The following is a 72,089-nucleotide window of genomic DNA, read 5'->3' as shown; positions in this document are numbered from 1 at the left end:
TTGTTGTGGTGTAACCCTTGTAGGTTGTGGAAGGCTAGGAGAAACAAAACTTCCATATTTATAGTTGTGAGGGGTAGACTTCCTTGTTGCCATAATTTTACTTTCCAATATGTCACAAAGACCTTTTACTCTTTCCAATTGTTGTGGTGTTGCTCTAAAGAAGGTGTTGCTCTTTGTATCCTCATAATGTGCTATCATTTCCTCCGTGAGAATTGACCACGTAAAAAGTTGTTTACGAGAACAAAGCCCTTTATACCATAAAAATTGATCCGGTTCTAAATATGAAGATGCAATACATACCTTTTGTAACAGTGGTACACCATGTAGATCAAAATATTGCTCCATCTGAAGTATCCAATTTACTGGATCTTTGCCATCAAACTTCCTCATCTTGTTTTTTCTTGATTTTAGGACCTCGATCTTGAAATGACTGTAACTCTATACTTTCAGATATTTAAGTTCTGAAATTGCTACCTATAGTAGCCCTCTGTGTCCTCTTTCCAATGCCACTAGTCTGATCCAAATTGGATTCTCCAAAAACGAGTTATGCACAATCTCCCAAGATGACCTGATTATAGACCTTTCCAGAAGAGCGAAATTGTATGAAGTGCCACGTGTCAATTTTTCGACCTTTGGCTCTAAAAAATATATACAAGAAACTAAAGTCCGTCCTCTTTCTGTACCTTCTTACGAAATTTCAATCTGATTCTGAGAGAGAAAGTTATGATGATTTTCCCCAGGTCACCTGTTTGGAATGTAATTCAGGAGTCTGCAAAAAGACCAACTTCCTAAGATCATATCTCCGCAAATATAGCGCGAAAAGATTTGAAATTCGGACCCAAGGTTTAGCGCGTTTTCTTCTCAAATGGTTTTTTTTGCAACTTCTGAAACGTCGCAGAAAAAAAGTTATAGCGAAACTTCCATGATGACCTGTTTGGAGCAGCGAAACCCTAGAATCCAAAGCTCTGATACCAAATGTTATGAAACCAGCTCAAGAAAAGATAGAAAAGATAGATCCATGCCTTAGAATTTAGCCTCTTCGAGGGGGGAACCTCCTTTACATTACATAAATGAACAATTCTTGGATGATTCAAATGACAAAACCTCCTTTCTATATATAGGAGTCTAAGGAGTCACAATATAATCCAGCCAACCTAACAATAATAATATAAAGCCACAAAAATAACAATAGAGGGATTTTATGGGGCACAGTAATAACAATATGGGGGCAATAGGGGCACAACAATATTAATAAGGGGTATAACTACAATAGTAATGGGGTAATCACTAGTATTATAGGGACCCAACACCCTTACTACTTGGTGCTTGTCTGATTTCTGAGTTCATTTCACTTGGTGTGGCTCTTGGAGCTGCGACTTGGAAAAAAGACTGGGTCTCTTTGGTGAAATCGTCCTGCAATCTATCTCTTCCCATCTGCTAAGCATCGTGGAGAGCTTGCCAAGAATACCCATTTGCAGACAGTTTTGCCTATGGACTACACGCTTCCATTTCAAGATCATTCACTCTCCTTAGGTACATAATAATCAATAGTTGCATTGGTGGTTTTGCCCTTTGTTCTAAATCATTCTCTGAATCAATGGTTTAACATTCTAGCCATGGTTAAGGGTGTTAACATTAGTTTTTTCCTGCAGGTGTTACATCCACAATGGTGCCTGGAACTTGTGTTGCAGAAAATCTCTGTTACGCCTACCCTTCCCTGGGTAAGTGAATGAGTGATCAAATCTTTCTCTTGTGGAAAAGGTTTGGTGAATGCATCTATGTTACCTTTTTTCTTCCTTGGTTGATTAATTATGGTAAGCTTTAACTGCCATGCTTTGTTGTAGGGTTTATTCGACTAGAGGATGGGCGTGGGTGCCAGACCTTTGCAAGACCTAGGTTCCTCCATCGCAAAGCCCCCGGGCATGCAAGCCTTCCCTCTGATGAATATTGCCAGATTTATTTACCCACTGCATGAGGGTTTCTTCCCTTGAGGATTTTACTCATTTTGGTTGACTGCCAATGTTATATTTAAGTTTTTGGACATGGGTTAGTGTTGCTTCTTATTACAACCCCCTGAGCCACTTCCCAATGGGAAATTTTGGCACAATATTGTCTATATATTTTGGGTCCTCGTTTTATAATATTATCAAATGTAAATTAATCAACTGTAAGGTTGTTGAACGGTTTTCCTTTCGATATAATGATTGGTATGTTATTTAAAATTGTTCCTAGTCTTTCTATGTACATTTATAGTCTATGTTATTAGAATATCGTTTTGATTTCCCCAACCCAGGTTATTCAACCTTCAAAACACCGTTCTTGGCGTCCTTCCTAGGAATGCCATCTAAACAAATATGAGGATTACTTAAATGTTAAAGGTGTTATTCTGTCTTTAAACAATAGCATTCTTATTGGGTTTTCTGTATCTGTGTTATAGTTATTGCACCTATTTAATTCATTTTCTAGAAGGGAGTTATAGTTGTTAATCTGCCTTAAGTTTTTCAATTAACAACTCAAAGTTCTTTCCAAGCTGATTCCGGGTGAATATAAATATATATACTTTTTGATAATTTATATGTTTGTCTCTATATGCATTCCATTCTCATGGTTATTGGTATGACTGGGTTATTTTCATAATGAAAAGAACCATACTTTGAGTTTATCATTAATATAATTAACTAGTTCTCTTAACGACATTAATCTTGTATAAGCTTAAATTTCTAATCTGGTTTTTCCGAACCATATAGAGTAATGAATATTTTATCTCGTGTTTGACATCTTTCATTCTTCATCGTAATCTCGTCTAACTATTTTTCATATACTTTTATATTCTGGGCTAGATTAATATGAAAGGACTCTATCATAGGGAATGGGTGCACAGTCCGACCTTGCCCAGATTCTTGAATCTAGGAAAACGGACTATTGTGTTCAGGTAGCAAGGTACATGGTCTATACATTTAGCCTGCACATGATGTAATATATATAATTCCCTAACAACATATTACCTGTAGGTGTAGTCAAGTAGCAAGTACAAGGTCTATATATTTGGTCTGCACATAAAGTATTACATTTAGCCTGCACATGATGTAATATATATAATTCCTTAACTACATATTACCTGTAGGTGTAGTCAAGTAGCAAGTACAAGGTCTATATATTTGGTCTGCACATAAAGTATTATATACTTCGCCTAACAGCACATTACGTGCATACCTAGGCTAATTATTCCTAAGCATTTACATTCGAAATCTGAGTTACTACATTCTCTTTCTAACTATGAGGAAGTTAGAGAACATGGAAACCCAATACCATAAAGTTTATTATCTACTTGCCCAATATTCATAAAAAGTAATCATAACCCAATTTTCATAAAAAGTGATCATAACCCAGTTAACCATTTGCACTTATCTGCCATTGCAAGTCTAAATTGAGATCAACGAACCTCTCCACCCTTCCAGTGAGAATGTTACAATCACGTCCAAGTATTCTCCCCCCAAGCTCCTCTTTTCCCAACGAATAAGTTATCTATAATATAGTAGTTTCTATTGCTTTGGCCTCAAAACTCCAGGTTCAACCAAAAATGAATATTACTTCCTCCATGGAAGTCTCTTTCAAGAATTGTTACCACTAAAACTCTCTTCAGCTCAAGGAATTCCCACCTTTTCTTTTTCAAGAAAAACCAACCCCTTTTCTCTCATTCTCTCTTCTCTTATGTAAGAGGAAGGCATAGAAGAAGTAATTGCTTACTAATAATTGACAATTGTTGGGTAAAAGAGAGTTACTGAGATTGATCAGTAATTCTTTAGAATTTCCATGGAAACCATATCATATATTATAATTTTTGCTTTATTAAATTTAAACTACTGTTACCACTGAATCAATTTATTATCCATTTCTCAAAAGTAAAAACAAGAATAACTTAAAGTAAAACATGAAAGTAAAAATAACTTAAAGTCCTGGTAGTGTCACATTTGTAATCATTTCATTGGTTCATATTTTGAAAGTCTTATTTCCACCTCCATAATACATGTAATGGAGCATAATGAAACAATCAAAGAGTTAATCGATAGATAATTGCTATTCTTCCCTGACCATTAATCATAATATTTTAATTTCATATCCAAGAAATAACTATATTTCAATTTTGGATATGCTCTCTACTGGCTAGTTTTGGATAAAGAGATTTCTCACATAAATAATATTGAATTTGAATCTTATTTAGAATATTTTTGAAATTTATAATCAAAATAAAAATGATTGAATGGTAGATTTTTTACCTTATTTAAAAAAAACAAATGATAAATTTTAATTTTTTATTTAAATAAGAAAAAATTAAAATGTACTTATCATCTTGACTCTTCATTGAAACTTTCAAGTTTGTGTTATGCAAGAAAGAGAAAGAAGATTAATAATGGCGGGAAATTTTGCACGCGCTGCTGGTTACAACCATTGGGATGATGGAGGTACAAGTGGCAGAGTGCAAAACCACAACGGCAATTGCATGAACAACATTAATTGAAAAAATGATTGTTGCCGATGATCTCTTAACCTGAACTCACTCTGCATATATGTACAACATAGTTAAGAAAATTGGTAAGAAAATTCGAATATTCAGTGTTCGTTCGATTTGGCCGAATTATTTGTCAAGGATCGATTCGTTTAACGGTACATAACGCTAATATGGAGATTCATTTAACAGTATATAACGCTAATATGGACGGGATATTTTAAAGTTGTTTTAACTGATTTAATGAGTTTTCTTTTTGCTTAAATTTTAAAAAATATTATTGGATTGCAAGTTATATAAGCCAACACAAAAAGCATCTCTATTCAGATTATAAGTAGATTGGATAGTTTTTGAAATAATTATATCTAATATTATTATATTATTATTTATATAAATTGTTATATATAATAAAATATATCACAAATTAGATTAAAAATATTGTTAATAAACCTAAAATAATTTATCATAGTTTTATTTTTAAATATTTGTATGAAAATTTTAAAACATGTTATTTGACATTTTTTTAAATATATAATTGTTTTTTATATATAAAAGAAACAAAATTGCCGTTTTAGTTTTAAATATAATTGAATATAATTAATATTTTTGTTTTTATGAAAATAATTAATTATAAATTTAAGTTAAGTTCAGACTTGTGTGTAGATCAATTAGAAGGTCATAAAGTTTCTGTTTATGTATTTTTATATTGAAATTGAATTAAATATTTTTTGTAATTATTTCAGTCAAGTTAAAGTAATATATTTTTGTGTTGTGTAAATCAATTATACAAAATGATTAAGATAATGTTTTCGAGATTCAATTCATGTAACTTAATACATAAAGTGAATTAACTATTTCTGTAATCACTTGGTTCAGGGTAATAATCATGCAACACTCTTAAAAGAGATGTGCATTTTACAATTCAATATGAGGGAGATGTGTAATTGACAATGTTATTTTTAAAATAAAAATAAAATATTCTCCACATAAAAATACAATTCTTAAAAAATAAAATTGAATATCTATATATATATATATATATATATATATATATATATATATATATATATCAACTAACATGAAAGAGATGTAAAAATATTTCACACTTTTTTTTGGTAAATTATGTTTGTGATTTCTATTAAAAGAGAAAGGTATTACAATGCTATTATTTTCATAAGTTTACAATTTACAACAGAGAAAAAGAACTAACTTGAGAGGTCATGCCTCCAACCACGTATGACATAATGAGCATACAAAGCATCTTTTCACCATGTAAACATATGTGTAAAAATATCTCTCATCCACAAAGAAAATATGTAGACATTCATATGAAGTAACATCAGGTTTGCACTTGAATAGATTTGATAAGTTTTATACCTAGAAAGATTTGATCCATATGGGAGCTTCACCTTTCTTTGATATTACAGGGATTCTTTGACATTTTGTTCTCAATTTGAATTATAAATAAAATGAAATATTTAAATATCTTATGAAGTAATATAATTCTATAAAGAGAAATAATATAATTAAAAGTACAAAAAAAAATATTATATTTTAATTTTTAAGTGTAAGGTTGTATAATTTTTAAATTTTTAAAAATTATTTTTGTGTAGAACTTAAATTAACTATTTGAATATTCATTATTATATATATATATATATATATATATATATATATATATAACATATATTATTATTTCTTTATAAAAATAATAAAAGAGACATGTAAATATATTTCTTATGTAAAGTTCAATATTGTTGTTGGTATTAAAAATATGTTCATAATAAAAAAATAAAAAAACTATTTTGGAAGGGTACAATGTAATCTATATATATATATATATTAATGTTTATATTAACCAATAAATTTTTTATGTATATATTATACGAAACAATTGAAAAAGATAAGTTTTTATAGGTAAAATATTTCAATTACTCTCACTATTTTACATTTTAGGTATTTTTCATGTATATTATTTAGTTAAATTGGTCTAAAATATAGCAAAAGTTTTTTAAAATTGCAAATATATATATTGAATCCATTTATGCATTATAAAACATAACTTTCAAGATATTGAATCCATTTATGCATTCAAAAATGTAGTTTTCAAGCTATTGAAAATTGTTGTTTAACCATCGATATACCCAAAATTCTAGAACTATAAACCTTTTTTTTAAGTTTTACATTTAAAAAAAGATTTCCTCAAAATATTCAATCCCTCTCCATACTTATTAAATATTAGATTAATATGAATCTTTAGCAATAAAATTGTACATGTAAAGTAAAGTAAAGTAAAGTAATATTCATTGAGAACAAGCACTTATTGGAAAGAAATATAAGATGAAATTGAAACGCTTACTATATGTAAAATAGGTAGTCCTACAAACCATGCTTATGGAAACTAGGCAGTCCTTTTTACAAACATTTATTATTTTCTTCTCGAGAAGTGGAAATAGAAAAGCATCTTATTTTAGAATGTGAGGCCTTCAAGGACAACTGGGAAAGTTATGCAAATATGTTGGAAAGGGGATAGTCTATTTCATAAGGAGCTTGTCGAGAAGCTGAGAACAATTATTGTGAGGCTTCACAGGAAAATTGTCACGCCCCTACACCTGCAGTAGTCTTTCAATCGCTTATAGCGAGGTGCGACACCACCGAACACTTTCTTTTCACCAATACTTATGTTCGTGGACTACGCCTTAACATTCCATACTTAGTTTTATTTTTGTTACCAAGTATTATTATGTGTTCCTTTATACCAATGAATACCCATACACATTCATTATCAACAACATTATAAGAGAAATGCACAACAATATAAAGGGAGGGGCAACTCCCTGCAATATGAGTCTGCCCGAATATCAATATATGTATAATTTTCCACTTTTACAAAGTATAGGTTAAGTCCTTGGGAAACCCCAAATTTATACTTAGCCAAATTTCCAACTTCGGCAAACTCGGTTGCCCAGCTCGTCAGCACCTCCACACGGTCGCCGCACGACTCACCAACCCGTCGTTCACCTCGCTGCATGTCTTCGCCGATTCGCTCTTCGTTTGGTCGCAAATGCCCAAACCGTGTACACCTACCCACACGCAGTCCCACTTGCCAACTTTTGGCAAATGCCCAAATTGTGTGAACAACACGTAGTACCGCCTGCCCAACTCTACGACATCCGGTTCCAACCTTCGTTCACCTTCGTGCACACTTGCACGATGGGTAGGTGCTCACCCGAGCCACCAAGACACCCACGCCAAGACTTCGCACAAACGGGCGCCACACATTCACCGTGCATGCCTCACCCAACCACCGGGCACACCTTCGCCCACACCTTCGCCCAACACCAAGTGCAATGTTCTACCGTGCAACTAGCCCAAGGATGGGCGCATGAGAACTGCGCCTTCTCCTTCTCCTATTGTGCATTAGAACCTGCGCACTACTCACTTGTGCGAAGTTGCAATGATCGAATGCGATGTTTGAATGCTCCAAACGCGTTTACAATATATAGCCAAGCTTGGGGCCAAGTCTGGCACGGGGCCGACTTGCCCAACGTTGGTGCACACCCCTTTGAATGCCCAATATACATGTCAGCCTCCAACATAATTGCCCAATGCTCCAAGGTGTATAAACTCCCAACGCTCTCCTCATATGTGCGCATATGGTCCAAGAGAACATCGCATCTTTTGTCGCAAGTTTGTCGCACAAATGTCGCACCACCATCGTGTGACCCAACTCGCCTCCAACCGTGCACGCGCCCAGCTCACCCGTTGCCCAAACGCGTCACACGCCCGAGTAGAACCGCAGGACATTACATCCTCCTCCACCTGAAGTCGTTGTCATCCTCGACAACATATCATCCTGGTAGCCATCCACCAAGATCATCAATATCCATGATGTCAACTCCTCCACATACTGCAAACATCTTTGCAACATATGCAGAACCACCGTCTCCATCATGTCTCACCTTGGCAACATCTGTCACCAAGATCACCATACCAAGGTATACACCTCGTCGATATGTCATACATTAGAGATCATCTCAATCCATGATCATCGATCACCCTGCCACAATCTGCACATGCTGCTCTCCATCGTGGAAGGCTGGTCCCTCCATCCAAGCTACATGCTCACTGTAACATATCGTGTCGACCTCCTCATGTGTCATCATGTGAACTACTGCCATGATACTCCAACACAATTCTAACACATCTCTGCCATATGTCAACATGTTAACCCAACAACAACATCATTTTGTACACTGAGCTCCCGCATGCCTGAACTAGTTGGGTAGCTAATCCAACTGTCATGCCCAAACCATGGGAATGCACATCCTCATGCCACCATCAATCATTTCTCACAACATCATGTCACATCCTCAACTCGATCAAGAATCCATTTCCATACAAGTGTAAGCCATGCTCAGGTCCATGAAGTAGCCCTCATCTTGTCTGCAACATGTTGTCCATGATCTTTAGTGTCAATGTGCTACATGAAATCAGCCACATCTATCCCAACATCATCCATATGTGTATCTCCTCCATATGAAGAGATCATCTCATCAATCTCCAACTCTCAATGTGCCACATCCAGGTCCATGAAGCAACCTCCATCATATCTGCAATGCGTCATCCCTTAAATCTGCCATAGAAACAAGTATACACCTGTCTCATCTATCCATGTGCTGCCCATGATCATAGATCAATCAGCTCCCATGTGTCAAAATTAGTTGAGTCTCAGCTCAACCCATGCCCAAGTGTAGTCACCAAAGCACCATCAACGTTGTAACTCCATCACTCCAAAGTGTTTCATATCGATCCTCCACATCAAGTCACTCTTCCAAGCCACACCCATGCATGTACTTGAAAGTATGCACCTGCATCAAAGTCTCTGACCTCAGCTCCTCAATGCATTAGATCCTCCAAGTCCACCATATATGAAGTCCCTCTCAAGGAAAATTTTAAGGATGGAAAATTTTCTTGAAGTTTAAAACATTGGCGAATCTCACTAATCCCTAATATGCAAATTATAAATGTTTATTGATATATTTGTAAAATTAATCAAATTTATAATTATTTTATATATAATCTCTCTATAATGTTGGTGATTTTTAAGGTAAAATAGTTTTATATTCTAAAATTTGGGCGAATCGTCTTTTATAAAATTGGAAATTGGCGAATCTTTTTTTTGGAAAAATCATGGAAAATTAGCCCACTGGGCGAACATTAGCCCCTAAAATTTTCCATGGTCCCTCTAGAAGTCACAACAATATCATGTCATCATGAGCTCCATAAACCATCCCCAACCAACATCTCAGCAAGCATACAAGTCTCGACCCAAAGGTCTCTGCAAGATGCCTCAGCTCTCCATGTAGTAGGAATGCTCCATAGCCTGCTCACAAATCAATCCAAGTCCATGGCCTTGTTGTACAAGAGTGCACAACCTCTCCATCGACTCACAAGTAATAAGTCTCCATGTCACATCAAGAAATCTATCTGAACAACATCCCTGCCTTAGCACTCCTCATTGGATGCCCATAAGTGACACCTCTACAAGTGCTCCCACATAATGTCCCTGCATGAGACTGTCATGCTCCATGTCTCCAACCTGATGTCCATGACTCAAGTTGCCCATGTAGTCCAACCAAGTAGACCCATCACAACAATCAGTCATCCTCATCCAAGTCTGCAATCTTCGGTCTAGTGAACTCGGTCACCCAACCATATCATCATCATCACATCATGAATCCATTCCATCATGGCTTCTCCACTAAAGGTTCCACCAAGACTTGCTCTTGTCTCGGCCATGAGAAGTCCACCCAAGCATCATCCTACCACAAGAGTGTGCCCTCCAATCTGTCCATAAGTCATGCCGGGAACTTAGCCAATTCTCCATGTGGCTAAAGCATGACCCAATCCTCCGCAATGATCATCATGTTCCTCCCTTGTCACGGGCCTTTATACCTTCTATCACAAGGTCACAAAAAACCCCAACAAGTCTTGCAACAATCAACAATCCTTGCTTCTCCATACAAGGTCTCATCATACTCATCCATGGTAAGATCCTCCCTAGCATTGGCAAACTAGTTTTGCCCTTCCCTGCATACGGTCCATCTACCAAATGCTCAAGTGAAACACAAGTATCAATAGTACTTATATCATCAACATGAGGCTCCTCCATATGAGTATCCTCATCCATCCATGTCTGCAAACTGCACGATCCTGGTCCAACTTGATCAATCTCAAGTTCATCCTCCATCGTTGTCATATCTGCAACATCTTCAACTATCATCACTTCCTCTTCCTTGATAGCATAATCTGCAACTTCACCTTGCTCCATTGTCCAACCAAGTTGAAGAAGTTCGTCTTCAACATTATTTTCCAAGACTTCAAGTTCCTTTCGAATCTGGGGATTCTCTTCTTTCAACCTCTTTAACCTGTATAGGGTAAGCAAGAGCTTCCCTTCGCATTCTTCCAAACCTGCCATGTCTTGTCGTTAGCTTGGCCCAAGCACTAAGCTTCACCCATGCTAAACTTGTTTCACTATTCACCAGCTTCACCAAGTTCCCTGCAATCATGAACCGGCCCTTGTTCCACTTGTATGTGAAACCAGCTTCCTTCACCTGCAAGTACCTGCTTCCACTGTCATCAACTTCCAAGTGTATGCACACTTGCTTCACCTAGCTTCCTGCAAGACTCCACCAAGTCTTCAGACTAGCTCTGATACCACCTGTCACACCCCTACACCTGCAGTAGTCTTTCAACCGCTTATAGTGAGGTGCGGCACCACCGAACACTTTCTTTTCACCAATACTTATGTTCGTGGACTACGCCTTAACATTCCATACTTAGTTTTATTTTTGTTACCAAGTATTATTATGTGCTCCTTTATACCAATGAATACCCATACACATTCATTATCAACAGCATTATAAGAGAAGTGCACAACAGTATAAAGGGAGGGGCAACTCCCTACAATATGAGTCTGCCCGAATATCAATATATGTATAATTTTCCACTTTTACAAAGTATAGGCTAAGTCCTTGGGAAACCCCAAATTTATACTTAGCCAAATTTCCAACTTCGACAAACTCAGTTGCCCAGCTCGTCGATGCCTCCGCATGGTCGCCGCATGACTCACCAACCCATCGTTCACCTCGCTGCACGTCTTCGCCAGTTCGCTCTTCGTTTGGTCGCAAACGCCCAAACCGTGTACACTTGCCCACACGCAGTACCACGTGCCAACCTTTGGCAAATGCCCAAATCGTGTGAACAACACGTAGTATTGCCTGCCCAACTCTACGACATCTGGTTCCAACCTTTGTTCACCTTCGTGCACACTTGCACGATGGGTGGGTGCTCACCCGAGCCACCAAGACACCCACGCCAAGACTTCGCACAAACGGGCACCACACGTTCACCGTGCACGCCTCACCCGACCACTGGGCACACCTTCGCCCACACCTTCGCCCAACACCAAGTGCAATGTTCTACCATGTGACTAGGCGAAGGATGGGCGCATGAGAATTGTGCCTTCTCCTTCTCCTATTGTGCACTAGAACTTGCGCACTACTCACTTGTGCGAAGTTGCAATGATCGAATGCGATGTTTGAATGCTCCAAACGCGTTTACAATATATAGCCAAGCTTGGGGCCAAGTCTGGCATGGGGCCGACTTGCCCAACGCTTGGTGCACACGCCTTTGAACGCCCAATATACATGTTGGCCTCCAACATTATTCCCCAATGCTCCAAGGTGTATAAACTCCCAACGCTCTCCTCATATGTGCACATATGTTCCAAGAGAACGTCGCATCTTTTGTCGCAAGTCTGTCGCACAAGTCTCGCACCACCGTCGTGTGACCCAACTCGCCTCCAACCGCACGCACGCCCAGCTCACCCGTCACCCAAACGCATCGCACGCCCAGGTAGAACCGCAGGACGTTGCAAAAATGGCCGAATACATCAACGCAAATAAAGAAACAATCTATCCTATAAACTATATTTAACTTCATAAACGTTAAAATATTTTTTTATTTTTTATTTTCTAGTAAAGAACATTATTTCAAGAGAAAGGAAAACATGGTGGGAAATATCATCATTCAAAAACGGAGAGAGACGGTAAAGAATATACTGCAAAAGCGACGACTAAGAGAGGACATACATGGATATCGATACTACAAATGACAAAAGAAGCGAAACAAAATTAACTCTCTGTAACTGAGGATGGTCATAATAGTCTGGAACAACATTTTAACTAACTCCTAGCAGCTTCGCAGATACGTTCACAAAGAAAACTACCTAGTGCTTGCATAAATCCGGTCAAAACGTTTCCGCAGCACCACCTTCCTACATTTATGGCATGTGACCCGCAAGCATTGTGTTCAACACTATCGGGGTCCGACTCTGGCAGTCCATAAATATATGTTTTAGCGCAGCTCACATCCACACTAACCTTACATTCCGTCTCCGGGCAACGATATCTCCACCCACCGGATTTGAACTTTGTATCGTATGCAAAACAAATGAATGGCTTCCCCTTATCGCTTGCCATCAATTTGAGTTAGTGATCTGGGTGCGCTGTGAAGTGGAGTGTTCGAGGAAGCGTCATACACAGGAGTTGAAACCTTATATCATGCTTTTCAGATTTGAACACATAACCTCCCAACAATTTGGGGCACGCATTACAGAGATGTCTTCCTCTTGTTTTGGGACGAAATTTAAGGTGGCATCCGTTGCGATATTGGTAGTAGTATTTTTCCAGAAGTTCGACACGGTCCTTGTGCAAACTGACATTGTCACACCGTGTAGAATCCATATCATTGCACTTGTAAAAGACCCGGTTTCCCCTTTCTTTACACCCACTACATGTGTAGACCTGCAAAGTATTATACAAGTAGAGCATATGCTCATGGCGGGTAGGCTTTAACATTTCTGCAGGCTTTCCCTCTGGGTGGGAAATCTCTAGTGATTCTGCAGGCTCTCCATAATTTGCATTTCTGTTCGACTCCGCCATGAAGGAAATGAAAGACAGACTAATTTTTTTTCTCACAATCTCTCTGGAGTCTTTTATTTATATTAATATTATTATAAGCGAGAATAATAGATTAATTAAAATTAGACGGGAATAGGGCTTCTTTGTCATTTCTTATTACCTTTGTAGAAAGTGGGTTGAAAAGGTTTCTTTTCGTATAAATTAATTGAAATTAGACCGGAATAGGGTTTCTTTGTCCTTTCTTTTTACCTTTGTAGAAAGTGGGTTGAAAATAAATTAATTAAAATTAGATCAGAAGAGGGTTGCTTTGTCATGCCTCCGTGTTATACCAATTTTAAGCAAGGGCTTCTGTCACAAGCTTGCTACTTGCTGCGTCTCTTCGATTATCTTTGATAGCCAATTCCTGGTGAACCAGTGGTGAAACTACTCAGAACTTTCACGTTCTCGTGGCCTAAACAATGGCTTCCTTGCCTAACAATAGCCTTAACATCCCTTCGTTCCTTTGGAGAACTCCTTGTGAACTTTCTGTGAAATTCAGATGAAAGCTCAAAGATAACTACTACCACAACAGACAATATAGATGCACAAGGTATTCATATGCGGAATGGTGTACTCATATTATTTCAAAATGGATGAAATTTTTACAGAGAGATTCTTTACAAACATTGACTATCTTTGCATTTATAGGGCTTTATGTTTTCCGCAAGGAACAAGCAATACCGAAGGCTACCTGGCGAAAGATAGGCTCTGCCTCAGAATATGACTTGACTCATATACAATACTTGAAGACTTCTAAATGATTTGGCCACTTTAGGTTCTCACCAGTGTCAAGCACTGATGCGCAGGCTCCCAAATCACCTAAGGACTTTGAGTTCTTCTCATGATGCAAGCAGATCAAACTAAACGTCCGCAGATGCAGAGTAGGAGAGGCTCTCGACACAACAACTCTCTAAGACTCAATCTAACTTCGAATGCCTCAACAATGAGCCTTACCCTCATTATATAGGAATTGAGAGGGGACAAGCATTATTGTAGGCCATCAGTGGACTGACCGAAAGGTGGATGGAATCATTGCTTTCGGGTAACACCAGAGCGACATCCGCACAAAGATTCCAGTCTGGAAAAGTAAATCTTACATAAAGTGATTCCGCCAGAACAAAGTGGATACTTCTTATCAAATTCCATGAGAAATATAATACTAACAAAACAAAGTGGATGCTTTTCGTATATCAAAAGCCCATGGAAAAATTAGTGTATAAATTATTTACATAGTGGAGGCTTTAGTATAGCAACGCCCACGGGAAATCTGGTCACAATTAAGCCCTTGTGACTGGTTTTCATTATTACACTATGGATGCTTTTAACAGAGAGCCCATGTGAACTGTCAGAATACTGTTAGTTCAGGGAATCTAGTTCTTTTATACAATTGTTCGTCCCAGGCTCTTGTATATATCCTACGAACAATCATAAGTTTCCATAAAACAATCTAATATTGTACTTTAGTTAAAACTAGCCACTCTAAATGTTCTCTCATGTATTCTTCGAGTGAGTAGTTTAAATTATGAGATGGTGACCATTCACCTTCTGTCATATCTTTGACAGTTTTGTAGATAGGGTGAAAGCATTCTTCAAGATGTTGTTCAATACATAAATTACAATGACTTCTGAAATATTGCTCATGCCATACTGGGTCCATTGCAGTTTTTCTAACACCATAATCACTCCTCCAATCTTTGAACCATTTGCATTGTTGGTATCCATGATAGTGGCCAAATGTGCTAAACTTCAATTTTGTGAAATGAGTTCGTACTTTGTCATCGACATTGAGGAAATCCCACCAAATTCGTTTGTAAACTACAAAATTGTGCTCAGTGTCAGGGAAAATAATGGTTGGGTCATTTCTTGGCTAACGAGCAGCTGGCTGAGTCCAAAAATGTCCCGGCTCATTCCAGAGATTTCTTGTTCTATAGATGAAGACGTATCTTTCATGTATGCTGGTGCCAGGCCCTCCATGGTACCAAATGGTGGCAATATCATGAAAATTCCGTTCCAAGGCTCGTTGTGCAATGTTGGCATCTCTCCTTGCTTTATCATAAATCATATCATGAATCCACTTGCTACCTTTAGGGTACGCTTTTCTTTCTGGTACAAAATATTGGATGTTAGTGTGAGGTTGCAAGTTGGCATCCAATACTTTCATGTTTATGAGCTGCCAAGTGGGTTTCCAATTTCTTTTATATTCTTCCCAATCTTGATTGTCTAGGATAGTCCTTAGTACCTCCTGTCTTTGGTTCTAATCCCACTTAGTGACTATCATCATGACATGTTCTCGTGCTTCAATATATTCCCTGTTGAGAAAATCAGGGAGACTGTTTTCTTTACATTTAATATTCTCAACTTGAAAATCAAAGTTTGCAAAAATTGCTTGCCACTTGGCAAACTTTGCTGGATTTCTTGATGTCTTTTGTCAATACTTTCTGCAAAGATGATGCATCAGTTCTAAGTAAAAAAGCTTTATTAATGAGATATACCTCAAACTTACTGATACAGTTCCATGTTGCCTTGACTTCTTTTTCTATCATGGAGTAATTCTGTTCTGCTGGATTCCATACTCCAGATGCAAATTGAACAATTTGTTCACCATCTCCAAATTTCTGCTTTAAAATACCTCCCCATCCAATAATGCTTGCATCTTATTCCACAATCTTAAATGCAATATCATCAGCAACATATAAAATAGACAAAGATTTTACCTTGGCTTTAATGTTCTGCACTGCTTTTGTATGGACATCTGTCCATTCTGGAGGATTTTTTTTCAACCTTTTATTTAGGATCCTTCTGTCATTTGCACAATCCTGTTAGAAATTGCTGACATAATTGGGGCAGCCTAAGAATCTTTGCAGTTGATTCTTATCTATTATGGCATTAGGAAATTTATCTGCAAACTTTAATACATGTTTTTGTAATGAAATCTGCCCATTGCAGATTGTGTGTCCCAAGAATTTGATAGTGGTTTGAAAAACCTCTATCTTTTTCTTTCTAAGCACTAAACCATTATTCTTAACTAAGTTATTAAAGATATTTACATGCTTGAGATTATCTTGAATTTTTTTAGAGAATATCAACACATCATCTATATATACAATAAGCCAGTCAAAATATGGCTTAAAAATATTGTCCATTACCTTTTGGAATTTTGATGGTGCGTTTTTCAATCCAAAAGGCATCACATTCCACTCATAGTGGCCTGCAGGTATGCTGAAAGCAGTCTTGAATTTATCTTTCTCTACGATGGCGACTTGCCAAAATCCTTCCTTCAGATCAAACTTCGAGAAGATCTTAGCTCCTGCTATCCTTTTGATCAAATCTCCTTTATGAGGTATTGGATAGGTATCATCAGCTAAGACTGAATTCAGAGGTTTGTAATTAATAACTAACCTTGGGATTCCTCTAATTTGTTCTACTCTCTTGTTCACATAGAACCCGTAACAGTTCCAAGGACTGTTTGATTCTCTGATTAATTTCCTGTCAAGGAGCTGCTGGATCTCTTTCTCACAGAGATCTCTATATTCTTTGCTCATGGGTATTGCTCAGCTCTTACAAGGTTTACCAACATATCCTTCCTTGTAAGGGAGCTCAACTGTGTGCTGCTTCCTATGCCAAAATGCATTAGGTTCTTCAGAGCAGCATTCTTCTTCTATCTATTTCTTCAAATCTTCAACCTTGCTTCTTACCTGGGGCAGTTTGAGCTGTTCTTCTATTCTAAGAGTAGATTTCAGATATTTCAAATCTGACAATCTAGCTTCAACTCTATCCAAATTCTGCACAGTTTGGACCATTGTGGAGATTCTTGGATTGGAAATATATGGAAGCTCAATTTTCTTCCTTGTCCCTTTAGATGTGGGGACTGATATGAAATAACCAACTTTTCCTCCTTTGAGTCTAAGTGAGCCATGAGGCTCTACTGCTGCCAAAAAGACATTTCCAAGTATGCAATCCACTGGAATGTTTGCTACTGCAAACTTTAAATAAACACAGTGAGTTTCAAAATAGAGGAAAGCTTTGTGTATCTTGTATTGGAGCTTCTTATTACCCAAACCTACTACTTTTCTTTCTGCAACAACCCAGTATTTTGCTGGAATAGTCTTTATATTGAGAATATTAATGTCTACTCCTGAATCAAGAAGAGCAATCATTTAAAACATTTCTCCTTTTATGCAGATATTAACTCTGGCATGATGTTGCTGATAAGAGATAGTTAATAATCTCATATCTCTAAATCCAAAATTTGGATCCTTAATTCCTTCAGCAACTTGAACTTCCTGACTAGTGCTATATTGAGTAGTATCCCATGGCTGGTCATTATCTTCTTCTTCTTCTCCTTTGGCCACCTGGTTTCCTTTCTTTAATTTTGCAATCTGAGACTTCATTGTAGACATTTCTGTCTTGAGATTGTGAATCTCGTGACTCACTTCTCCTAGAGTGAGTGATCTCACTTTGTCAGGTTTCTATTGATGCCTTTGAAATGATTTTTTGTTTCTTTCATATGAAGAATCAATAAATAAAGATTTCTTACCTAAATTATTTGAAGCTTTGGATTTGAGTTGGTCCATAAAGGCTTCAATCAGACGATTTTTCATTTCTCCATCCTCCATGGCTCATATCTGAGATAGGATTTTCAGCTCGTCTTCTTCTGTTGCAGCCATGAGAACTTTTTCTTTTTGGGGCTTGAGGTTTTCCTCTTCTTCACTAGAGTCACTATAGGATTCTGAGTCAGAATCATAGTGGACTTGACATGCACATTCTTCAGATTTAGAACATAAACATTCTGAGGAATCAGAATCTAAATATTGCTGTATATGAGCTTGTAGTTCTTCTGCAGAAGAAGAACTGAAAGAATCATATGAAGATTCTTCTATCTGATGTTGCTGAGCTATTTCTCTGATTACAACATTTGGGCAGTGTTCTATCTTGTGTGTGTGAGAACCACATTTCATGCACTGCATTGGTCCTCTTCCTTCCTGCTTGACTTGTTTCCCTTTTTGAACAAAGGCTTCAGATTTCTTGCCTCTGTTTTTCTTTGACTCTTCACCTTCTGGACATCTGGAGGAAGTGTGTCCATTCTTTCCACATAGCCAACAAGTAAGCTTATTCCATTTCTCCTGCTTGGCAGTGTGCAGGTGAATATCAGAGGGATTATAATAGTGTGTTCTAGGAACATACTTATAATACCCTTTCTTTGCTCTAGAGGTTTGGCCTCGAGCTGGTTTGGAATATTTTCTTCTATCCTTTGGATACTTTCTTCGATTTTTGTAGAATGTTTCTTTAAATTCTCTTTTTTCTCTCTTCTTTGCCTTCCTTCTCTTCACCAAAAGATCATCTGTTGTTAGTCCATACTTACTGCATATGGACTTCTTATCTGGTAGTCCGGAAAGTTTTTCTAGAGATTTATTGACTTTTGAGCTGATACAAAGTCTTACCAATGTCTTTGTAATATGGGCATAAATTTCACCCCATGTGTAAGACTCAAAAGGTAATTGGAAGACTTCTTGTAGTCTGATGTAATCTACAAATCTGGATGGCAGTGCTGCAAGGTAAACTTGTTTCCATAACAAGTTCTTTGAATCTTTGACTTCATAGATTCACTGCATCCAATCTCTATGGAAGTCTTCAAACTGGGACATTTTATGGCACTTCAAATTCATAAGAATGACTTCATTTTTATCTGCAATTTCTGTTTCGCTACCACACCAATGTTCTAGGATCATTGATGTCAATGCTCCTATCATATTGCTGGTAATGGTGTCTTTAGGATTATGTATGACATCTCCTTTTTCATCCTTAAGAACTTCTTCTTCCATTTCTGCAATGAGCTTAGGAGATGACTCTGTCTCCCACCACCTAAGGAGTGTGCCTGTAAAACATTGAATGATAGTCCTGCAAGCATTAATTTCAATTTTTCTCCTCAGACACATTAGTTTATACTCTGTATATATCATATCAATCATTTGTCTGATTTGACCAACACTCAAGTTATCAATGTTCCACTCTCTGTGGGACTCTGGGAAAAAGGTGTGGGCTTTAGGAAGTTTTCCTTTTCCTTCAATATCAGGTACTGGATACTTACTGAACCTGTGCTCAAGAGGTTCATAGATGGGAAAGATCTGTGTATTATGATCTTTCTGTTCTTTCCCTTTTTCTTCTTCTTCATCCTTAAATAAGGATGCAATGGTTACTTTTTCTGTAGCCTCAGATTCTGAAGATGTGGCTACTTCCATGGGAAACAAGGCAGATTCATCTTTTCAACTTTATCTGTTAAACCAGTTATAAGATTCTTAGTTGCATCCAAATGATCAACTAATTTTTCTTCTACTCCTTCTATCTTGGATAAAGATTCTCTTGCATAAGAACGAATAAGACTGGAATCAAACTGTACATTATTCAGACATTTATTTACATCATTAATTGATACTTGAACAGTATCAATCTGTTCTTTGACTTCTGCTGATTTGGCTGCATTTATTTCTAGGCCTTTAATTGCAGTATTTGTCCAATTCAACTGTTCACTGGCCTTCTGTATTCTACCATCAATGCCTAAGGCATTGTCATCTTTCTGCACAAGTGGGATGGCTTTAGCTGCATTCTGGTTTTCTCCTATAACAATTCCTTTGAATGGAGGAAATGTTGAAGGAGTTTCAACTTTACTTCCATCTAATGCAGTCCAAGCATGTTTATTTGCTGAAGTGTTTGATGTAGAACCAGTAAAAACATTTAATGGAGAAACATTATCTTTCCAAGAATAAAAAGATATCCATGTATTATTTACTTCCATAAAATGTTTCCAATCTTCAGCTAATTCTTTTTTCTCTTTGGGAGTATAATTTCTATCAAATTCTTCTGCCTGAGGATTGGTGAACAAATCCCAATTAAGCATTGCTTTCATCCATTTTTCACTAATTTCAGACTTCAGGCATCCATCCATAAGAGAAAAGAATTTGTGCATCTCCATTACAACAGGATTTTTGCAGTCATCAGGGACTGGGCGAAATCTACATGGTGGTATGAGGCCATTTGCTTGCTCAAGGAATCCTAGACCATATTTAGGCTTAGCAGGTCTCATAAGACACATCATCTCAGTTAGCCTTGGGTCTTCTCCTTCTAATGTAACAATCTCATGCATCATAAGTACATGATCAACATCCTGCTCATGAGGGAAAGGAATGTCTGAGCATTTGGGATTTGGGCATGGATTAACAGATGTCGAAGGAGGAGCTATGCCAGATCTGGGATTATGGTTGGCATGGATTGCAGTTTCGGCAAGCATAAGTAGATTGATGCTATCTTGGCACTCTGGACATTTGACTTCTAAAGAGGAAAAATTTACAAGCTGTGCTAACTCAAATAAGAAATTACAAGAGGAAAATAAATTGGAACAAGTAGTATCTATGGAGGGATCTCTGTAATATTTAGACTGTTTACAGGTGATCTCAATACCTTGGCGGTCAATAGTGGATCTTCTAGGAAAAGATATGACTGCAGAAGATAAATTTTCTGTGATATCAGCTGAGGTGATTTTCTTTGGCATGAGAGGCTTAGGATTATTTATTAGCCAGTGCTCAGGGAATGTTAAGTCTTCCCATCTAATAGTTTGGTGTTCTATTTTATGATTTTTTGGATCAGTCAGAACAACCACACTAGATTTGGAATCACGATTGGGAGTATGGCAGATGGCTGGCCATAAAGTGTTGGTATGGCGAAAACAACCTTTTGTCTCGATGGAAATGTTATTTCTCTTTTTATGCATATCGAAACCAGTGGTTTGGATCTGGAGCTGTAGGATCTGATCAATGGTTTCATCGAATGTGTAGATAGAGAAATTTGGAAATCGGTCAAAATAGACTAGGCCATGAGACAGTGGGGCAACAATACCGCCAATTAAGGAACCAGTATACCTATTGTGTGTCAGATCTCAGACTGTAGCTAACACATAAGTATTTAACCCTTGGTGTGTCAACGAGTTCATTCCTACTCTTATGCATCCTAAATGCAGATAGTTTGTTTTCAATATTTTGACCTCTACCTGTAATTCTTTCAGATTTAACAGAGAAGTGGTCTGGATCTTATCAAAATTTTCTTGGATTTGACTCACCGACTCTTTGATGCTAATCCTAGTGGTAGTATTAATGCAAGAGTTTACTCCAGAGAATAAAGATTCTGACAGCAACGTTTTCCAAATGTTGGCAACATTTCCATAAAGCTTTTGGATCACTATGTTCGGGCCATGTACTAAATCTTTATTTTATTTAGCAAAAATCTTCTAGAAGAAAAAATGTCGATTCAATTTTAAAGATTTTTTTGAATATTTAATTGGAAGATTTCTTTATTTATTTATGAATAATAATTTTCCAGATTTAAAAGGGCAATTCAAATTTGATGATTTTTTTTGGAAAAGATGCAGGTGATTTTTTTTGGGAAAATATGCGGGTGATATCAAGATGGAAATGGTGCATTATAATTTGTATTGAAAGAGAAAATATAACTCATACTTTATTGGCATGTTTAGGTTTTGTATCCTTTCCTAGTTAACAAATCAGATTTGTTTCATGCCTCCTTTCTCCTTGAGACATTGCTTTCAAACCTAGTACATATGGAAATTTCTTGGTTGAATGGTTCTCCTCACATAAAGAGAAAATTTCTATAACATTTAATGGGCACTCATTTCTAGGATGCCTCTTAGTGCATCTACGACAAAATATGGTTAATGTCCTTTCTCCTTCCTATTGTTTTTCTTTGATATGAAATGTGTCCATATGTAGAGAAAAAGCCTGTAATATTTCACATTTAAAATCCTCCAATATAACTCCTATTTCATTCTTAATTGTTTTAGTAGAGGATGAAGGACCTACCAAATCCTAGCTGGATGTACCTCTTTTTCTGGTAACTCTAGGATGGTTCTTGAACATTGTTTTGATGCCTTTATAATTGAGTTCATAAATATCTCCATTGGTCACCATATTAAGGGTCTTCAATAGTTCTTCTTTGACCCCTCAGAGCAAGGCTAGCTTCAATGAATCTAGATCAAGAGTGCATTTATGTGCCCCCTTTTAGCTCAACTAAAATCTTTGTTCAAAGTCTTATAGTGATTCAACTGACCCTTGCATCATTTTGAATATTTCCTCCCTTGTATCTCTTGCTCCGTAATAGTCCCGTTATTTGGTATTGAATTCTTGTTGCATCTGTCCCCATGTAGTGATGGTGTCTCCTTCTAAGCTTATGAACCAGTGCAAGGCTGCATCCTTGAGGGTAAAAGGAAACAATTTGAGCATCTACTCATCTGATGTATAATCATATGTCCTGCAGACTACAACTAATTCAAAAATGAAGGTGTCAGGGTCCTTAGAAGCCAATCCATGGAAATGTGGAAGAGCAATGGGGCTGATATTTTTCATTTTAGCTTCCCCATTTGTCTCCTTGATAGGAAAAATTCAAGTTGTCTATTTCCAACCATATTCTCGATGGGTGATGGAGGTTCTTCTCCTCTTGTAGGCTCCTCAAAAGTCCTTATTTTCTCACCTAAGAAGGCCTCTATTTCCCCTATAGATAGAGTGGGAAGCCCACAATCTGATAGTGAAGGCTAGCTATTTGTAGGAGTGGGGGTTTTAGGTAGAAATTTTCTTGAGTTTTCCCTAACTCTATAAGGCATGAAATACATGATTTTTTTTTGTGTTTTTTTTAGATAAAAATATTGGTGCAATTATTATTATTATTATTCAGGAAATAAATGGAAATGAACCAACTTAGAGTATAAAACATTACCTACTTTAACACCTCCTTAACAACAATGCCAAAAAAGTGATGACCTTCAATATTACAACAAAAATATTAAAACCCCTTAAGGTCTCAACTTTAATCAAGTTGAGGTTCATACAAATATAAGAGGTTCGACACTACATGTACAACAGGAAATATATTCTACTTTGGTTGATGTAATACAATTAAGGAGAAAGTAAAATGCACAGAGACCACTTTTGTTATCTAGGCTATAGGAAATACTTAGAAAAACAATGAACAACAAATACACCTAATTTAGCTTGCAGGAAAGGAAACAATAGAAATCAATCCCTATTCTCTCTACAAAAAAACAAATGGTAGAAGGCCTAATCTAATTAAGAAAAGGTAAATGATAAGAACTAACCCTACTTTGTTTTGGAGAAAACAAATTTAAGCTAACAGCAGGAAAGTCAATGATAGAAAATAAACCTATGTTATTGCAATAAAGAAAAGAAAATCACTTCAAGAATGCAAGAGACAAATCAATAATATTCTATGGTGCATGATGAATCAACTTGTAGTTGAAAGAATACATACAAACAACAAACCCTAATTGTAGAAAGAAAGTTACAAATATTAAGGTAAAGCTTCTAAGTGGTCTCTAAACCTCTAAAGTCCATCTCTAGGGTCTATTTAATGCACAAGGGCTTCACTCAATGAACCTCTGACATATCACATGCGTTCATGACATACTAAACAATACCCATAATTTGACTACATAATGGAAAATACCAGTAAAAATCACATTATTTAACCCCCTACAAATATGAACAAAATACACCTTCCCAATTAAAAAAACCCCTACTTTCACTAGATATTGTAAGTATCCATTTTTTCATTAATTTTCTTTATACATATTTATATTTTTTCATTAACTTTCAGCTCCATTTTTTGTATCTCTGAAAATGAAAACCCTTTACCTCTTAATATATGCTCAATATATTATTTCATTTTTTTCCTCAATATATATCCCCTAGTATGAACGCAAGTGGTAGGGTATTTCTCCCTCAGTGAAGGCCTCATGATTGAATGTTGTAAGGGATAAGTAATGAAACAAAAAGGTTTAGGTGCAAATATGGAGGCATTCTAAGGAAATTCGAGTGTTGCTACATGATGGCCCTATTTTGCTACAAGAAATAGTCAAGAGTAGTTATATGAGGTCTAAATGCAATATGAAAGGTGAAGAAGGTGTTGGAAAGTTGTGGAAGGGTAAATAGGTCCTCTCCAAGCTTGAGTACACCCAATGGATCAGTTCATGTGAGGAATAGGAAAATATGAAGTTTCTTGTAGCTCGTCTAAGATGAAATAAACTTGTTGGAAGATTGCAGAAATGTGTAACAGTGAGTGAAAATATGATGTTGTGGGTGAACTAAATGTATCAAAAAAATATTAAATATACCTATGAATCAACACTATCTAAGTAGAAGAAAAATGTATGGTTGATTAGTAAAAGTAAAGTACATTAATAATTGGTAAACTACTAATGTGCAGAAAAGTAATATGGCAGAAAGGATGAGTTGAATTTTAAATAAAGAACATTACTACATGAAAGAAACTATTTTTGAGTCTAACCAAGAAAATTACATGAACAAACTTAGAGATGAACTTATGCCTTAACCCTACAAAGACAATACTTTTTTCAAAGATGAGATTTGCAAAAAAAACATAACTAAACTAAATGCATGGACAATAAATGTACAAGAAGGGCGATTAAGAACCTGGGTTGGGCCCTAACCTAAGGAGACTCATGTATCTTAAAAGAAAAGTAGACTGGAAACAAAAGTGCTTTTCATTAGTGGACAAACGAGTCTATGCATGAAGTTGGGTTACACTTTCTCGCAAGCAAGGGCACGTTCTGGGTGAAAAACAATAGCTCGATCAGGCCATTCTAAGCGCTCTATCAAGCAATATTTGAGCCCTCAATCAAACTATTTGAGGGCTTAAAGATAGCTCGATTGAGCATTAAAAAAACCCTTGATCGAGCTGTTGTGTAACCTGAGGTTATCTAGGAGCTCAATCAACCTAAGTGCAAAATAAAAAAATAAAAATAAAAAAATAGAGGAGCAAAGAAGAGACAGAGTGTAGACATCCATTCAATCAGAACCATTCAAAGAAGGTATAAAGAGAACCATATAAGATGATAGATCGGTGCAGGATGTGAAGGATAATGTGGGAGCTCCTTCAAATTTTCACAGGAAAAAGAGATCATCTGAGAGGTACATTGGCTACATGGCTCTAAACACTGAGCTTATAAAGACTAAGCCATCATCTTTTGAGGAAGTCGTTGAGCAACTTGTTTGGGTTGATGCAATGGTAGAAGAATATGAATCCATCATGAAGAATAGTGTTTGGGAAGTGGGCCTAAGACCGACAGATAAATCAGTTGTGGGTTTGAGATGGCCCTTCAAAGTTAAGAATGGAGTAGACAGAAGCATAGAGAATTATAAGGCAATGTTTATGGACAAAGGATTCTCTCAAGTTGAGGGAATTTACTAAGAGGAAACATTTGCTCCCGTAGTAAGGTATTTATCCATTATATCAATTATTGCACTCGATGTGCAGATGGGGTGGAAGATCCACCAGATGGATGTAAAAACAACATTTCTTAATTCTGTTATTGATGAGGAAGTGTACGTAGATAAACCAAAAGGTTTTGATACATTCGATCAAGAGTCTCACGTGTGCAGACTCCGACGAGGATTGTACAGTCTCAAACATGCACCCCGAGCTTGGTACACTCAAATTGATAGTTATCTCACTAGATTGGTCTTCACCAAAAGTGAAGGAGATGTGAACCTTTAACATATTTTGGTAGAAGGTTAATTGCTTATCATTGTTTTATATGTTGATGATTTAATATTAACATGTGATGAGCAGCTAGTAATCTCTTGCAAAGGGATTTGAGATGAAGGAAATGGGTTTCATGCAGCACTTACTCGGGTTGGAAGTATGGCAAGGTGATGGGGAATTGTTTGTGTCTCAAGGTAAGTATGCCACCAAGATACTGTAGATATTTCACATGGAGAGTTGTAAGGCCATGGAGACACCTCTAGTGACTAATTAGAGGAAGGAGGATGTCATTTTAGATGAAGAGGTTGATGATACCACTTACCAATAGCTAATGGGTTCATTGATCTATCTTATGAACACATGACCAGATATGTGCTATGCACTCAACCAGTTGAGTGTTCAGCTATGATTAGGCCAACCAAATTGTATTGGAAGGCAACAAAGCATGTCTTATAGTACCTTAGAGGCACTTATGGTATAGACAAATAGAGGGAGTGAAGATGCATGGCTTCGCAGATGCATATTGGGCAAGGAGTCCTTCGACCGAAAGAGTACATTAGGTAGAATTTTCAGTGTTGGGTTTGTAACAGTTTCCTGGTACAATAGGAAGCAAAGGTCTATGGTGCTTAGCTCGACATAAGTAGAATACATGGCTACAAGTCATGCATCATGTGAGGTGATCTTGATGAGAAAGATACTTATGAGACTGTTTGGTTAGATGATGGATCTAACTATGATCTATTATGATAATCAAAATTGTATTAAGCTCTCTAAGAATCTGGTATTTCAAAATTGATCCAAGCATATAAATATCAAATATAATCATTTACGGGACTTTGTTCAGAGGAGGATAATGTTGCTACAATACATTCCGATAGAGCAACAAGATGTTGACATCTTGACAAAATCTTTGTCAAGGGTGAAGTTCGAATTCCATGGGTGCAGGGTAGGAGTGGTTGATAATCCATTTCTTTCTAAGTGTTGAGAAGTGTAGCAAGAAAGTCTCAATTTGACTTTGCATTGGTCAAACTGAAAAAATTCAAATTTCCACATGAGCGAACAACTTGCAGGTAGTTAGTTGGGGTGACATGGCTCTTGTCACCCAGTTGACTCAGTAAATTCGAGTTAGAGAGCTTGGAGTTCAATTATGCATGTGTGATTGTTAATTTATAGAAATTCAGTTTAGTTATTTCCAGTTGTACTCAGTTAAACTAGTTCTAACAATTAATTGAACTAGTTGGAGGTAAGTTCTGTATTGGGACAATAGTATAACTTAGATATCATACAATTAACTTATCAATAAACCAAAAATAGCTAGTGAATGTAAAGAATTTGAGTTCCTGAGCTGTGGTGGAGATTCCAAGGTAGTGTAACATCGGTTGTAGACTAGTCTTGAGTGTACATGTGTTGTATGCAATGAATGATCAATCCTTGGGAATTGCACAAACATTTTGGAGGAAATTCCTAAAGAATAGGGACCAATTTCCTCAGTATTTGCACACAAAAATAGGAGCTCAGGTGGGGGTAGAAATTGACTAAGTCTCGGTCAGAGCTTCTCATTGAACAAAGATATAAGTTATTCACTTGCGAGTTGTGCTCAGAGCGGGAAAGCAATTGTAATACATTCTCTATTCATCTTATTAATGCAAGTAGGCTCAAATGGTTTTAACCAATTGGTTTCCCCTATATAAATCTATGTACTTTTGTATGTGATTGATACATGTTTGCGAATGTTGTTCTAAATTTTGAATTAGTTTTCGTAGAGCAATAGAGTAGAATTGTGTCTCCTAATTTTGATTAAATTTATTGAGCACCTGCAATTCTATCACCATATTTCTACATGTAATTCCTGCCATACTCAACATCAATTTGACATATGTTCCCTTTAAAATGAAAATAAAATATTCTCTAAATAAAAATGTAATGTGAGCTATAATAAATATATCTCATTCTCACTATTGGGTTAGCTAACATGAAAAAAATGTAAATGTAAACATGAAAATATGTAGATATTCATATGAATTAAAATAAGTTTGCACCTAAGAAGATTTGATCCCTCTCTGAGGTTGCTAAATTGGCGCTTAAGATAGATCTTTAATATTACAAAGCAGTATAAAGGAAGTTGGTAAAAATATTTCATTCTCACTCTGAATCATAAATATTTCAATACCCATATGAATTAACATAATTTTATGGAGAGGAAGAATGTGATTAAAAGTACAAAGAATACTATATTTTAACCTTAGAGTGTGAGGAAGTTGTATAATTCTTTTACTTCAAAAAAAATATGTATTGTAAAAATTAAATAAACTATTTGAATATCATGCTAACTTAAACATTTTTTAGGAGTCCCAATATTTTAGATTTTATGCATTTCTCACATCTCTCAAAATGTAATTTTTTTTCTTTCAAGTTTTGCACTTCAAAAAAAGTTTTGGCTTCAAGATATTTGATTTCATCAATACTTACTAAATCTGTGATTAAGATTAATATACTCTAGTAAAACAATGCAATTGATAGAAAATAATATAAAATGGAGTTAAACAGCTTATTAAATGGAAAAAAGGTAATCATATTAACCCTGAATTTAGAAAACAATACATGAAAACTAAAAATAAACAAACACTTCGAATGTGAACCAATACATGGCAGTCCCTTTTACAAACATTCATTAAGGAAAAACAAACATGAAATAAATGATGAGCAGTCCCTCTTACAAATATTCATTAAGGAATTCCTTTTACAAACATGAAATAAATGATCAGCAATACCTTTTACAAATATTCATTAAGGAAGTCCCTTTACAAACATGAAATAAATGATCATCTCTGAAGTGGGGTTACTTGCTCACCATGTTAGGGCACCTCCATTTATCAGCAAGAAAGTATTATATAGATTATATGTCTGTTGGGAAATTTGAAAAATTCATAATAGTTAAGATCTGAATCCCAAATAAGACAGCACAATCTCAATCTCTACAACTTCAATGCTTTAAAACAAGTGACTAATAATGAATTCATTACTAATCTAAAAGTAACTAGATTTCTCAATTATTTTGAAGTTTTGTTTTCTGATTCAATACAGAAAGAGAAAGATTAAGAGAAGTGTTAAACACACACATGGCAACAACATAATATGAAAGATAAACAGGAGAGTACATTTATTATTAACAAATGATATACATTTATAGTACATGGTGTGACCGTTGGGTTCCACATCCCAAGGTCTCTTGGACTTCCTTTGTCTATTTGGCTTCCACACTAACCCTTAGAGGATTAGGTGTCCAACATTCGCCCCATTAATCCGAAGGGTTATGTATGAGTCCAAGAAGAGAGTTGTAATACAAAATGTGCAAAAATGCATGGCAACACTAGGTTGAATGTGCTCTCTGAAATGTTGGTATAAAGGGCGATGGTTTAAGGATGACCACCAACACTGGAACGCTTAGTGCAGTTCCCGGAACTCTTCCAATTCTGGCATGAAGCTCAAGTCTTATGCTAGAGGAAGTGTTCCTGATGTTTTGAAGAGGGAAACCTTCAATCATGAAAGGGAGGTCTCACCCCGCATAAAAGGGAGAACTTCAACCTGAAAAGGGAAGTCTCAACTTGTGATGGTTTAAGGATGACCAACAACTCTTGGAATGCTTAATGCAATTCCTGGAACTCTTCCAAAACTGGCAAGAAGCTGAAGTCTTCTTCCAGAGGAAGTGTCCCCAATCCTTTGAAGAGGTATCACCGACTAAAGGCATGCTCAAGGGCATTTTTGTCTCTAGCTACAACATTGAATCTGATATGGTAGGTTGTGGCTTAGGCTCATTTGATGTGGATTTGAAGCTTGTAGATGACCATCATTTCCCCCCATGTCAGATACAAGGTGAGATGATGGAGAAAACTCAACTGCAAGGTTGTTCAATACTCTAGAACATGTTCGGACCTATGGCTAAAATATCTTCTTGGATGTTGATGCCCATTTCCACGAAGCGGTCCATCCAAGATGAATCTTTGTTCTTGCAGGAGGTTTGTTTCTGAAGCATTTGTTTGAAGAATGACTGGTTTTATGACAGTGCTTACATGGATGAAGATCAAAACAGTGATCTTTCATATGGCCAACTCGGTCATGGTGTTGGCATTTCACAATCTATTGTTGTTGTTGCTACTGTGGAAGAGCGGAAAAATCTGGAATAGCTGGAGGTGAACTGTCATGAGGAGGAGGTGAAAATGAACCATCCTGAAGAAATCTAGTGCTTTGAAATTGGATTGGTTTGGAGTAGTTTGGAATATGAAAGGACACATCCTTGTCATATCCAAAACCAGTTCTATGCTTGTTATGGACAAGCTCTTTCCAAGGTCTAATGACTGACTTGGGAAGTGCAAGCTGAATTTCTGCTTTTGCATGCAAATTTGTTGTTGTTTAATGGCTACTAAATCTAAATGAACTGTAACATTATTGACTTGCTGTTGATGGGTTTCTATCTCAATGTTCTGAACAAAAATAGGTTTAAAATGATGATTCCTCTGTTTTAATTCTTCTTGATGAAGCTGAGATTCAAGTTGTAAAAATTCAATCTTTTCATGTACATCTTGTAAATGACTATGAATATCGGTGAGAAAATCCTTGCTGATTTTGACTGTATTATATTGTCCAATAACTCTAATATTTCACCAATTGGAGCCATTTTTAACCTCAAAAAATAGTAAAACAATGGGGAAAAGATGGACACCAATTGCTCTTTTATATAAACTTATGGCAACAACTTCAAATCAATCTTGGCAGCTTGCAATAGATTCAACACACAAAGAATGGTGATATCCGAAAAACAGACTCCTCATTCAAAAATGAATTTTCTCCAATTCACCTGAGAATTTAACTTCCAACAAGGCAACAAGCAATTCAGGCCTCAAAAAGATATGTTCCGGTACCAGCCTTGAATCCAAGAGAACTTGTCCTTGCAACAACTTCAATCTAGTTCAATAACAATGTCTGATATGGACAACCTTTAAGAAAATACACCAATTTGATCTAGAAAGGATAGTCTTGGCCTGAAACAATTTCCACTAAACTCCTAAATAATGCCGAATTGCTGCAACTTTAAAGAATATAAACATTCCCCAATTCTTATGAACATTGAACTCTGTCATTCCCAAAAATCCCCCAACATATTCACTTTCAAAGCAGAAATGATGGCTATCAAAAGGCAATACCCTTGTGGATTATCTTCCTTTCGAATTATAGAAATGCAAGTATCGATATTAATAAAATAATTATTTGAAGTACGTGGGAATAATTATTTGAAGAACGAAATTTTGAATGCCAAATTGATAGTATGATAGGGCACTCAGAGTAATATGATAACAGGTATTCCGATCGACATAGACTGATTTTCTGTGGATTGTTCTTAAGCCTTAATTCGACAAGAAGATTGGAATGATGAATAAAGAAGACAATCAAAGGCAACAACTTCTTCAATCTGATTACACAGGCAAAGCAGCAATAGCTGCAGCGGATTGTTTATTCGAAGTTGGACGCCGACGGTCCAACCAACCCGGAGGCTGTTATAACACTCCACCTTCCATACGCTTCTTGGCAAGTCATCAAAAGTTCAACAATTGTTCTTGAAATTTCACGTCGTAGGCAAACAGTTAAATTTTGTCACTTTGTTGTACTTGAATAAAAAAGGAAGTGGTTGTTGAAACCCAATAAGACATCCACATTACAGTCAGTGCTACATTGGCTAGTGGAACACAAGGCTACTTCTTCATTGCATTCTAGCTACAAAGTTTCTCTTTCAATATAATGACCTAGCATTATGCTTCAGTTTAAATGCGACGCACGAAGGGAGAGATACCACCAACACTAATCTCCACAAAATAACAAGTTTTAGATCTCCTCCAAATTTAGTGAATTAAAATGCAGGTAAGAATGTAGTTATATGAGCGGTCAACGTATGACTAGTGTAACTAGAATGTATGGACAATAATTATAGACAAAGGAGGTATATAACCAACGTTCAAAAGTCGGGTCCCACATCATTAAACAGAGTTAGATTCAACGTAATCGAGTATTCCAATGGTAAGAACATAATACCTTAACAAAGCGTTATTATGACAGAAGGATGGAGGTATGGAAATAGTGGTATGGGTGTATGGTATAGCGGTATTCAATATTGTGGGTCGGAAGTTGTATGGTGGTATTGCATACCATTCAACCAAGGAATCAAGGAGTCGAGGTATATGAAGGAGTATATGTGATTAACGCAATAGTTATATATGGACCGGTGTGCCATGATAGGTGGTAAGCTAACAAGCGTTAATGGTGGTAAGATAACAAAGTAGCGTTACGATGCTTAGTGACAGATATTTACTTCCTCAATCAATTGTTTTGATGCCTTTTACACGAGGATGTTACTACGATATATGAGAGTTGAAGGGTCACAAGATTAGAAAACTGGTAGAGAGACAATCACCATGTAATGCAGCTTTATAAACATCCTTGCAAAGCTCTTCAATGGCGGACGATCAACGGGTTTATCCGTCCACTGCCTCCTCATTCAGCAATGCAAGTGTCGCCACTCGGGAAAAGGCCCCGCGCTCTTATATCTTCCAGCTTCTAAAGGACCAGGTATACAGAAGCGTCGTTTCATCACAACATCACTACGCTCCTTCTCGGCCTCCTCGTCATCGTCAGAATCCTTGCTGCTACTGCTGTAGCCGAGTCGTAGTTGTTTGGAGGGTCGATAGCGGTGGCTATGGGGTTAGCCTATGGAGGTGCGTAGGAACAACATAACACCACATTTATATGGAGGACTCTGCGTCCAGCATCGTTCTCGACAAAGCAAAGTGTATGGCAGTCAAGGCAGAGTGTATGGCAGTCAAAGTGACAGATACATATGGAAGTTGATTTTTTTTATATGCAGGTATCGTGCAGCGACAGAAGCAGAAACGTTCAACTCCAAACATTCTATGTGCTGCCAGGCTTAGCCAGAGTCAATGAATAAACTGTCACACCAGTGGAAGCGTCAGCATCAGAGCTGCCAGGCTTAGCTAGAATGGCATATGTAATGAGTAGAAGAGCTTGAATAGAGAGGGGCTACAAAGGTGTATGCAGAATGCCTAGACCTAGAAACCTGAGCTCTGATACCATGTTAAATACACACATGGCAACAACATAATATGAAAGATAAACAAGAGAGTACATTTATTATTAACAAATGATATACATTTATAGTACATGGTGTGACCGTTGAGTTCCACATTCCAAGGTCTCTTGGACTTCCTTTGTCTATTCGGCTTCCACACTAACCTTTAGAGGATTAAATGTCCAACAAAAAGGAAAAACCTAGTGGGAAAATATCCTCGTTCAAAAAAAGAGAGATACAACTAAGAAGGTACTGCAAAAGCGATGAGTACCGATACTATAAACGTGAAAAAAAACAAAACAGAATTAACTCTCTGCAACTGAAAACGACCATAATAGTTCTAACCAACATTTTAATGACTCCCATTGGTTTCATCGTTGTGACGGCAACACTTTAAGCTGGATTCAACCAAGATAGTACCTATTGATTGCAGAGGCACAGATCTCCCTCTTGGCGGTCAGTCTCTAGCGATTTTGCAAGCTCACCCTCTTGGCGGTCAGGCTCTCCGTTAGTTGCATTTCTGTTCGACTCCACCATGAAGGAAACGAAGGACAGACTAATTTTTTTTGCTCACAATCGTCTTAATGACAGACTAATTTTTCTCTCAAGAGCTAGAGTTATAAATAATTAAATGTGTTGCTTTTTAATTCCTTGAGTTTTTTATCACCTTTGAAAAGGGTTTCTTTCGTATAAATTTCAAAACTTTCGTATTATGGCAAACATTAACCATTTCGGAGAAGGAATAGTCTCACCGCAACCTTTCCCAAATGTCAAGAAACATTTTCAAGAAAAGTGGCCCCACAATATATTAAACAAATTAAAAGTGAATTATTGGTATCTCAATAACAAATGAAAAGTGAATTATTAGGATCTCAATAATGAAGAGAAAGCGATCTTGTATATTGGGTGCTTCTTCGGGGGAGAAGAGAGAGACCAGTAGTTCGAGTAATAGAGTGATTGGGTTACGATGACGTCTGGATTGCCTCGAAAGTCTCCGTTAGAGATGCCTGGTTGAATGCCAAATTCGTGCGAATCTGAGAAAAAAAATATGGAAATTCCACAATCCGGTTCGCATTCAGGAAAAAAAATATTGAAATTCTACAATCTGATTCGCATGTCGAATAATTCAACAGAGATTCGATTCGGTAATCGTGTGGATGACCGACAATCTTGTTAATAGTTTTTGTTTTTGTTTTTTTAATGGGAGGGGCTAGTTCCCTTAAGAATCATTATGGGTCTTTTTTTTTGACATATATTACAAATGCGTGTCAGAATGACAGCGGTCACATTAAGACAATTAATCGCCATCACCATGGCTCCACATGCGCTGCAGCAGCAGCCTCCGGAGGACTCGAAACCAACCGGGGGGCATGCAAAACCGTCATATCATGCACTCGCGTGCACAATCTTGTTAATAGTTGTTTTGGTTTTTCATCTGCTTTTTAGAGATCCAAATTTGGTTATGTTTTTTTATAATAAAAAAAATATATTGATTGTAGGAGTGTTTAAATTTTGTTTTTATGGTGGAAATATATTCATTACTAACAAATCTCAAGAGCAGACAGCTGTAACTAGGATTTCCAAAAAAAAATTGCCCAATTTTTCCAAAATCTTGCCAGAAAATCTAATATTTTCAAGGCCAATTTACTCTTTTTAATCTAAGGTATTCTGAATAATCCTCTTTGTTAATGAAGTCAAATAAATTGGTTGTTATTTTTTGGTTCTTGAGATATAGAAAGAATAAAATTTCTCTCAAAATGGCCTTAGTGAGGCTATTTTTTTCCTCATTAACTGGAGTAATAAACAAGGCGGCATAATTATTGAACTTTGAAAAGTATGGACAAATTCTTAGATTTAAACAAGGGCTTAAATTAAATATAGTTAAATTAAAGTTAAACACAATAAAGAAATAATAGAAATTGGTCCATTTTGCGATAAAATCTCATGCGTAGTGGACTATACCAGAGATGTAGATAAAGAGGTATTCATGATGTGGCTCTCTTACAAGAGCACATATTAAATATTGTTTATGATAGCAAACAACTAGGTCAAAGATTGTTCACTAATTTGAAATCAGTACTAGAAAAAAAAGAATATTAACTCAAAATGATATGAGATATTTAGCATAGATGTAGATAAAGAAGTATTCATGGTGTGACTATGTTACAAAAGCACATTTGAAGATTGTTTATGATAGCAAACAACTAGGTCAAAGATGGTTCACTAATTTGAAATCAATACTAGAAAAAAAGGAATATTAACTTGGAATGATATGAGATATTATTTTTGGGATTATATAAATAGAGTAAGTTATTAATTTAAGACTCATGTCCATGGATATTTGTTGCAAATGATTAATTTCTCATGATTTTGAATAGTCCTCTTAGCATAGATTGAATGAAGGGATGCTCACAAGGGTGAAGAAGTGAGATTCAAAGTAGCAAAATGAATAATGTAGCATTGATCATCACTTTTGGGACTTGCACCTGATAACTAGGACTTCCTGGCAAGTCACCCATCTCAATACTCCTTTGGCTCAAGTGCACTTAACTTTGAAGTTCTCTTGATACTCAAACCTACTTAACTTGCTAGCCCATTTGTAAAACCTTAGCAAGTATTGTGCTATATGAGCTATTCAATTAGAAATCCCTAGATCCTTTTATTTATTGAGAAACTTTTATAATTCAACATATAAAAATAATATTTTGACATAAATATACACATCTATAACAAACTAATTAATAACTACGAGTCAATTTTTTTACTAAATATAATATGTTACAAAATCATTACTAACAATAAGCTAAAAATGATTTATAATAATAATCAATAATATCACAAACAATATAACAAAACAACTAAAAAAATTACGGAAAATAAGAAGAAGAATGACACGTGAAGTTGACACCAAATTGACAATATAACCAAGATCTTACACTAAATATATCATTAAAACAATATAACTAATATTTTAATATATAAATATTTCATTGTTAAAAAAAACTAAACTACTTAACAACATTTGTTATGCCTTATAAGTAGTGACTCATTTACATGATTAAGGATTGTTTAATTAAAATAGAATTGGTCAAAATGTTTACTCTTGCTTAATCTTCTTTATTATTTAAGTTGATTGAGATAAATTTTATTTTCTTTATCATTTTTTAAAATGTCAATTTATTATTATTATTATTTATAGGGATTTCGATGATATTAAAATAAGTTAAAATTTATAAAAATAAACTTTTATAATTAATTTTTTTTAAATAAAACAAAAAAAATAAAATAATCAATAACTTCCCAAAAAAATTTCATTAAATTATTTTTTTTAATCTAAATAACATGTAAGAATTTTTTATATTAAAATATTAAAAAAAACGTGATATATATATATATATATATATATATATATAATTCTATTTGTTAAGTAATGACGAATTTATATAATTAAAAAATTGTGTGTTTCTCTGGTTTCAACAATATAGTCTATTTTCAACACTGGTGAGACCTTGGCTACTCCACTTTTAATCCTTGTAACAGCTATACATATGCATTATATTGAAACATCTATATTTTTTTCAGGATGAAAAAGCATTATGTATTTATATAAGATATATAAAAAGTCCCATATACATGATGAAGAACAAAAAACATATGTCCCAGTAAATCTGGATCAGCAAAATTAAACCAAAAGCATAAAACTGGGGAGGCAGTGCTGAACAACCAGAACGCCCAGCAAACTAAAAGAGACTGAAAAGACTGATACACGATAACAGAAAAGGATCCGCATAAGCAGATCGTCCACATAAGGAGATATACCACTTCAGAAATGCAGACAGCCAAAGCAAATCAAACATAACAAAAATGAGAACTATAAGGAGAGATTCCGAAGGAGAACTATAAGGAGAGATTCCGAAGGAGAATCCCGACATAATATTAAAAGGCCTGTAGATGAAAAATGCTAGGGCATCAAAAACTGAAGAGATTTGGAGACCTGCAAAGACAAAATTAAAAATCAGTAGGATAAAAATCCTGAATGAAGAAGATATCACTTTCCACGGAGACTTGAAGATGCCAATGACCAGGGGCCTCAAGAAGACCCTTCTTTGACAGAGCATCAGCCTGCACATTATTATCCCTGTAGATATGTTGAATTGAGCCCTCCTTCAGAAGATTCTAATAGAAACTAATCCTGTTTAGCCAACCATAAAGGTGAGGACTGGAGATGGAGATTTTTCCTTTGACATATTCCACCATGATCTTTGAATTGCCATAGATAGAAACCCTCTGAAGATTAAGACAGAGACAAAAGTATAAAAGGCCAGCAAGGGCCATTGCCTCAGCCGAATTGTTGGAGCCTCTTCCTCCGTTCCAAAAGATAGAAAAATTTGTGACTTTATCTACTATAATAACAAAACCACAGCCACATTCTCCATTTTGCTCAGCGCCATCAAAATACGCCCTCGGCACAGATGAGATATCCAGATGAGGATCGCTGATAAACTGTTTCTTCTGCTTGGGGAGAGGGATAGGGAAAGCTTCATAAATGGAAGAAATATGAAGGAGAATTTCTTGGAGGGAAGGGCTTCTATCTTTGAAGATGAGACTATTGCGCCATTTCCAAATGCACCAAACAGCGATGATGAAAACTGATCTGCAAGACTCTGATTGCTCGTTGTACCACATAAAAGCTTCTTTTATAGTAGCATGAAACTGGAACTGAATGTCGAAGAAGATCTCGAGAGATGACCATAGCTTCTGAGTGCCCAAAGAACTTATGAATAAATGATGATTATCCTCTGCTGCAGACCTGCATATGGGGTAGAAGCTCGGCCCCTGCCACCCTCTTTTTCTTAAATTCTCCCACGATAGGTTTCTATTATGAAATAACAACCACGAGAATAAAACCATTTTGGACGGGCATCGCACTTTCCAGAAAACAGTTGGGAAAATAACAGACAGGGAGGACTGTTTTTGCTTGATCAGGCTCTGGTACACGTCTTTTACCCTGATGGGATGAGACCCTTTTGCATCTTTCCAAATTAATACATCATGCTCCAATGAGTGAAAAATGCCACTGTTCCTGAGCTTTGTCCTGAGATGGGCCCATTGAGCAGCCAAGGCATCCGGCATTTGCATACTATCCACACCACGCCACATGGGAATTGGACCCAGCCATTCAGAAATTAAACCATCCCAGAAAAAGATACCTCTTCTATGAAGGAAGGCGAGGAGAGATTTCGGGACAATGATCTGCTCCGAACCACTTAGGAATGCGTCTTTTGCGATAAGGATCCTTTTCCCGGATTGAAAATGCCAAATCAGATTCTTCAGAATTTTTTTTTCCATTTTACGCAGACTTAACCAAATTGGTGATCCATAGGATGGGCCAATCCTTTCTTTTCTGTACCAAAAGGAAATATCCTTACTGCCTAAATACTTCGATTGGATAGCTCTGCTCCAAGGCCCGGCTTCGAAAACACCCCTCCATAATGATTTTCATAAGAGGGCCATACCAAAGGATCGCAAATCCAGAAGGCCCCATCCTCCCATCTTCTTCGACAGAGAAATATGGGATAATTTCGTGAGATGAAATTTTCTCTTTCCTGCCTGACCCCCCTAGATGAAATTAGCGGTGAGCTTATTCATTGTTTTGATTATGCTTGAGGGAAGGAAGAACAAATGAGCCCAGTAGACAGCCAATTGATTTAATACAGACTGTGCCAAAATAACTCTACCTGCTAAAGAGAGGCTTCTATACTCCCACCCAGATATTTTCTTGTAGTATCGCTTTGGAATCCATTGCCAATCCATCGATGAGTAAGCATTTGCTTTCAATATAAATCCTAGATATTTGATTCCCCCACTGATGGAAAGAGTCTCAATACCAAAGAGAGAGCATAACCAGTCTATATCTTCTTGTTGGATGTCATTATGATAGATAATAGATTTCAAGCAATTTATCAGCATCCCCGTTGCCCTCTGAAAATTTTTGAAAATTTCATAGAAAGAAAGCCAAGTAATTCTGCAAAACATCCCAAAAACAATGATGTCGTCCATGCACAAATTATGGGAGATCACAACATTTCTGCATATGTGCAATGGCCGGTATCTATCCTTCTGTACAACCTTGTTAATATGTAAACTGAGGGAATCCATAGCTAAAATGAAAAGCAGTGGGGATAAAGGACATCCCTGGCGAAGGCCTCTGGATGCAGGGAAGAAGGATGATGGAAATCCATTTATAATAACCGCCTAATTCACCTTATCTATGCATGCCATGATCCAGTTTATCATGTTGATCCTCAAGCCAATCTTTGCCAACAAACATCTGATGAAGCCCCAATCCAAACAATCATATGCTTTACAAAGATCGATCTTAACAATGACTGCATCCTTCTTTTTTGAATGTATAGCAGAAAGGCCTTCTTGAGTTGATGCCACCGCGTCTAAGATGTTTCTTCCTTGAAGGAATGCATGTTGGGCTGATGATAAAGATGACGATAGGACTCCTTTGATTCTTTCAGCAATTATTTTTTATATGATTTTATAGGAGATATTACATAATGAAATCGGACGGAACTCCATAAACGATTCTGCATTCCCTTTTTTTGGTATGAGAGCAATATTCGTGGAGGAAATATTTTTGTTGATGCTACCCGACATCCTTGTTGCTTCAACCATCTTTAACAGATCTGTTTTGATTAGATCAAAAAAATGGATGTAAAACTCTATTGACCAGCCATCCGGGCCGGGGCATTTGTCCCTTTTAAAGAGTTTCATTGTTCTTAGCAGCTCCTCCGCAGAAACTGGGCGAAAAATCTTATCATTTAAGGCCTCATCAAACATTTGAGGGAACACTTCAATGCCCCATAATATATCCTGGAAACTGCTGTTTTCTGATCTCTTGTACTGCTTCTCAAAAAAACTTACTACCTCCTTTGTAATTTCCTGTTGGGAGTATATAAAACCACCATTTCCATCTCTTATTTTCCAAATGGAATTCTTCTCCCTTCTAGCATTTGCAAAGTTATGAAAAAATTTCGTATTCCTGTCACCTTCCTTAAGCCACAGCGCCCTGCTCTTCAACCTCCAGAACATTTCCTCTTGTTTCAACAACTCTGTTTTCCTCCTCTGTAAATCCTTTATATGAACCCTCATCTATAAAGATAGTTGATGAGCAGCCATAGCTTTCGCTGCTTGATCCAATTCCAATTGAATTTTCCGGAGCTCGATTTTGTTTGTTTGTCTTTTGTTGGACTGCCACTTTTTAACCATGCTGCGAATATGATTCATTTTGTCGTTGAAAGTCATTAAATACGAGCATGGATTAGACATTAGCATCTCACTCCAAGCATTTTTAATGTGCTCATCAAACTCTGGGTCCTCCAAATGTGCCTTGTTAAATTTGAAAGAATATCCCTTACTGAAACCATTTGCCCTCCATACAAGCATAATCAGACGATGGTCTGAGATGAAAACCCTCTCTATCGTTGAAAAAGGCATGCCCGTCACGTCGATTAAGCTAGCATGAATAAGAAATATGTCTAGTCTCTTTGCAATATAGGCCTTCTCGATTCTTCCATTCTCCCATGTCGGATACATTTGAGGAGGGAGAATATCCACAAAATTCCTTTTCAGTAGTTCATTTTTTATGCTCGCAACCAGTGGATCCTTTCTCCTATTTGAACCCCATACTTCATCCATGCTTAAAGTAAAATTCAAATCCCTTGGAGAACCGTAGGCAAGTCCGAAGCGGAGTGCGAGAAAGGTAATTTAAGAACACGTCCAGACAGAAATACAAAAGCGCAAAGCAGAGTTGATATTCTTCAGCAGAAAAATCCAGATAGAAATTGGCATATGAGAAGCAACAGATAGACACTCAAGAAAGAATGCTCTGATAGTCTCCTCTCCAGGAAGGGAAGAAAACTCTGGATAGTCAAAAAACGGATGGCTTTCTAAGCAGAAAGTATGTGTAGCTTCCAAAAAGAGAAACCTGGTAGGATAGGCTGCACGCACTGGCTAAAAGATACTTACCTGTTCAGCACTCATATTCTCTTACCCATGACGATGATCTTCTATTGGATGATATTACCAGCACTCCGCTCCGTCGCTACCGCGTCCTCCTCCATCATGCTCTTCCCATATGATGTTACATCCTTTATTGAAAGATCTATATATACATATCAATTCATTGTTCTTTGGATTATTCTTGGGAATAGAGCATATTATCATATTTTCTGCATAGAGGACAATTAAGTTGGACTATATTCATTTTTAATTAAGATAAACAAATAATCAAAAAGTTTAAATAAAGTCAAAATTTCCCTAGTTTCGAAGAAGACGTACCAGTTTATTGAAAATTAATGTGATGCGGTTTCGTGACAGGTTGGAGCAGAGTAATGGCTTCCATATTTGTTTTAATACCTTTCATATTTGAGATAGTGTGATAAACAATACAACGAAGCAGTTAAGATTTGGTGTACAGTGGGGTAGCAACATAATCCGACAACAGTGACAATATGATTACTTTAGTTATTAATTTACTTTGTATTGCTACGATAAATTTTGGTTTAATGTTATTAGTTAAAAAAACAAAAAGTAATTGTATAAAGAACATGTCCATATTTTATGTTGAACAAGATTTGCATGAATCTTACATGGATTGAACTTGGAAGAAGGTTTATATCAAAATTTTGAAAGTTGAAGTAGGGCATTGGTTGGTTGTTTGTTTGTTTTTTTTATATGGTGGGAAAACTTAATATAATTTAGTTGTCAAATGAGTGGTGAAGACAACTATTACTCGTTGTTAACTATGAATGCAGGTTGAATTATCACCATTATTCAAGGAAAACCACCCAATCTGGAATAACTGTGAACGCAGGTTGACTTGTTTAGATAATCTTCGGCAAAATCACATAACCAATCTTTTGTCGACGCGTTTTTGACTTACCAACCTTTTTCAAGGAAAACCACTCCACTTGGAATAACTTGGTAGTGGTTTGTAAGGGGGCATATTTTCATTTTGGCATTCTAACTCGTAGTGGTTCGTAAGGGAGAAAATTTTCATTCTGGAATTCTTGCCAGATGTCTTTGGGTCTTGAGTTGAGTTGTTAAACTATTTCCTTATGTCCAAATAAAATGAGCTCTTAACCAAACAAAACAGTTTTAAAACATTGGAAAGTTTTATATAACCTTCACCATTTCATTGTTTTGTATTATAATGTGTAATCTTAAATTCAATCCAGTGTACAAGTGTCAAATTATGCCAAAATATTCTACCAATCCAAAGGTACCACGAGTCGCGATATAATAAAGTATCATAATGCATAGGCATGTGAGATGGCAGATTTAAAAGGTACCATGGGTCGACCATATAATAAGGTATCATAATGAATCGGGAATATAGATTTAGAAAAATTATGAATACGATAATGCTAAAGAGTAAATGCAAAACATACCACATAAACATAATTACAAAATTAAAAAACCTATACGAATTAATTAAATTTTTAATAAATAAAATTAATATATTTTTAAAAATAAATTATTTTAATTTTATCATGGAAACTTTATGTATTTTAGTTAACCTTTTTTTCAAAAGACAAAAGCAATATTGATTAAGTTATTGATTAATGGGTTGATTTGATATTCTTTCATCTATCATATAAATTAATCTGTAATGGAATGACAGATCTCTGAATTATAGTGGCAATGTTAAGTTCACTGAAAACTTTAATTTGGTTGGTCACTTGAGCGCTGCTTGAAAAGGCAACTCTGGCTCCCGAAAACTAAACAAACTCGTAACATATTAAACACTCTAATCGCCTTATTGTGTTAATATTGATACATCTAAGCGCCTAAAAGCAGAAACGTTAGTTATGCCATAAAGTAAAATGTTCTCCTTGAGCACCACTCGGCGTCACCTCCTTTAAACTGATGCATGGTATTCAACTTTAATCATGTGTGGATATCCGTTGAAGTGAGCGATTAAATATAACTAGGTTTTACATATTTACGTTGATATGCTTTCTTATGCATTAACAATTGTCAACACTTTTATCTTGTTCTGTTCGATCAAGTGAGACACTTTCAACTGTTGATTTGAAGTGTCATTTAGCAAGCATGCACTGCACTTTAACTGCTTTTTCCAAATATCGGTTGAGTTGCTTTGTTTTCACCTGGAAGTTTTGTTGTGCATTGAATTGGCCCTGTTATGCAAAAACTCTGATCCCCGCAGGCCCTCAGTCTTACTGCATAGAGTTCTTCTTCGTCACTTTCCTGATCGCCTTTGCCGTCAATTACTTCGTGGGCCAACGACAAAACGAGCAGATTGCCCTAGCCTGGGTGGCGCAATTTGCAACGAAGGATGGGATCTTTGAGAAAAAGTTTAGTCTATTAGGTACCAGGGACAAAAACGATACTTCCCTGCTGCTAAAAGAAGGACAGAATGTCTTCAAGTTTTATGCCAGCCGGCGCCGATATTTCCAGGGCTTGTTGGCAACCATGGAGCTTCAGAGCAGGCATGATCTGATCTCGAGGATGTATAATTCTATAGTGCATTGTAAGGATGAGGTCAATATCGAGGTTTATATGAATGAGGATGGTATAGATGCTGACGTATTTGCGCTGGCCAGGAAGAAGGCTGCCAAGAGTATGCACAAGGATACCAGGGATCTCCAACAGTATGCCAGCTTGCTTACGCCGCCTTCGAATCGGAAGTGGCTCAGCGAGGAGCTCGTTGGAATTGCCGAGTTTAACCTAATATTATCAACCATTTAAATTGGTGTATTTTTTTCTCATTGTACTCAGCCCTGCCTCTGCAATTGCAAGTCTGTGGCACCCTCGCATATGTTTCTCAGACTGCATGGATTCAAACAGGAACGGTACGAGACAACATATTATTATTGGGAATTTTCTGGTAAATTCCAAAACAAAATAATGAACACATAACAATGCTCTGTTTTTGCCATAGGATCTTTAACACAAGGAAGCTTAAAATAGATTGTTGGAGAAGCTTAGAGTTTTTCACACACATAAAAACTTTATATTCATCAATAAATTTCCTGATACAAACTTCATCCTCTTAATAGAGGGATTCACTAAGAACTTCAAAAAAACTTACTCTGTCTCTTTTAGAAATTTTACACTATTGTGTGTAAAAATTTCTTTTACATTTACTGCTGTAAAAACAATCTTCAACTACAGAAAATTACATTCACTGCTGTGTAAAAAAAATTTCTTCAATACATATGCTGGAGCGCATTACATTTCATTTTCAACCAACAAAAAAATTCCTTTCAACAAAAAATGACCTGATATATTTACGCTGCTGCGTATTGCATATTCCCCTTCGTTTTTCCAACGAACAACACTGTTGTGTATATTTTTCATGCGCTCTGCTTCCCTTACATTACAATGCATATTCAAAAATGAACAACAAAAGCAATATAACAATACTATTACCTATGCCCATACTTCTGTGAATTTTTAAAAATAAAATTAAAAGGTTTTACATATATTCTACGAACAGGAGTGAATACCATTAATTACTTCTCTGAAACAAATGGCGGTCAAACCCAAAACTCCACGTAAATCCTTGTTGCAAGCCTGTATATCAACTTCAGCTTAATCATATGGTGGATAGCCTTACTTTCAATCCAACGACTATCGCTTGATCAAACCAAATGAATGTTACGTCTCGACAGAAAGTGGTTTTGGAAAACATACTGAGGACACACATTAGCACAGGGTTTTATCGCGTCCCCTCCGGAGAATACCACCACCTGGAGAAAAGCAGTGCGATGGAAACAGGTGGTTTTCATGAATTAAATGCGGCAGTTGGAAATTACATTTCAACTCTCCTCTTTGGAAAAAATTGATAGAATTAGAACATGAGTGTAACAAAAGGGCCTTGAACCTTATAATCTTCGGTTTGAGAGAGGAGGTAGACGAGGATACTTTAGCCATAACCTAGACAGAATTACATAACAGATTACAAATTGAAACAATGTGTCTCATAGAAGAAACAAGGTTGATGAAACTAATAGAGAATAAAAGAAGGTTGATCCGAATAAAGGTGAGCTCTATTGACCATAAGTTTGACATACTTAGTAAAACCCCAAGTCTCAAAGAAACAAGAATATTTATAAATGAAGATCTTATTCCAGAATATCAATCAAAATTGAGAAAGGAGGTTCAAAAGGTAAAGGAAGCTAGGAAGGAAGGAAAGTGGGCAATAATCAGAAATAGAAGAGTCGTTATTCGAGATAGAAACCAAAAAGATAATAATAAATAGCAATTCAACATGCTCTCGATTCTTTCTTGGAACTGTCAGGGCTTTCCATGGAACAAAGGCCCTAAGCTAAGTTTTTTTTTTTTCTCGATAACACTGATCTATTTATATTACAAAAAGTCAAAAATATTACAAAAATTACATCTGGGCCAAAGCCCTGTACCTTCAGAGAAGATATCAGTCATTGCTACCTTGCATAGAAGAGCGACACGTAGCATACAGTAATCGACACGGTGGATTCATTACATGACACGGTGAGTACCGAAACTGACACGATGGATGCATTACTGGACAAGGTGAACACAATACGACACGCTGTGTATGGAAAACGACATGGTGAACATGTTGAACGACGCGTGGGCTGAGACTATGAACCGAAATTACAGACATAAACTCCATAATAGATATACAAAATCATGACAATGAAAAGGTCAAAGAAATTCATTCCTTGCTGCCCAAACTTGGCGACTGCTGAGTTAATCGTCATCCGTGGTGTGAGGTTCATCAGATGCTGGACCCTTGAGCTTTTCCGCTGCTTCCTTACCCGGGCACGAGCTCCTTTGAGCAGGTTCCTTACCCTGGCACGGGCTTCTCTGAACAGGTTCGCTGGGGCCAGCTTCATCCGTCTGAACCGGACGCGTGAAGTCTACAGTGGGAGTCTCCATGTCGACCCGCGGGACAGTCACCGTATCCAAGCGCCCACGAGCACTGCTACAATGCTCCACAGTAACCGACACTATCAGAGTGTTATTAGCAAAAGCACAGGGAATTCTATATCGAATGGCCGGATGTTCCGAGTGACCACACTCCGAAATGCCCCAATTGCCTCTAGCATTGCGGCCTGGAGGCCTGTTTTGCTCAGAGGTAAATTCAACTGAGGACGTTGGAGAAATCTCAGGCCTCTGAGAGGCAGAATGCCCTTTAGCCATTCCTCTGCGACTGCTCATCCTGAGCCTCTCCCTTGGCATTTGGCTATGGCTTCCCTCACCTATAATTCCTCCAGAAACCTTGTTCCAAGCAATAACCCACTCAAACAGCCTGGTATGCGGCAGAGAGGTCAGGGAGGCAACCTTAATAGCTCCCATGCTCCTCGGATGTTGCAGCGCATTGAATGGCGCCTGCAACCTCCTGTACATTCCCCCGTCGTTCCCCTGCTCCAGACTAGACAGCCTAACTACATTCCTCTCCACGCAAAACATTGCGAATTTGCTGATTGCATCGCCTTCCGGCGAATTTAAGGAGCCTGCTCCTTGGCTTGGCGTGGCTTGTCCAGGCTGACAGAGGCCCATGTGACAAGCCACATGCCTCATAACTGTTCTAACTCGCGGCATGGACAGTGATGTCACCCGCATCCGGGAGAAGGAGATCTTTTTGCACCAGAGAGATGCAATCTTTCTTAAGTTGATCATCTTCTACCAAATCCATGGCCCCCGAGAAATACGATGTCGACTGAGTCGCTCCTTGATTAGCCAATCGATCTGCTACCTGGTTTGCTGGTCTTCTGACATGCTTGAAGGTTATGTTGTGGGGAGTGAGAAGCTGTTCCTCCAAGGATTCCATACGGCTTAGCAGCCTCCAACTTTTTGCAATTTTGACTGCTCTGGCCCCTGCTTGTATTCGTTTGGCTGCCTCTATTAGTATGAGCGAGTCCCCTTCAACTTCAAGGGGAGAGAGGTTATATTGCTCGGCCAAACATATTCCTTTCCAAAGTCCTTCCAGCTCTGCCACGTTATTGGTATTTTTGCCTAGAGAGCCATAGTATAAGAGTTTCACCTCTCCTGAGTGATTTCTTATGACTCCTCCGAAACCTGCAGGGCCGGGATTGCCTTTGGCTGCTCCATCGAAGTTGATCTTGTAGGAATTTAAGGTTGGAGGGGACCATGATGAAGGAGAAGCCGATATGGAGCTGGGAGCCGTTTTTGCTTTGACCAGGGGCTTGAGATCTAGATCCCATGCCTTCATTATTCTGCATTCTTGAGGAAGATCGAGCCAGTCTGTGTCATTCCAGATTCGGATGGCCAGGGTTTCTTGGATATTTTGCTTGAGAATGAGCCAAAGATCATCCATGGAACGGTATGTATTGTTGAAGATCCGATGGTTACGCTCTTTCCACAGAGTCCAGTACAGGAAGCCGGGAATGATATTCCATAGAGAGTTTAGAATTTGACTCTTAAATGGATTTTTGACCCAGTTTCTTATGTTTTCCGTAACGTCCATCTGTCTGGGAATTGCTCTCATATTACAGTTTTCAACTTTCTTCCAAATTTGTTTTGCGAGTGGGCAGTCTTCCATTAGATGACTGATGGTTTCATTATTGGCATTGCAGTTTGGGCATCGGGAGGGCCCTATGAATCCTCTTTTTAGTAGATTGTCCCAAGTAAGGATGCGCCTTTTACTTAAGAGCCAGATGAAGGTGGAGATCTTGGGCCATAGTCCTTTGTGCCAGACTTGCTTCCAAATTTGGTCTCTTTCTTCTTGGAGATTGGAATAACGCAGATGGTGAGCTTCTTTGGTGGTGAAGGTGCCCCTGGTTGTGTATCCCCAACGTAATTTGTCCTGCTGGTTTGAGAGACGAATTCTCCTTTCTTGGAGTTCCTGTTCTATTTCTGTATATGTTTCTCCTTGCCAATCTGTTTGCCATTGTTGCGCGGGTTTCCATATATGAAGATCGTGATTTGAGGAAGTCTGCCAGAACTGGTGAACCTGGGTGTGACCTATTTGCTTCATGTGTGCCTGCCAAAGAGGTTTGTGGAACAAATTTGCGAGTTTTGGGAGCTGTTGCCAAGAGTCCTCCCAAAATCTGGCATCCGTCCCTGAGTGTATTTCCCAAAAGCTGTGTTCTTGAATGAAACGGCTTTGCTTTTTTGCATTGTTCCAGATGAGTGAGCCTTGCACCGTTGGGTTGATTCTGATGAGATCACTCCAACTGCTGCCTCTGGCATATTTTGCTTGCCATAGTTGAGCCCATGGGGAGTTCGGCTTGGAAACCCAGTTCCACCATATTCTGGCACCCATTGTATTATTGCTATGTAACGGATCCCGAAGTCCTAACCCTCCTTCTGACTTGGTTTTGCACACCTCTGTCCATTTGACTAGAGCCCATTTCCTGTTTAAAGCAGTGGAACCCCAGAGGAAGTTGCGTTGCAGAGTGCGAATAGCCTTCAGAATCCCTTTTGGAGCTGCCAGGATGGAGAAGAGATAGAGCGGCATTGCTTGCAGGACAGATTTAATGAGAACAAGCCTACCAGCTAGATTAAGAGCCCTGTAGGTCCATGAGGAAAGCTTTGATTCAAGTTTGTCCAGAAGTGCTCTCCAGGACACCTGTTTGATCGCAGAATCGGAAAGAGGGGCGCCTAGATATTTTGCAGGTAAATGGGAGATGGTGAATCCCAGAGATCTGGCAATGGATCTTTGCGTGGTGGGGGGGGTATTGAAGAAAAAGAGCTGGGATTTGGAGGCGTTAATGGAGGTACCAGAAGCTTCAGCAAAGATATTTAGAAGGGTTTTGAATGCGGCGGCTTCTTTTACAGAGGCATGCCCGAAGAGCAGAGTGTCATCAACAAATTGTTGATGGGACTGTGGAGGGCGGCCGTGGAGAGATAAACCTTTGAGCGCTTGGGATGAAACGGCTGATTTGAGTAGCCTACTTAATCCTTCGGCCATGAGGACAAAGAGAAAAGGCGAGAGAGGATCCCCTTGCCTTATGCCCCGAGAGGATTTGAAGGGAGGAGAGGGAGATCCGTTCAATAAGACTGAAAAACTTGGAGAAGTAATGAGGCTCATGATCCATCTGGTCCAAGTTGCGTTAAAACCAAAAGCTAAGAGCATTTTACGTATATAATTCCAGCTAAGTTTGTCGAAGGCCTTTGAGAGGTCAAGCTTGAGAAGCATACCTGGTTTTTTTAGGAGCTTTAGAGAATGTATGACTTCATTTGAGAGTATTATACCATCCATGATTTGTCTTCCCTCGACATACCCTGTTTGCTCTGGAGAGATTAGTATAGGTAGAAGAGGTTTGAGACGATTTGCTATGACCTTTGAAATGAGTTTGTAGATCACATTGCATAACGCTATTGGTCTGAATTTCTCAGGTTTGCTGGAGGCTGCTTCTTTGGGTACCAAGGCTATGAAAGTTGTGTTGAGGGCTGGGAGGACCCAGTGCATGCAACGAATTTCATCCACTAGATTCCATACTTCAACTTTGATGAGCTCCCAAAATTCATGAAAGAAGTTGGCTGTAAATCCGTCTGGCCCAGGTGCCTTGCCATCTTTAAGTTGGGCCATGGCTTCTTCGACTTCCTTCAGCGAAACAGGTTGGAGAAGCTGATTGTTGTGTTCCTCATTGATTAATTTGGGAATGTGCTGTGTGATGGCGCGGATTGCTTCATCTCGATTGACTTCAGGTTCCTTTAGAATGTCCTTGAAGTAGTCTGTGAATTCTTTTTCCATTTCTTCATGAACTTCAATTCTATCACCCTGTTGGTTATTGACAAAGGTTATTTTGTTGTGCATACGCCTTTGAATGGTAGTTTTGTGAAAGAACTTAGTGTTTTTTTCCCCTTCTTTCAGCCAACTGATTCGGGATTTTTGTTTCCATAAAATTTCCTCTTGTTGTTGGCGTTCTTCTATCTGTCTCCATAGGCTCTGCTCTTGTTGAATTTGTTCTTCGGTGCGTCCTGCAAGAATGAAATTTTGTTGAAGTTCTTTCATTTGCTGCTCCAGCTTCTGTTTGCTTTCCTGTATGTTGCCAAAATGGGTACGGTTCCATCTTTTTAATACTTGTTTCAGATGTTTTAACTTTTCCTGAAACTGATACATCTTGGCTCCCGCTGGTGGTGAATATGATGTCCAAGCTTGAGTTACTATGTCCTTTAATTTGCTATGTTGTAGCCAGAAGGCTTCAAAGCGAAAGGGTCTGTTGCAGCCATGACCTGGTCTTGACCAGTGAAGCAGAATGGGCCAATGATCCGAGCCACTTTGTGGAATTATTGAGGTGCTGAAGTCTCCTCCCAGGTGGATCGCATTGTCAGATATAAGAAAACGATCCAACCTTGAGGCTATATGGTGTGCTCCTTTGCGCTTGTTGGACCAAGTAAAAATACCATTGGAGGTAGGAATGTCCATGAGCTGATTGTTCTGGATGAATTGCTTGAAGCCCGAACTGTCGCTGTCGAGCCGCACTCTGCCTCCTTGTTTTTCCTCCATTGATTTTATGATATTGAAATCTCCCCCCCCAATCCACAAGGGGAAACGTCTATTTGTATTAAGGAGAGAGATCGTGTCCAAGAGGTCCAATTTTTGCTGAATCGACTGAGGGAAATATACATTGGTGAGGTGCCCATGAATGTTGGTGCCTATAAGATGGAAAGTGGCTTGAATGAGATGGAGAGTGGCATGGAAATTGTCCAACGTAACTATCTGCGGATTCCATAAAATAGCCAAGCCGCCTGACGCCCCTGAAGCGTCGACAGAAATTGACCTACTGCCTGCCATTATTTTGCTGCCAAGTTTATCTATCATTGTGCTACTGCTTTTAGTTTCTTGGAGAAAGACTACTGCTGGTTGTTCTTGCATAATCAAGTTTTTTATCATTCTGTGTTTTGAGGGACTGTTGAGTCCTCTGACATTCCAGGATGTGAGCTTCATGGAGATTGCGTTGAGGGTTTGAAGAACTTTGTCAGCTTGGGAAATAACCTCGAATCCATTAATGTCTCCCCAATTGTTATTGTTCTTTGAAGGTCTGTTTTCCGGCCTCTTTTCTTTGTTTCTTTCATGATTTTTTTTCCATCCCAGTGACTACCACCTTGAATGCCCAGACTCTTGTGGTGATGTACTCGCGACAAGACTCCTTCAATTTTATCTATTTGCCAGAGGGGGATTGATTCATATTCTTTTTGTTTGCATGCATTCTCCAATTTGGAGATATCCAGCTTGGAGATATCAAACTCTTCTAAGTTTACATCTGCTCTGTCTTCCTCCATAGTGATCGGAATGTTTTGCTCCATTTCCTCAATATTATCATGAAGAATTAAGGCGAGAGCGGCATCAAGATCCATATCTGAAGCTATTTGATTTTCATTCAATTTGGATTTCCCTTTGGAGGGGAAAGGGGGGTCAAGATCTGAGACAGATTTGGTGAGCATCAGAGGGGAAGCATCTGCAGGTTTGGAAATGGTGGGATCCGAAGGAGATAAGGAGATCGATCGGTTGGGGGGGGGTTCAATGGGGATTTGATGGACCTGGATTTCAGAGAGGGGTGGATTTGGTGAGTCCTGAGAGGCAAGAACCGTGAATCGGTTCTGGAGGTTCACCTTGGGTCCTGGATCAGGAATGGCCTGGTTTTTCTTGGCATGCCGGCGACGAGTGGGGACTTTGGTATAGCCATCTTGATCCTTATTTGTCTCATTCGAAGGAATAGATGGCTGAACATTTAAGGGGCAGTCACGGAAGAGATGGCCGTGCTCATGACATTTTCTACAGCGAAAGGGGATATGTTCATAATCTAAAGACTGCTTCCATTCATAATCATCGTGAAAGAGACTTACCGTGTCTGCAAGCGTCTTGGTTAGGTGCATCTTGACGCATATCCTGGCATAGGAGGTGTATTTGCGAGATTTTGTTTCGGTTGCAACTTTGATAAATGTCCCCAGCTTGTTGCCTATATCAGCCAGTGTCTCTTCTTTCCAATATTCCACAGGAAGTGAATACATTCGAATCCAAACAGGGGCCCAGCTGAAGTCTTCTTTATCCGGATTGAATCTTGGCTTCCATTCAGTTAGATACAGACCGGAGGAGTTGAAGAAGTACGGGCCACCTTCAAATACTTTCGTTTTATCTTCGAGACAGTTGAAAATAGCTGTGAAGAAACCCTTTGGACCAAGCTGCAACATCACTTGTCCTTTTGGCTTCCATTTGGAAGCTATCCAGCCTTGTAAGGCTTTCTCTGTGGGCCAAAATCCCAGAAACTTTCCAATGAGAGCGTAGTCCTGCATGTATTGTATTTCGCTATTGATACGGTGGCTGGGAAGATCCACCTTGATTGATTCTGCCGCTTTGGGTATGCAGGTCCTGGAAGTCGCTTTGGTCTTGGATGATTCCGCATTGGTGTATTTATCCTTGTTTTCTGTGTCCTCTGCATTCTGGGCTGCATGCTGCTGTTCTGTCTGCGTCCTTTGCTGGTTTTCTTCTGTGTTTAAGCCTGTGTCTGCAGTGGGCTGGATCACAGGCTTTTGCTTGTTGTCAGTCATATGTGTGTCCCGTGGAGGGGAGGCAGAGCTCTCCCCTCCTGCGTCTGATATCATTTGCGGCCGTCAATGGAGAGACCTGCAGAATCGATGGCAGGTCGAAAAATGGCGGCTAGGTTTTTTGTTGTCCTCTAGCGTATCGCCTCAGAGCGCATTTTTTCCTGAGCTCTCATATATGGAGATGTTAGAGTGAGTGGGAAGGCCCTAAGCTAAGTTGGATCTCGAATGATGTTGATATTATTTTGCTTGTTGAACCTTGGGAGCACGAAGAATCTAAGGTCCCTAACATAAATGGATTTTCATTATGGTCTACCTGGAATAAGCGGTCCTCCCATAGAGGCATTGGGGGTATAGCTTGTTACATTAAGAAGATCATCTCTCCCAATGCTAGGATTTATAAAAATGACCCTTACAACCAATATAGTTGGATAGAAATTACTGACATTTATGATAAAAAGCCCTAAATAGCAATCTGTTATTCCCCCTCATCAATTCTAACTTCTATAAGAAAAATAATCTAGATAAAAATAGTCCTTACAATGGTTTAGAGAATGATATTTCTAGCCTAAGGAATGGAGGCAATATCCTTTTAATGGGTGACTTTAATGCTCAAACTTCAACCAACCAAGCTATTCTTCTAAGAAATCATTCCAACCCTATTCCTCTTTGGTTAGATGAAGACCTTTCTCTGGCTAGCTGGTACAAGAGGAGCTCTGAAGACCTTAGGGAGAATTTGTTTGGGTCAGAGCTAGTCCAGCTCTGTAGTGCTCAAGATCTCATAATTTGCAACGGTCTAAAGAAGTGGCCCAATTCTAGCAAGATGACCTACATCCATGATCTTGGTAGTAGCGTGGTAGACTATGTTATCTCCGATCTCCCTCTATATAACAAAATAACAAATTTTGACATCTTAAACGACCACGAGCCTGACTTTGATCATAGGCCTTTACTTATAACTCTCAATTTTGTCATGCATAGAGTTCCCATTGAAGATAATCCTATAGCCAAAAGAAGTTAATCTTTGATAAAAATAAAAAATATCTCTTTCTAAATGAATTAAAAACTAATTTGCTTCCTTTATCTAGTATAGATAACATAGAAGATCTCTATCATAATTTTACTAAAACCCTCTCATATTCTATTAACAAGTTCTCAATTGAAGTTTGAAGTAATAAAAGAAATAGAAAAACCAACCCATGGTATGACAAATATTGTAAAAGTGCGAGGAAAGCAACTAAGGAATTTGTTGATGAATCTCTTAAAATTGGCAAGATAAAAATATACAAAGCCCTAACTAAAATGAAAAAAGGCAGTATATTCATAAAAGACAAGAGAATCTCTTACACCTCTCTAAGATAGCTCCTAAGAAATTCTGGAGGCATATTTTAACTAGGAAAACTAAAGATAATAAAATTTCTTTACAGGACTGGAAATCCTATCTTAAAAAACTTTATGAATCTCCAAATTTCATGGATAACTTTGAAACGCTACTCACAACGGAATAAGTTTTCTCATTAGAAGACATTGATTTTGGGGTTAATCGCTTGGATAATGGGAGAGCTAAGGATATTGAAGGTTACCAGGTGGAAATATTAAAAATTGGAGGTCCTGTCCTCATCCCCCACATTCACAAGCTTTTCAATCAAGTGGTAAAGCAAGGGTTCCCTAAACCATGGACTCAAAGCCTCATTATCCCTATTTTTAAAAGTGGGGATACAAATAACCCCTCTAATTATCAGACAATTATGATCAGTCCTCTCCTAGCCAAGTTATATGTTATTATTTTGGAAAGGAAGTTGAGCATATGGCTTGAAAGTGAAGGTAAGTGGGCTAAAGGCCAAGAGGGTTTTAGAAAGAAACACTCAACAACAGACCACTTCATTACGCTTAGGATCATTGTGGAGGAATGCCACAATGATAAATACAATCTTTTTTGTTGCTTTGTGGACTTTAGAAAGGATTTCGATACAATTCTTAAAAACAACCTTTGGAATAGATTAGAAGAGCTAAAGGTTCCTTTTGAGTCGAGAGCTGCCACTATAAGGTTATACGAGAATGTAATTTCCAAGTTAAAAAGCAATTAGGGGTGGTCGAAAGATATTAAGTGTAATATCAGAGTTAAACAAGGCTGCCCCCTCTCCCATACCCTATTTGGCATTTACAATGACAAGCTAGAAGGTTGTTTAAAGGAAGCAGGATGTGCTGGCATGATCTTAGCTAGGATAGTCATCATCCTTCTTCTCTACGCTGACGATATTGTTCTTCTCGCAAGGTGCCCATCTGATCTTAATAAGCAACTTAGACTTCTTAAGGATTTCTACTCCACCATGGGTATGATTGTTAACACTGACAAAACAAAAGTTATGATTATCAAATCCAAGAAGGACACTTACGCTAATTTTGTCCATGACAATAGTAACTTGTAGGAAGTGTCTTCGTACAAGTACCTAGGAATTGATATTCATCACAAGCTCAACTGGAACTATAGCATTGAAAAAATGATTAATGGGGGATGTAAAGCTTATTTTGGTCTTGAAAATAATTGTAAAACGGTAAACCTCGTAATGTGGGATAGAAAGAAGTTCCTCTTTGAAACTTTAGTCACTACAGCTATCTTATATGGATGTGAGGTTTGGGGTTGTAGCATCTCTAGAGAATCTTAGAGAAAGATTGAGAAAATCCAGAAGTGTTTTATAACATATAACCTCAAAATTAAAAGCAACACACCCTATCTTATTCTCCTTATAGAAGTGGGTCTTTCTCCTATCGAGAGCCTAGCTATGACTAGGCTTCTGTTGTACAAGCACAAACTCAATAACATAGGAGACCATAGACTTCCTAAGAGAGCTTTAAATTCTAGGCAAAACCACCTAAGGCTTAAATGAGGTTGGTATAAATACACTAGGGCCTGGTTAAACCATTGGGAGATCGATGAGAATGTTGCATTGCAAAACATTAATAACATTAAAAATATTGTTACTTCTAAGTTCAAAGAAAAAATGTGGTGTGAGAAATATTTAGCAGCTAAAAGAAAATTAAGATATTATAATGAGGTCATCAATCCCACCCTAGAAGATCAAAAGTATCTCTATATTTTAACTAGCTCAAAGAAGAAAATTAATATAGCCAAGATTAGAACGAACTCTCATGAGCTCCATAGTGAAACAGGTCGTTGGGTAGTTCCTAAAACACCATGGATGGAAAGGTTCTTCCATCTCTGTGAGAATACGAACATCAAGGATGAAAATCACTTCCTCTTAGAGTCCCCACGTACAACCACATTAGATCTCTGTTTCAAAATCTTTGTTGCAATACTGACCTTCCTAGCCTTTTACGATGTCAAAATTACAGTGAGCTCGGGAGGCTTCTCTCCAAGATTTTTGAGCATAGGAATAAAATCTTAAATCAAACTAAATAATTCATTTCTTTAGGTCCGATAGACCAAAGTTTGGTCTCAGTGGATGTTAACCACCACCACCACCATCATCATCATCATTATGATTTTTTTTTTTGAAATTAAGTGTTTTGAATTTATATCAAATTATCTAAGTTTTATATATATTAGTTGTTATAGGTTAACATTATTGATTCTATTAATATTTATAATAATAATACTTATAATAATAGATATAAGTTAAAGATTAACAAAATTATTTAGATTTTATTGTTTTGAAATTTAAGTTAACTTATTTTTCCTACCATCCTTGCCGCCCTCAGTAGGTGGTTGACTTTATATTAATTCAGTCAACTACCAAATATTTATTTTTTGAAAGAACTAAAATAAAAATTTAACAAATTAATTTTTTATTTTTTTGCTAATTATTTTATTTAGATCTATTTGTCATACAATTGGTTGTTTATTTGTAGATTTTATTGCCAAATGCCTCAATTGACACACTTTCTACAAAAATATAGGTTCCCAAGAATTCATATCACCATATATATATATATATATCAAACGTGGGTTGTACAATACTACGATCTCATTATATTAGACTTGTTTATGGAAAAAAATAGTTCTAAAATATTTCAATGAATTATCTTCTATAGTGTTTTCTAGAAAATCGAACTTGAACCATTAATGAAAGCCTTCCATTTACATGCTAAAATAAAGTGTCTTAATGCTTGGTGTATAATTATTTGCTAGTTATGTAGTTTGGCCGATCACTCTATAAATAATAATTATTTACTTTAATAGATATAACAATTAATTCTCATGCTATCTACTTTGGCAAAGGTAGGCATTGAGTTTAAATAATCACAATGAAGTCTTTCTAGCTTGCTTATATTTATGTTGTGTAGAGTTGTGATTAGTGTGAGATTTGATTTTTAAGATATTTTAAGCAACTGTGCAAATTATACCATCTTCTTTTATTATTGACATAATTTAGTTAGATTAATTTTTAAAATCAATGATGTTTATTTTAAATAAATGTAATTGAATTTAGAAGATAAATTATATTAATAATAAAAAAAGATGGATGAATAGAAAAGTAAGATTTAAAACCTATTTCTTTCCACGCTATTAATAATTTATTTCAATTAACTATAATTTATTTTTTGTGCCAACATGATTATTTAACACTTAAAAAAAAAAAATTATTAATAAAAAAAATTGGATTATATTTTGAAATCAATTAAATAGAATATTTTTATAAAAGTTTTAAATCTTCGTGATTCAATAATAGATTTCATGTAAATTTACAACCTTGAATATTAATAAAAAATTTAAACATATTATTTATATATATCACAGGTTCATGTAATTGAGATTGATAATAAAATGTCATTTGAAAGAAGCAAATAGATTTCTTGGCATAACCTTGAAAACAATTTGAATAAGGTGAAAGAAGAAACAAGGAGATAGCGACCCGTGAGCATTCGATACTCTAATAAAATTAGTGTGAAATAGCCACTCTCAAGCATTCACTACATTATTTATTCAATTTAAATGGATAATAAAATGTGTTTTATGCAGTGCCATATAAATGTTAAACAAATTAGAAACTTACACATTATAAAGTTTGTAATATATGTTGTTTTAGAATAAATTATATTTCTTTTCATAATGTAAAAAACAATTTGAATGTGAGATAGCTACCTCTTTACTATAAAATTTAAAGAATTATGGTTTAAAAATGCATCTATAAAATTAGCAATAATAAGATGTTAAAGTTAATAGTAGGAATGCATTGTGCCAATTAATTCTTCTATATTAACTTAGTTAATGTTGTTAGTTTGTAGAATTAATTTATAGCTATACCATCATTATCTTCTACGTTGATACCATTGTCATAAACAATACTCTATTATGTGGTATATGTATGTGCTCCAATTAATAAAATTTCTTAGTTACGTAGTTATTCTATTTCTCTATGTTGTCTTTGTTTTTCTTGTTTTGTTAGAGGTGGTGTGACATGTTAGAAACAATATTGAAGCATTGTCCATTGGAGGTTGTCCAAGTTGGACTTTCTATCTTGTATCGTAGGTTCATAGAATCTACTGCATGAAGTATAGAATCAACCACATGAGGCATGTGATATATGCAACTACATGGAATTTTTTTAGTAATCTTGTCTAGTGCTTCCTACAACTTTTGCAGCTACATGGAGTACTTGGTGATAGTACTATTATAGCCTTTAAGCAACTATCCTCCATAGATATATCTACGCATTTCCCCGCTTTCTCTTCTAGATCTAGGATACTTATGAAGGAATCCAAAGTAAATATCAACTTCAAATATGACTCCAAATTCTATACCTCACAGTGAACAATCTACTCCTGAATCTCCATTGCCAATTCTATCTGATGGGGAAAATAATCAACGAGGTAATTAATTTCTTCCGCATTAATCAACAAGGATTTATTTGAAGTGGGGATCATGAGATTCTTATCACACTAAGGGTTTGAATCACACTCAAAATCAACCCTGGTGTAGAACTTGTAATGGGAATCGACCCACAGACCAATGGGTGAGCTATCATTCTTAGCTTCGAGATAATTTATTTTTATTTTGTCAGGGCTATTGGCTTATTATGATCCTCAGTTAACTCAATATTCCTAGAGCTAGTTTCCATGTAGTAGTCATTATCATGGAGGGTTGTCATTCTCATGAGTTGAAATTCTAGATTTGTTTTATTAGTATGGTTTTCATCTTCGATTTTTCCTCTACAAACTTAGGACTTTGTGGAGGTTTGATATATTTAGGAGTGCTAATTCCATAATCAGAGGTGTCAATATCAGATTTTGGGCTCCTAATTTCTAATTTTAGTATCCTCCTAGGGGTTACAAGTTGAGTTGTTGATTGCATCAAATTGGAATCAGTTGTTTGAATGCCAATTCATTTGTTTGAATATTTCCTTGATTGAGTGATTATGTTGAATCTGTTCATGAGAAAATCTTGATATATTTTTTCACGATTTTCAATCTCTTCCCCAGTAGAGAAACCCATACCAAAATTTGTGTGGCATAATTCCCTAAGGAGGTTGAAACCGCAATGTGGAGCTAAGTTAATATGGCCAAAGGATAATGAGGTGCCACAACATTTATTGTTTTTGAAGATCCCTAAAAGAAGAGAAGATGTGTAGGGTTACAATAGGTTTAACAATGAGATAAACAAGTGTGGATATCAGAACTAAGATAAACAATTGTGGATATATTTAAGAGAGAATGAGGTGCCACAACATTAATTTCTTTTGAATATCCCTAAAAGAAGAGAATTTTTGGATGGTTTCAATAAGTTTAACAATGAGATAAACAATTGTGGATATCTGAACTCAAATAAGAAATGTCGATATATGTCAGAAAATGGATTAATAGATTAATTATTACTAGAAATAGTATTAGTCCCTTCCTTCGCGAGGGGTAGTTTTAGCCTCTTTATCTAACCCCAATTGATATTTTTAGTTATGTCTTTTGTTACAGTATTAAAACATTCTTATAAAGTTTGAAAAATGTATTTCTCATTTTCTGATTGGCATAGAACACGTTGATGGAACTTAACAAGCCTCGTGGTGTGCATTTTTATTTTCTTGTGTGTCATTTCTAAACAAATAATTTTAAAATGAAAAAAGACTAATTTTGTAAATGGCCATTCCAACGTTGAGTACTCTTACACTAGCATTGTATGCTTATTTCTCTACCCAATGATGCTATAACCTCATCCTCACATATTCAAGCAATACCTCATCGATTGGCAATGTGGCTAGTCTGATGATGCCATGGAAACTTGTATCCATACAAGTAAAGAGCATATGTTTGCTTATTTTTTATACTGCTTTGAATCTCTATGCTATAAAATTCCTAAATGCAACTCTTACAACAACAACACCTGCCCTTGCCCCCACTAAAACATATCAGTGCCATGAAAGACAGGAGCTGAGCTAGTTTCGTAACTTCTAGTAGCAATTTATATGGGAAAGTTTGGAACTTCATTATACAATACCATGGAAAGTGCCAATTTTGCTAACATGACATTTATCTTTTGAAAATATTTATAATGTAGATGATTTATATTTTGCAATACCGGGAATTCACATAATTCGAACAAGATCTTTATTTTTGGAGGTGTATTTTTCACTAGCTTTAGTGACTAAGGGTTTTGTCAACATCGATCTTTCTAGCACCATTTACATCCCTAACATTGACTATAGGTTTCATATGAAATTACAATAATTTTCTTATCAAGCCTTTCCCACCTAAATTCTCTATATTATAGGGAAGCATTTCCACCTAAATTCTCCATAGAAGAATTTCCACGCGAATGTGAATGACATCACCCATAATTTTTGGCATTTCTAGGAAAACAAAATGGTTGGTCGAAAGCTTCCACCAGTGAATTAGCTGCCACCAGTCAATTAAATTAATATTTTAGGTGAATTTCCTCTAGTTTAAAGGAAAAAAATTTACTGGAAAAGGGATGACCGATTGACTCCATTAAATTTTTCCTCATAAATCTATTATTTCACTTTTTTACCAGAAAGGTAATGACTAAATTACTCCGTTAACATTTTCTTTTTAAATCTATTATTTGAAAGCTATGGTGTGTTTTTAGTAAGAATTTTGAGGAAAAAAAATAAAGCACACAAAAAAGTCCATATATTGTATTCAAAGCCAAATTACAAGCCACATAAATAGTGCTCATGAGATCCAACATGTTCCAAACAAGGAGAATATCGTTGAGAAAATATCTTAACAAATTCATACAACCAACAAACCTAATCTATCAATTTACTAATGTAAGCATTATTTCCAAGTCCCCCCCTTTAATTCTTACAATACATTACTTCAAATATTATTACAAGAATTATAAATTACATATAGTCACATATGTCTGGTTGGTCTTCATTAGTACTCACATCCACTCTGGAATCTCACAAACACTGCCCTTTCTTCACCATCTCATCTTCGAGTTGTCACTTGAACTCCATTTAAAACATAAACGCCTCTAACCATTATTAATGAACTCTGTACAATTAGCACTACTTGAATACCCCAAATAATAGCCTAGACACTGAATATCTCTGTGGATATGCTTCCATCATAGTAGTATGCATCAAAATACATACATCTAGTTATATAGGTAAGCTTTCTATGTACTAAACTGATATAGTTGTCACTTATACAATAGACCTCTTTGACATACACTTTTACATATGTATGAATAACAACTAGTAACTAATGTTCTTGAAGCACTAACTAATGACAAGACACATCGATGTTTAATAAACTCAACATAAGCAAGTCAATAATGTGTTCTCGTGGCACCTAAGAACATTGTGAACCATTAACTTGACTATATTTCTCTATTCATTAATTGGTATTTTCTTACAATATAACACACAATATATTCATATCACCACTAATAGGTTTAAACTAAAGCAACAACCAAAATTAAAAAAAAATTGGAATTGTCTCCCAAGATCTTCACGTCATATTTTGAACCTAAAAATATCATGACAACCAAACCAATCAACTTTGATGAAATGAATGTTTTCAATCACATAATGAAAAATTAAAATAAAGTGGAGAAGGTCGTGGATTCCTCACTTGCTTTGCTGAAGAGTAATCTCTGTGCTACAATTTCCAACACTGACAATCCCTGGCCCACGAAAACACGTCAGTGTATGATAATAATATTTCTTATAAAACTACATACTCGGTTATGTGTTCAAATATATACTCGTCATGGTGACCGAGCTCCATCATTTCTACCAAACGACAACAGGAACATGGCAAAACACACCCTGCATCTATAAAGTAGTCATCAGAAACTCAATTTTATCTTAGGATTCACATTCTCCCTCAAATACTTGCTACTATGTTTGTCTTCACCTAAGGTTTGGGCTTATAAACTGAAAGTCATTCACATGATCTCTAGATCTAATCTTGCAATGTCCATTATCGTTATTTCCATCCACTGAAAATATTTTCCAATTTAGGCAGAGGGAGAGAATATATGGCATGAAATATAATGGCTTCGATGATGTTGTATATCACTGAAAAATCCACTAGATTGTGAATAATGAAGGCCCCTACACCTTTAAATCTCACAGTGAAAGACAATTGTCATAGGTATAGGTTGGGTATAGGTAACTCAATACAAGATGTTCTAAGGCTCTAGAGCATTTGTCCAACCAAGGCTACGAGACTAGTAACTCAACCCAAGCTAAGGAGACATGAGAACCAATAAAAAACACAACAAAGAAATAAACCAACAATCACCATGGCTATCCAGGAAATGTCGACTCACCCATCCTCCATGCCAATGACAGATCACAACCAACAAACCACATTCATATGCCATGCATGTCAAAACTAGTGAAGAAATCATGCATGCAACTCGGTAACTACAAGAAAATTTGATGAAGTTGCTGATGTTGATGCCTTCTTGTGCTTTCTTGCTCTTACTTTTCCTTCATGCTCCAAGAATCCAAGTATACCACACCTTCCAAGAGTGCTCCAAGAAAACTCTAAGTGTCCAAGAGCATGAGAGAGAGAGAGAACTATGAGAGAGCTCCAAAATTGAATTGGCAATAGGTTACGAGCTAATCCTCAAAAGCTTTTTTATGGATGAGGCTTCTATTTTCTTCATTTTCCTCCTCACATGCAACCTGTGACCTTTCACCTCCTTTTTCTCTTAATTTCCATTATTTTCATAAATAAATGTGCTAAAAAATCTATTTTTCCTTTCCAAAGCCTTGGCCATTGGCTTTGCCACTTTCCTTAGTCATAAACAATCACAAGTGATCCCCATCACTAGGATTTTGCCCAACATTCAGCTTGGAATAAGTGTCCCATCAATCGTGGTTATTGTTTTTAACTTTTATTTCATGGAATTTTCACCATAGATGTTACATCAGGATCCATTTCTAACTTCTAACTAGTTTGAAGTGAATTCACCTACTTATCATTCGACCAAAAAAAGATCATATTTGAAGCAACTATTCAACCCAAACCAAATTCCTAAGCTCATTTTGGATAAATTTATTTTGACAACCCCAATCAACTTTTAAATAAAGAGTTCAAACCAACTCTTACATAAAGTAGTATAGGTTTCCCCTGTTCCAGACAAGAGCCACCTACAAGTTTTTTATAGAATTAAACTACAGTCTACAAACAATACACAGATAGGCATGTATATAATTTAAAATGAACCCAAGCCCTGCTCAAATTGTGTAGGAAGCTTAGAAGTTTAAAAATACGGCATAAATGAAACCATCACTATTTGATGAAGCTGATCATGAAGAATTCATGTGCACTAGTAAGATTCCATCTCTATTGCAAATATTCCTACATTTAGAAATGACAAGAGAGTGAGAGAATTGATATTCTATATTCCCATGATACATGTGAGAGAATTGCTACTCGAGTTTTCAATTTGAAATCACGCCTTCGAGCAAACTTCGGGGTTTGAGGTAACATAGGAAGGTAATTTTTTTATTTCACCTTCATTAACTTTGACTTTAACTTTGACGGTAACATATGAAGATAGTTGAAATGTCATAACATGTTGCTCCTTCTCAACCAAATTTGATAGATTTGGATTAATTGAAGACTCAATAAAGTAGGTTTGGATTATTGGAAGACTTCTCAACCTTACTTGATTTTATAGGGTTGGATTATTTGAAGACCTAGCGAAGTTTATTTGGATTATTTCAAACCTCTCAACGACCTTTCAATCTGATTTGACTCTGGTTTTGGATTATTTGAATAACCAACAAAGGCAATAATCAAACATTGTTGTTAAACTTTTCCCTTAAGCCCTTCAATCACTCATATTGACTCAAATTTACACATCGTTAAACTTTCTGGTTAAGCCCATACAATCCCTAAATTTCATAATTAAAATGAGAATAACATTGGTCAACATGGAATAGAGTTGTCTATGTTGATGCAGGGTACAAACAAGTTAGAATTCATAATCGCAACATAAACGTCAAATCAAATCAAGCTCTTTTTCAACGGAATCTAATCTTCTTATTTTTTTCTATGTAAGAAAATGAATTAATAATAGATTAATAAACTTATTTGATTTATGTTGTCTTTTCATATTTGATTTATTTTCAAAACGAAAATAGAATTTTTTGATTATCTATTATTAATTTTTATTTTATTTTATTTTATAATTAGTAGAGATTTTGTTTTCTCATTTTCTTTTTTTCTAATTATTAGAAATCTTATTTAATTTATTTTTAAGAAGAAAAATAATTTTTTTGGCTAGATTTTATTTTCATTTAGTTATAAAAATAGATTAATAAATTAATTATTATTATATTTATGGGATTTTTTTAGAATTTTTTGGTTAGGTTTTATTTTTCTTTATGTAAGAAAATGGATTGATAGGAATGTAAGATTTAAAGTCTATTTTTTTCAACACTATTAATAAGTTTTTTTTTGTAGGCTTGGTGGGACTACATCTTCATCATGTCCAAGATATCACCTCAAAGGGAGTTGAAATAATGACTTTACATGAAGGAGTACCTTAAGAGAGCTCCTGATTAAGGTGGAGTGCCTTAACAGAACTCAAACACTACTAATAAATTATTTCAATTAACTATGATTTAGCTTTTGTGCAAACATTATTATTTAACCTATCAAATCAAAAAATATTAATAAAAAAATAGATTATATTTTGAAATAAATTAAATGAAATATTGTTATAAAATTTTTAAATCTTCATAATTAAACATCTACTACAACTAGATTTACAAACAATAAATATGATTCAATGATAGATTTCATATAAATTTACAACCTTAAGCATTTATAAAATAATTAAACATATTACAAATAATATAATTCTACATATATAATATTTTTATTTCACATGTTTATATAATTTAGATTGATAATAGAATGTGGTTTATGCAATGCCAGATAAATACTAAACAAATTAGAAATGTAGTTTTGTAATATATGTTGCTTTTAAAAGCAAATAGATATTTTTACATAACCTTGAAAATAATTTGAATAAAGCGAAGAAGAGACAATGAGATAGCCACTCATGAGCATTCGCAACAATAAAAAAATGAGAGTGGCTAATGAGTGTGAAATAAGCACTCTCAAGTATTCACTACAAAATTTATGTATTTTAAATTGGTAATAAAATGTGTTTTATGCAATGTCATATAAATGCTAAACAAATATATATTGTTTTAGAGGAAAATATATTTCTTTGCATAATGTAGAAAACAATTTTAATGTAGTAATTAGAGATGTGAGATAGCTACTCCTATCTCACTCGTGAGCATTTAGTACATATTCACTACAAAATGTAAAGAATTATTGTTTAAAATGCATCCATAAAATTAGGAATAATAGGATGTTAGAGTTAATTAGAGGGATGTATTGTACTAATCCATTCTTCTATATTAAATTAGTGATGCATGAGCATCTAGACCTAGCCAGCAATGTGATGGTGTGGTCACATGTTTTGGCTAATGAAATTTTGGAGGAAGAATTGGTTATTTAAATTGTATTAATTTCAAATTATGTAAGTGGTTAATTTGTTGCCTAATTCTGAACAGAATTGGGAATAAAATGGCAAGTGATCCTCCCTGCGTGGAGATCAAGCCAATTAGCTATATTGATTAGTTAGAGTAGGATTTTATTTCTTAAAATATAGTGAATTCCTTCATTTGTGGAAGGAAACTGTTAGATGGAACATATATGTAATTTCATTTATTTTCTGGAAGGGGGGGTCGAGAGGAGACAGAGAGAGAGGATTCACGAGGGAATTGTAAGCCTATGGGTAGTTTAGGAATAGAGGCCACTAATTGAAGAATCAGGCCAAAGAGGAAGGATTCAGGAGCGCAGAATAGTGTGTGGATTGTAATTGAAATAGAGGTCTTTTAATCTGTGTAATCGGCCAAGGCGAGACTATGTAATCGTTTTATGTTGAATGAATGATCTGTTGTGTTTATAATTGATTTTCGGGCCTGCGGAAACCCTTGTGCTTTCAGATTCTTTGTATTCAGGCCGGATGATTATCCCTTAGTTTTGTTATGTTTAAAAGCCTAGGTCGTGTGATTGACAGCAGTCATGGCTTTATTTTAAATATCATTGTTTGATGCGGGTCGGCGAAATCTTTTTACATAGTTTTGGTCCCGCAAGTGAAAAACCCAGTTTACACTAAGAATGAGCGCAAAACATAGTCAGATTTGGAATCCGGACTTGAACCATTTATAGACGAGACTTTATACTTTATCAGGTCCGTAAGAATATCAGATCAACGCTTTAGAGTGGCCAGAGCTTGCCTTGGCGGATTGCGACCATGCGATATGTGATTAAATCGTAGCCGTCAGATCATGAGAAACCGTGGCCATTGGACTGCGGAAGCAGTTTTGTAACAGTGTATGGTATTTCGTATGGCGGAAGGATTGTAAACGGTATTGAGTGGTGGTCACCCAATCCCATTCACCCATCGACACGTAGCAGTGAGGGTGAATAGGGAAACTGCTTTATCGGGCGGTTAACCCTCGTATAAATTGTCCGCCCAAAATAAGATATGGACTGTCATATCCGCTATGCGCAAATCGACAATGGAGAACTGGCGTCAGTTTAAATGTTCAGAATCAATGCTGACCATTAGATCGGAGAAGAATCGGACATCGGAGATCGGAGATATGGAATGACAGTGGGACGGTGATGGACCAAAGGATGGATCCACCGATATTTATAGAAGCGGGCTTATAAAATTTGAGTTCTGGTTAAAGCGTTCGGAGCGGGGTTTTGTTTGATTTTCCCGTGTTTCTATGTATTGCAGTAAAATGGTATGGTCCCAGGTTTTTAAAGCAAAAGCATATGAGAATGCTTCTGATATGTATATGGGGGCATGAAACTTTAAAGGTTTTTAAGGGTGAAATAGTCCCAATAAGGTGTGAGGGTGTAGCAGCCGTATGGTTGCATCATTTTGGTATCAGAGCAGGGGAAGGGAAGAAAATTTCCTACGAGAAGGATGTTTTGCTTATGAAGATTTATGATACAAAAGGTATGAAAGTTGTCGCAATTGAATGAATGGCAATGTTGGGCACGGGACTACAGTAGTAAGACTGTAGAAGAATTTTTGGATGTTCTTAGAGATTGTAGAAGAACCTCATTCCAGCTGAGGCTTGGAACAGATAGGGACAGAGGAGTCCTTAAGAGAAGTGAGTGAAGAAACCAGAGAGAGCAAGATTGCTCAGTGAAAATTCTAAAGAAAGAGGACTTGGAGACCAAGAAGAGGAGAAGCTTGGTGAGAAAATCAACTGAGAAGGAAGTTGATTGGTTGCAGGTGTAGAGCTCACATAGCAGAGAAGATGGCTATGGATAGTCATATGGAAGATTCAGAGGAAGGCTACAAGATGAATGAGAAGGGTGCTCAAACAATCCATAGGAAACAGATAAGTCAAGCAGAGATTGACAAGGAAATAGATGAGATAAGAGAAGAACTCGATGTGTTAGTAATGCTGTTAGAGGAGAACCAAAGACAAGGTTGGGTCTTGAAGAGGAAGCCAGTGAAGTGGCCTAAGTTGCATAGAAGGCTGCAACAAGAACATGTAAAGTGGTTGATAGAAAACCTCAAAGAAGCAGAAGCAGAAATGGAAGTTTCCATTTGTAGACCAGGAATAAGTTGCATAGTTATTCTATCTCTCTATATTGTCTTTATTTTTCTTGTTTTGGGTATCAAAACCATGAGGAGTTGTGGCATGTGAGAAACAATATTGAAGCACTTTCCATTGGGAGTTGTGCAAGTTGAACTCTTCTAGCCATAGGTTCATATAATCTATTGCATGCAATATAGAACCAACCACATGAAGCATGTGATGTATGCAGCTACATGAAATGTTTTTAGAAATCTCATCTAGTGCTTCCTACAACTCCCACATGTACATGGAGTACTTGGTTATAGTATTATGGTAGCCATTAAGAAAATATCCTCCATGTATACCATTAAGCATTTCCCCACCTTCTCGTTTAGATCTAGGAGATTTGTGAGGGAGTCCAGAGTAAATCTTGAGATCAAATCCAACCCCAAATTCTATAGCTCACAGTGAACGATCGACTCTTGAATCTCTATTGCCAATTCTATCTGATGGGGAAATAATCAATGAAGGAATTCATTTCCTATGGATTAATCAACAAGGATTTGTTGGTAATGGTGATCCTAGGATTCTCAACCCACAAAGGATTTCCATCACCCTCAAAATCGACCCTAGTTGAGAACTTGTAATGAACTTGTAATGTGGATTGAGCCATGGACCAATGGACCAGCTATCATTCTTAGCTCTAAGATCATTTATTGTTATTTTTCTAGATCTTTTAGTTGATTATGATCCTCATTTGACTCAATATTCCTGGAGCTAAATTTCATGTAGCATGCCTTACCATAGAGGGATGTAGTTCTCATGATTTCTAATTCTAGATCTGTTTTTGTAGCATTATGGGTTTCATATTCGATTTTACCTCTACAAACTTAGGGCTTTGTGGAGTTTTTGTATATTTAGGAGTGCTAATTACTTAATCAAAGGCGCCAATATGAGGTTTTGGGCTCCTAAATTCTAATTTTGGTATCATCCTAGGGGTTGCATGTTGAGTTGTTTATTTCATCAAATTGGAACTGATTGTTTGAATGCCAATTCATTTGTTTGAATGTTTCGTTGATTCACTTATTATGTTGAATTTTTTGGTGAGCAAATTTTGATATATCATATCTAATAAATCTATTTCCTTAAGAGAGTTTGGATTTTCTGTGATCTTGTGAGTTCTTCAATATCTCCCCAACTAGAGAAACCCAGACCAAAATTTGCAAAAGATCAACTATTTAAGGCATAATTAGTTAAGGAAGTTGAAGCCACAATGTGGAGCTAAGTTAATCTAGACTTAAAAATATAACTTAGTTATTTTTTATGATTTTTTATTATTTCAGTAATGTAAGTTGCATAGTAAAGTAGGGCTTTTTAAATATTTATGTACATTTATCATACATTTAATTTATGTAGATGCACTAGCTTGAAACTAAATTTCTTAAAATTGCTTCACTTTACATATAAAAATACTCAAACACCTAAATGAAATTATACTATAAAAAGCCAATAAAGTAGACAACGAATGTTAAAAGAAATTCAAACAAAATCATTTAAAATTACTTCAAGTTTTAAATTCACATTTAAAATTAAAAAAATATATAATTTTATAAAGATAATTAAATAGTAAAAGATTCACTAAGCCGTTCAACCTATAACAAATAAATCTTTATATTTGAAGTAATTTAAAATAATAAAAAATTAATATAACTAAAATAAAAACAAATTCTAAAAAAATTTATAATATAATGATTGTTCGATTTTTTTTTTTAATATTAATAATATATATATATATATATATATATATATATATATAAATGCCCCATTTTAAAAGTTTTCTTCTGCTTTTTCAACCTATAAAAATAAAAAAACCTATCATCTCATTTTTATCCAATGATAATTATAAATACCATCAATTCATAAAATTAGAACCCCTGATCGTTTTTGCTAATCTCCTTGAGCCAATTCCTTATATTAGTAGACTGTTCGAAACCTTAAACGGTTAAACGGTTACTTTGCCCCTCTTGCTTTTTATCTTTCACCATTGTTACGGAGATGCTGTAAGTTATTAATATAATCCACAAAAAAATATAAGTACTCGCTCTCGAAAATAATCACGCTGCGTGATGTTGTATCCAACAGAGGATAAAAGTACAGAAAGATAATTGAAAACCATGTATCATTTATTTTTATTTTTTAATTTGAGTGTGGTTTATGGAGAGATGCACATATTGGTGACCGCTAACTGCTATGTTTTTGTGGCAATAGTATTTCAGGCATTTCTCTTTTCTTCGTCTTAATGATGGGTTTAAATCTTAGGGTATGGAGGATAATTAAATCAGTGACGTTATGTTCACAAAAAAATATAGAGGAGAATTGGACCAAAGACTTTTAATTGGGAGATGCTTTAAAAACTAGAGCTCAAGAAAATAAGATAAAATTATAAAATCAGAATAGATGACAATCAAGATGAAAATGATTGCAAATTTACAGATAAATATTCATTTTTATGAGTGAAATTTACACGACAAACAAACAAAAACTTACATATAGATATTCATGTCCTAAGTCTAAAATAAATCTAAATTTATGTTTATTGTAAATTAAAAAATATTTCCAAAATATTACTGCTTCATGCTGAAGAGCCCACCTACTGCCCCACTGATGATTCACTGAACCAAAGCAGCTCTTTTAGCGCCAGATGTGCTGGGACCCACGGATGCAACTCGATGAATACCTTGCTCTGAGAGTCCAAAAATGTCATTTTTAGCGTAGCTCGGATCCACGTAAACCTTACACGCCACATCCTCGCACCGATATCTCCAACCACCCAAGCAATGTGACCATCGCAGGCGCTGCAAGTGTATGCTTTCCCCTTTAAATCACCCGTCACAATTTTGAGCTAGTGATTTGCATGCCCACCGTAGTCGAGTATTTTAGGAAGCGCCATACACAAGGGATGGAGCCTTTTGTCATGCCTTTCGGTTTCGAACACAAAACCTTTCATCACCTCGCAGCAGGCACTGCACTGATGCCTCAGAAACGTCTTGGAACGAAACTTGATGATCACGTCACTGCGAAACGGGTGTTGGATGGCGTCAGGCAGGGCGGCGCAGACCTCGTGCAGAGTGAAATTCTCACACTTCGAACCAGAAGAAATCTTACACTTGTAACCCTGTTGGCTCCGTATTCTCTGCAGCCGCTGCATGTGTACGCCGGAAGACACTCAAACCGGAAGAGCTCATGCTCATGGCGTCTAGCGTTAAACAATACTTCTCCCTCTCCCTCTCCCTCTCCCTGCTTATCATCATCTCTGGCGGTTGGATTTGGATTCGGCTCCGCCATGAATGAGGCGCAGTCTCAATTAATGACAGACCTATTTCCCCTCTCACTAAATGCGAAGGTGGACGATATTGGGATCGCTGGGCCAGAATTATGGGTGCATTGGCTTATTTATATAAAGTGGGGGAAGAGCAACTTTCAACGCTGGTGCTATATCGCTAATAAACAGAGCTATTGATGGGGTATTGGTAAGTGGGCGGCCTCTGACCTAAGTGTCTTGTCAACCCCCAAATACTAAACACGTCTTGTCAACCACCAAATACTAAGGCGGCGGCCGTTATGGTGATGAATTTGCGTATGGACACCCATGGTAAGGGCCGCCTCTGGCAGGCTGGTTAATGGAACCCAAGTAATAAATACACTGGATAGATGAAAATTCTAAGTTGTAATACTAATATAGTAATACTAATATAATAGCTTGCAGTTGTCTATAATGAGATTTTTTGAAAGCTTTTCCGGTTTTCCGATCAAAATCCGGCAGCAATTTATTGGAATCGCAAGTTTGATAGCTAGTTTTTGCACAATCAAAGCGTCCCAAGGGTTTTTCAGGGTGCTGAATCCAAATATGCAGTTAAAAAACCATTTTAACTGCAATAAATCAAGATTTAATCTCAATTTCTTCTGCCGGATTCCGTCACTGGAATCTCCAAAAAGTCGCATTATAGACAACTCCTAATAGCTCAAACAGATCTCTTTCTTCTTGATTGAAATACTAAAAGTCTTAGATTTCTTTACTGGTTTAAAGGCTTATGAAACTGCTACTCAAAGATGCATCACTTCAAATCTATTGAGATCTTTATTTTCTCTTTCGTGGTCACTTCTAAGAGCTGCTGATTCTTTTACTAGTTGTGAAGTTCATCGATTTTTTTGAGTGAAGTTCATCGATTTTTTCA

At 36.5% G+C, this 72,089-nt stretch overlaps 1 protein-coding gene and 2 pseudogenes across 1 annotated transcript; 1 reads left to right on the top strand and 2 right to left on the bottom strand.

Annotated features, from left to right (window-relative positions):
• Positions 1–13,062: 13,062 nt before the first annotated feature.
• Positions 13,063–13,515, bottom strand: LOC149199122 (uncharacterized). Its single transcript, XM_089400465.1, has one exon. The coding sequence runs from the start codon at positions 13,513–13,515 to the stop codon at positions 13,063–13,065; it is 453 nt and encodes a 150-aa protein (XP_089256591.1).
• A 29,860-nt stretch (positions 13,516–43,375) lies between these two features.
• Positions 43,376–44,137, top strand: LOC149199121 (uncharacterized protein At5g49945 pseudogene; annotated as a pseudogene).
• Positions 44,138–70,523: 26,386 nt separating this feature from the next.
• LOC149199120 (uncharacterized) lies at positions 70,524–71,409 on the bottom strand (annotated as a pseudogene).
• Positions 71,410–72,089: the final 680 nt, after the last annotated feature.

This window comes from Pinus tabuliformis, chromosome 2_1 (assembly GCF_031772625.1).
Source record: "Pinus tabuliformis cultivar Carrire ecotype Pingquan chromosome 2_1, CPIR1, whole genome shotgun sequence".
NCBI lineage: Eukaryota > Viridiplantae > Streptophyta > Pinopsida > Pinales > Pinaceae > Pinus > Pinus tabuliformis.
This window is presented reverse-complemented; position numbering and strand designations above follow the sequence as displayed.

Bases quoted from the DNA above. Each gene is read 5' to 3' on its own strand.
- LOC149199122 (XM_089400465.1), bottom strand. From the start codon at position 13,515: ATGGCGGAGTCGAACAGAAATGCAAATTATGGAGAGCCTGCAGAATCA.